Source organism: Pipistrellus kuhlii, unplaced genomic scaffold (genome assembly GCF_014108245.1).
Source record: "Pipistrellus kuhlii isolate mPipKuh1 unplaced genomic scaffold, mPipKuh1.p scaffold_m20_p_16, whole genome shotgun sequence".
Lineage (NCBI taxonomy): Eukaryota > Metazoa > Chordata > Mammalia > Chiroptera > Vespertilionidae > Pipistrellus > Pipistrellus kuhlii.
The window spans coordinates 25,552,130-25,607,929 of NW_023425471.1; the positions used below are offsets into that span (position 1 = coordinate 25,552,130).

At 41.1% G+C, this 55,800-nt stretch overlaps 2 protein-coding genes across 3 annotated transcripts; one reads left to right on the forward strand and one right to left on the reverse strand.

Moving 5' to 3' along the window:
* Positions 1-4,166: 4,166 nt before the first annotated feature.
* On the forward strand, positions 4,167-14,493 carry TAF9B (TATA-box binding protein associated factor 9b). Its single transcript, XM_036439847.2, is given in 8 exon segments — positions 4,167-4,312; positions 4,890-4,971; positions 5,290-5,426; positions 5,517-5,651; positions 6,879-6,954; positions 11,385-11,438; positions 11,441-11,482; positions 12,538-14,493. Coding segments are annotated over 8 exon segments (741 nt in total). The 5' UTR covers positions 4,167-4,261; the 3' UTR covers positions 12,702-14,493.
* Positions 14,494-22,323: 7,830 nt separating this feature from the next.
* On the reverse strand, positions 22,324-52,701 carry PGK1 (phosphoglycerate kinase 1). 2 transcript variants are annotated; one of them, XM_036439835.2, is made up of 11 exons: positions 52,541-52,701; positions 40,412-40,462; positions 34,706-34,861; positions 34,447-34,591; positions 30,236-30,339; positions 29,486-29,605; positions 25,551-25,665; positions 25,129-25,308; positions 23,544-23,721; positions 23,175-23,273; positions 22,324-22,804 (listed from the first exon to the last, which is right to left on the reverse strand). In XM_036439835.2, exons 1-11 carry the CDS (start codon positions 52,603-52,605, stop codon positions 22,764-22,766), a joined length of 1,254 nt encoding a protein of 417 aa, XP_036295728.1. In that variant the 5' UTR covers positions 52,606-52,701; the 3' UTR covers positions 22,324-22,763. The 2 variants fall into 2 exon arrangements, with proteins under 2 accessions (XP_036295728.1, XP_036295729.1); XM_036439836.2 differs by lacking the exon at positions 29,486-29,605.
* Positions 52,702-55,800: the final 3,099 nt, after the last annotated feature.

Genomic DNA, 55,800 nt, shown 5'->3' on the forward strand with positions numbered 1-55,800 from the left:
CACTTGATTTTACCTTTTTAATTATTACATTTTTATTTTCAATCATTATTTTTACTTTTTTTTTAAGTGTCATTTTATTTTCTCTTTATTTTACTTTGGAATTAGTGTTCTACATTCTATTTTCATCTTTCCTTTAGCATCATTTTACTCTATCTCAACTTTACCTTTATGCCAACACTCTCTTCCTCACTTTTCCCCTTTTGTGTCCTGTCCCTCTTACCCTATTCCTGTTTTAGATTTTCCCTAATCCTTCTATTTACCCTGTTAAAATTTCACCCTTGATATATATCTAATTTACAATCCCCTGCTCCAAGTCCATACACACTGCTCTCTTCTCTTTCTTCACTATCCAATTTTTTTTCTCCCTGTCCTTTTGTTGTTTGTTTGACTGTTGATTATATTGATTTTTTTATGCTTGTTTGTGAGATTGTTTTGCTTTTTGGTTTTTGTTTTGTTTTTGTTTGTTTTTTGCTTCTATTTTCCCTCGCCTCATTTTTTTAAAATATATTTTATTGATTTTGTACAGAGAGGAAGGGAGAGAGATAGAGAGTTAGAAACATCGATGAGAGAGAGTCATCGATCAGCTGCCTCTTGCACACCCCCTACTGGGGATATGCCCGCAACCCAGGTATATGCCCTTGACCGCAATCGAACCCAGGTCCCTTCAGTCCCCAAGCTGACGCTCTATCCATTGAGCCAAACCGGTCTCGGCATCCCTCACCTCATTTGATATTAGTTGTGGTTTGTAGTTTTGCATTCATCTCCAGGTACTTGTTGCTGGCATGTGTTGGGAATAGTGACTATTCTATTGGATTTTTCTCCCCATATATATAGTTTTCCCCCCCTCTTCTTTCTTAATCTCTTTTTTTTCTCTCTTACTTTTTTTTCCTTTTCCCAATTTTATTTTTGCACTCTTTTTTCTCTCTTCTTTCTCTCCTATACTCTACAAAAAATAACCTTTGATATTTTTTTCTCTATGTCATTTATTTCTGCTCTGATCTTTGTTATCTCCTCCCTTCTGATCACTCTGGGCTTTTCTTTTTCTGATCACTCTGGACTTTTCTTTTGCTCTCTTTCTAAAAAAAAAAACAACAACAAACAAACAAAAAAGCCCACTGAATGGGAGAACACATTTGCCAATGTTATCTCCCAATGTTGGGTTTAATCTCCAAAATTTATAGGGAACTCATACAACTTAACAAAAGGAAGATAAACAATCCAATAAAAAAAAATGGGCAACAGACTTTAATAGATACCTTTTGAAAGGACATAAGGAAGGTCAAGAGACATATGAAAAAATGCTCAAAGTCACTAATCATCCAAGAGATGCAAATAAAAACAACAATAAAGTACCATCTCACATGTGTCAGAATGGCTATCATCAACAAATCAACAAATGACAAGTGCTGGTGAGGATTCAGAGAAAAAAGGAACCCTCATGCACTGCTGGTGGGAATGCAGATTGGTGCAGTCACTATGGAGAACAGTACGGAGTTTCCTCAAAAAACTAAAAATGGAATTCCCATTTTACCCAGTGATTCCACTTCCAGGAATATATCCCAAGAAACTAGAAACAACAATCAGAAAGGATATATGCACCCCTATGTTCATAACAGCACAATTTACAATAGCTAAGATTTGGAAACAGCCTAAGTGCCTATCAGCAGATGAGTGCATTAGAAAACCAGTGTACATATACACAATAGAATACTACACTGCTTTAAAAACAAGGTATTTTTACCATTTGTAGCAGCATGGATGGAACTGGAGAGCATTATGCTACGTGAAATAAGCCAATCAGTGAAAAAAATACCACATGATCTCACTCATTTATGGATAATAAAGAATATTATAACCTCTTGCACAAAGACAGATACAGAGACAGAGAATCATCTAACAAACTGTCAAATTACAGTGGGAAGGCTGGGGAGGGGTGGGAGGTAAGGGATCAACTGAAGGACTTGTATGCATGCATATAAACATAACCAATGGACGCAAGATACTGTGGGGTGAGGGCATGTATGGGAATGGGGTGGAGGGACAATGGGGTGATATGAACACATATGTGATACATTAATCAATTAAATATTGAAAAAAAGAAGGAAAAAAGGAACATAAATCCTATATAATAAAGAGGTAATATGCAAATTGCCCTCACACCCTTGCACAAGATGGCCATCCCCGTGTGGTCAAAGATGGTGACCACAAGATGGCCGGCAGGGGAGGGTGGTTGTGGGTGATCAGGCTGGCAGGGCAGGGCTGTTGGCCAGCAGGGGTGGGCAGTTAGGGGTGACCAAGCCTGCAGGGGAGGGCATGGGGGGGGGGGAGGTGACCAGGCCTGCTGGAGAGGGAAGTTAGGGGTGACTGGAACTGCAGGGGAGGGCATTTGGGGGAACCAGGTCTGCAGGGGATGGTAGTTAGGGGCAACTGGGCCAGCAGGGGAGGGCAGTTGGGGGTACTCGGGCTGGCAGGGGAGAGCAGTTGGGGGCAATCAGGCCAGCAGGGGAGCAGTTAGGCATTGATCAGGCTGGCAGGGAAGCAGTTAGCAGGTGATCAGGCTGGCAGGCAGACAAGGAGTTGGGAGCCAGCAATTCCAGATTGTTAGAGGGATATCTGACTGCCGATTTAGGCCCGATCTCTGCGGGATCAGGCCTAAACTGGCAGTTGGACATTCCCCAAGGGGTCCCAGATTGTAGAGGGTGCAGACTGGGCTGAGGGACACACCCCCCAGTGCACAAATTTCATGTACTGGCCTCTAGTATAAATAATAAACTGATAATATTATTTAACCAGCAATTATTACATTAAATACCAATGGATTAAGTGTTCCAATAAAAAGATATAGGATATTGCCGAAATCAGTTTGGCTCAGTGGACAGAGCATCGACTTGCAGACTGAAAGGTCCCAGGTTTGATTTTGGTCAAGGGCACGTATGTTGGTTGCAGGCACATCCCCAGTGGGGGGCGTGCAAGAGGCAGCTGATTGATGTTTCTCTCTCATCAATGTTTCTAACTCTCTTTCTCCCTTCCTCTCTGTAAAAAAAAAATCAATAAAATATATATTTTAAAAAAAGATATATGGTATTAACTGAATGGATTAAAAAAAACTAATTTACTTATATATGTTATCAACAAGGACCCACCTCAGGACAAAAGATACACATAGACTTAAAGTAAAGGATTGGGAAAAGATATTTCATACAAATAGAAATGAAAAACAGGTGGGTTAACAATACTTATATCAGACAGAGTAGATTTTTAAACAAAGGCTATAATAACAGACAAAGAAAGACTCCATGTGATGATAAAGGGATCAATCCAATGATAAATGCATACATCATTCAGATAAAAAATCAACCAAAAAAAGTAGCCTTAAATGATGCACAGTCTAGATGGAGTCAGGTTTCTAAAGGACTCTGGGTGGGCTTTTTCTGGGGGGAGAATTCTCTGTGCAGGTCTGGATTCCGGGAAACTTTGGAGGGGAGAGACAATGGTCTTAGCAAATGGAATGTGGTCTAAGCAAGTAGAACGTCCAATGTGAAGTGGCCTAAAGGTCAACTCCCAGGGGCGGGGGTATTCAATTCTTTGATCAGACCTAACATGAAAGTCACATCAGTAACACATAATTTTGTAGTAGAAGTATAGCACGAATAACATTTGGGATATACTTATGCTAAAAATGTAGTTGTTGATGTGCTATTCAAATTTGACCCGTGTTCTGCTTTTGACCTGACAATGCTACCACAGGGGCCAGTGGACGCAGGGCTCCTGCAGGGATCCCAAGGAAACTGAAGGGGCCAAAGTGGCAGCAGGGGGGTGGGGGGGATGTGAGGAGAAGCCCCAGAAAAGACAAGATCGGCCCTTTTGGAGCGCTTTTGCAGAGAAGCCTGGCAAGAGGAGCTTCTCAGCTCTTCCAAGTGTTGGCCTGGGCGTTCTCCAGGAAGTTTTACCCGCACCTTCCGAGCCTACAGGCTCCCCATCATCCCCCTTGGGTAAGGTGACAAGACGTCCCGCTTTTGGCGGGACAGTCCCGATTTTATCGGGACTTTTTAACCGCCGCGGAACAAATTGTTAAAAATCAAGACTGTTCCGCCAAAAGCGGGACATCTGGTCACCTTACCCTAGGGGATGGGGAACCAGCTGGGAGAAGACGGCCTGCAGAGCATCGCGGAAACCACGCCCGTCGCAGCCCCCGGGGGCGGAGCCTGAGCGGCAGCTCGCGTGCAGCGTTCGGTCCCCGGATGACGGACGGCGCGGGAACATGGAGTCGGGCAAGATGGCGCCTGGCAAGAACGCTCCGCGAGACGCCTTGGTGAGTGCGAAAGACGAGAGGCGGGGCGCAAAGCTCGGCACAGCCAGGAACCTGGGAGGCAGGCCTGAGAATAGTCTGGCGTGCTGGCTTCCGCCCAACCTGGGCGGCCCAGAAGGAGGGGGATGGGGTTCTGGCCCCGGGGCGTCCTCCCGCCGCCTGGGAGCCCCGCCGGAGCGCGCCGGCCCGCAGCCAGGCTTTGGCTCGGGGACCTCGGTCCTCGCCACCTCCTCGTCTTGGCGAGCCCCGACTCTCGCGTCTGGAGCTCTGGTGCGAGCCAGCCTCCCCCATCGTCACATCGGAAAATGACAACCAGCTGGAGCCACCCCTGCCCCCGCTGGGAAAACTAAACCTGGCCTTCTTCTCTCTTAGCGCCCCCGCTCCCCCAAAAATACAAGTTTTCAGCAAAGAGGGTACTACGGCATTTGGTGTGTTCTTGACATTTGTGAAGAAAAGGAGGAGTGTAAGTTTGGAGGCCAGGAACGGGGACCTTGTGTCATAAGTACAAACACTACATGGGTCCAGTCTTGATTTCTAACACCTACATTATGCATCTGGCATTTCTAATTTGAATCCACAGGTGATGGCACAGATCCTGAAGGATATGGGAATTACAGAGTACGAACCAAGAGTTATAAACCAAATGTTGGAATTTGCTTTCCGTAAGTTAATAAAACACCAGAAATCTGCCTACTTTGTGAATTTGAAGATTGTTTGATTGTAAGGACGTTTTCAACTAAATTACTTTTAACAGTTAACATCATAGAATTCAGCCTAAAGCAGTAAAGAGAGCTCAAGATAAGGGGAAATGCTATTTATACTGAGATATATTTTTAATTGATCATAGAGATAGAACAATTAGATATTAAAAATAAAATGCATAAGCTAATTCAGAAATTAATGGAATCTTCTATTAAGGAAAGTGGCCATAAATATTAAGCTAGTTTCATGTGTAAGAAAATAATGTTTTGTTCTTAAAGGATATGTAACTACAATTCTGGACGATGCAAAAATTTATTCGAGCCACGCTAAGAAACCTAATGTTGATGCAGATGATGTGAGACTGGCAATCCAGTGTCGTGCTGATCAATCTTTTACCTCTCCTCCCCCAAGAGATGTGAGCAAACGTTTATTTAAAGTTAATTTGACTTACAGTTTTTTCATTGTAGTTAAAATAAGGCTTTTTCCTTTTTTTCTTTTTTTTTAGTTTTTACTGGATATTGCAAGGCAGAAAAATCAAACCCCTTTACCTCTGATTAAGCCATATGCAGGACCCAGACTGCCACCTGACAGATACTGCTTAATATCTCCAAACTATAGGCTGAAGTCCTTAATTAAAAAGGTAAAAATTAGATAAGAGATCAACCGAATGACTTGTATACATGCATATAAGTACAACCAATGGACACAAAACTCTGGGGTGGGAAGGTATGTACGGGAGGGGGGGGCATTGGTATATGTACAAAAATAATAATTTAATAAAAAAATATATTATAAAAATAAATTAATTAAAAATAAAATTAAAATAAAATAAAAATAAATAAAAAGGTAAAAATTTAATTTTTAGTCAATTTAACTCTTTTAAAAGTTGAGTTGTATTAGGGGAATTTGTAAAAAGCAAGTAGATAATACAGTAAATTGAAAGCTAATTTTATTTATTAACTTAATGCTTTGAAAACACCATGTCTGCAGTTAGCTACTATGTTAAAAATATTATATATTCGAAGATTTCTAGAGCTAATAGGAGCTTCAGTGTTCCTCTAACCCCATGGTCGGCAAACTGCGGCTTGCGAGCCAGCCACATGTGGCTCTTTGGCCCTTTGAGTGTGGCTCTTCCACAAAATAACCACGGCCTGGGCGAGTCTATTTTGAAGAAGTGGCGTTAGAAGAAGTTTAAGTTTAAAAAATTTGGCTCTCAAAAGAAATTTCAATCGTTGTACTGTTGATACTTGGCTATGTTGACTAATGAGTTTGCCAACTACTGATCTAACCCAACTCTCATATTTTCACATCAGTAAAGTGATCCTGAATTTATCTATGTAGTTAGTAGCAAAGCTAGGACTGATATTCAGGTCTCATAATTTCCAATCTTTCCATTTTACCATAGTTTTTTTTTTTTTTAGTGAAGCCTGATAATATACCATCAGGAATTGGACTTGCTTTCTGAAATATTACCTAAGGCTCTTCCACCACTGAAAAAGTTCTCCTCACATTGGGCTGCTTTTGATGTCTGAAATTCCACTATTTTAAGAGAGTTTATTTTTGGAGGTTTAGATGTTGACTAGTTAAGATAAGATTAAAAATTATAAGGAAGTTACCTATTATCCCCAAATAACACTATCTTAAACCAAATACTATATAATTATATATGTACATACATACATACATATGCATCCATTTATGAAACCCCTAGTTTTAATGTTAGATTTAGAACACCAATAGAACAAAAACAAGACATTCTTACCGTGGATTATCCATTAATAATTCAAATCAACAATCCTAATTTCATTCCTGGTAAGTTTAGGTGTCAAATGTGAACAACATTAAAACTAATTTGTTAAACCCTTAGGGATCTAACCAAGGAAGACTACTTCCACGATTAAGTGTTGGTGCTGTTAATAGCAGACCTACCACTCCTACTATAGGTAAGTGAGAAGGGAAATGCCTGTTCTGGATGGTAAAGGAGTGCCTCAGCACTTGATTTTGAACTAGAAACCAAATCAAAAGGTGAGTCAGAAATTCCCATATGTGTGTTGCCATATTTACATTTACTCATCCTCTAGTAAAGCTATAGATATATTTTATCAGATTTCAAAATGAGAAAGCCACAAACATCTGATCCCAAATGAGTATAAATTTGGATATTACCCAACCTTGTGGTTGGTATAAACTCTAATACCAATAGTTTTAAGCTGTGTTCTTTCTGCCTCCTATACACATGAAATTGCCAAATACACTCATAGCAGTAGCCAGTTTATTATCAGAAATTAAAGAAATTTCTGAATAAATTGACAACAGAATGCAGTAAAAAGAAAGTTTAAAAATGTACAAAAAGTGTTAAGGCTATCAAAGGGGAAAAATTCTGTTTTAATACTAACCACTTCAAAAGTTGCATTGATTGTCCTATACCGGGGGTGGGGAATGTCCGGCCCATGGGTCATATAAGGCCTGAGAAATCATTTGGTCTGGCCCTGCCAAGACATTAGGGGTGAGTTAATTATATGTTTGGCCAAATATAGCAGGCTGATTTGTTTGTTTGTTTGTTTGTTAATCCTCAACCAAGGATATTTTTCCATTGATTTTTAGAAAGAGTGGAAGGGGACAGAGAGGGAAAAACATGGATGTGAGAGAGACACATAGATTGGTTTGCCTCCTGCAGGATGGTGAGTTACATGTTCTTGACCAGAAATGAACCTGGGACCCTTTAGTCTGAGGGCTGATGCTCTATCCACTGAGCCAAACCGGTTAAGGCAACAGGCTGATTTTTAAATTGATAATTTTTTATAGTCCATGAATGATGTTATAAATACCCAAGTGGCCCTTGGCAGAATTAAGGTTCCCCACCCCTGTATACTGACCCCTTCATCAGTGCCTTTATCTGTGCCCACCCATCATTCTTTGAACATTTCTTGCTTTCTGGCACAAGATGTTCCAAGGTCATCTTATATTTCTACCCCAGTCCTAGAATCAGCCATTTCTCCAAAGAGCTCTGGTTCCTTTTAGTGGAGAATGGTATTTATTTTATTATTAAATTTATTGGGGTGGCATTGGTCAACATGAATATATAGGCTTTAGGTGTAGGTTTCAATGTTACAGGATCTGTATATTGTGCCATGTGCTCACCACCCAAAGTCAAATCTTCTCTTGTCACCTTATATTAGAACTCCCTTCTCCACCCACCTACTTCCTTTGGCAACCACCACACTGTTGTTTGTGTTCACAATTTTTTTTTATACCACACATATGAGTAAAATCACCTAGTTCTTAGTTTTTTATTATTGACTTATTTCACGTAGTATAATGTTCTCAAGCTGAGAAAGATATTTAGTAGTGGCTGGGGGGAGGGAGGTCAGTCGGGTGAGGAGGTCAGTCGGGGAGGAGGGAAAGGAGACATATGTAAAACTTTAAACAATAAAAAAAGAAACCATTGGCATCTTCTTAATGTCATTGATTAGATAATAAGGAAATCCTATATAATAAAAGGCTAATATGCAACTAGAATAGCGGAACGACCAGTCACTATGATGCACACTGATCACCAGGGGGCAGACACTCAACGCAGGAGCCAGACTCATGGCTGGTTTTGCATAGCTGCAGTGGCAGGAGCCTCACCCACCTCAGCAGCAGCGCTAAGGACCCCTTGGTGGACATCTCCCAAGGGGTCCTGGACTACAAGAGGGCACAGGCTGGGCTGAGGGGATCCCATACCTTTGTGACGCCCACCAGCCAATCAGGAGGGAGCATGCAAATTAACCCAACAAAGAAGGTGCATTAATTTGCATATGCAGGTGCCAAGCAGCCAGGGGTGGGACGCAGGCGTTCCACACCACCCCAGCCGCTCTGGGCCTCTGGGCAGCGTTGGTAGGAGGAAAGGCAGCTCCAGGCCCTGAGCGAAGGTGGTGCCAGCAGCCAGGGAAAGGAAGGCCTATTCTTGCCAAATCTTTGTGCATCTGGCCTCTAGTATAATAAATAATAGATTTAGATTTCCTGATTTCTGTTGTCCTAAATTTTTGCTGGATTTCTTTTACAAAGTATTTTCAGGAAAAAAAATCCTTTCTCTTTGATCAGTATTGTCTTTTGACTCTTAATGATTATAACTTGAGTCCTGTAGATGTCATGTAGCTCTGGTATAAGCACCATTTGATTTTTAAGTTGTATAGATAATCTTCAGATTCTTAGGATATGAAGTTACATTTCAGCATTTTCAAACCAGCCTTATATAGTATTACTTGTACACTTCTAACTTCATGTGAACTCTGAACAGAAATTTGAATATAAATTTGTGTAAGGTTGGTCATATACTGTTCATCTGTAGTTTCATATTAAGTGAATACACTTTTTTATATTGATTTCAGAGAGGAAGGGAGAGGAGAAGGAGAGAGAGATAGAAGTATCGATGGCAGAGAATCATCGATTGGCTGCCTCCTGCACGCCCCCCACTACCACCAGGGATTGAACCCATAACCTGGGCATGTGCCCTTGACCAGAATCGAACCCAGGACCTTTCAATCCATACGCCGACACTCTATCGACTGAGCCAAACTGGGTATGGCTGCCCTTTTTTTTTTTTTTTTTAAGTCTAAGCTGTGGTAATCATTTACATGTGTTTTTAGTAAGTTAACCTATTTTAGTTATCAGTTGTTGATTTTTATTCCTAGGTAGGTCACTTCTTGGCCTTTTTGCTATGATCAGTACTATAGTTTTGCTCTGGTGTGGCTCAGAGGTTGAGTGTTGACCCAAGAACCAAGGGGCTTTGGGTTCATGTGGTCAGTGCACGTGGGCGGGTTGCAGGCTGGATCCCTAGTAGGGCATGCAGGAGGCAGCTGATTGATGTTTTTCTCTCATCAATGTTTTGATCCTCTCTCTGAAATCACTAAAAACATATTTTAAAATAAAAGGTGCAATTTTTTAACTTTAAAATTTTTCCCAGTGAGTTTTATAATGCGTTCAGACCTACCTAAGCAACTACTCTGTTGGAATTTTAAAGCCTAAATTCCATACTTACTTAAATGTTAACAATTCCTTATAGTAATGGCCAAGAAAACACCTACCTACTGTGAATTTTCTTGGCCAAATAAAACCTAAAATGACTGCTTCATTAAACTTCATCAAATTCTTTGAACCACTTTTTAATACATAAAAGAACTTGCTTAGGTATGAAGATATAAAATTCTCACTTCCTGGGTTTGTAAGAGAAAGCACTAGAACCCAGATTTCTGTGTACTTTTGGGCTTTCTTCCCCCATCAAGGCTTTCTTCTGCTTTGTCCCTGGAGATCATGACAGTTGTAGGGTGTTTTTTTTCAATGATAGTTCTAGTTTTTCAAATAACTATCCTTGGACAGGTTGGTTCCAGAGGAAAGGGATATATGGAAAACCTTGCATCCCCAAGGGAAAAACTAGGAACATACATGTTTCCAAAAATGCATTTTATGACATTAGTTTACATACTGAGTCTTGGAAAATTCATTCATTAAGCAAACATTTGTTAAGTGCCTGTTAGGAGCAAGGCACAAAAGCCATGTGCTCACAGGATGAAAAAAGTTAGCAGAGGGTTGTACTTGAGGGAACAATATAAGACACTAATATTAAGGCTCCTGTAACATATTAAGGGAATTTCAGAGGATTTTACCTTGGATTAAAGGGTTGAATTAAAATGTGAGGTGTTGGACATGGTTATCTCCAAGATCTCTTTCTACTTAAAAAAATCTGAATATAAAAAATAATTATTTTTTTTTTGCCTGAGAACCCCAAAGGGTATATTTGATAGGCATTTGTTAGATGTGTGTTGATTTAACTTCATGGGCATAATAGACTTCTAGTTTTCAGCAAATGACAAAAATAAAAAGTGCCATATAAGGTAATTAATAGAAAATGTGGGTCACTATTCTGCTCGCTTATTTAAACACTCAATTTTATCATTCCCTGTCACTAAAATTCCATGCCAGTCTCTGTTTGAAGAGCTTTACATGGATTACTTTGTTTCAATTCTCACAGAATCCTATTAAATAGGTACTATTGTCCCCATTTGATGGATGAAAAAAAAAAAAAAGAGAGGTACAAAAAGATTAAGTAACTTGCCCAAGCATACTGAGTAGGTGATAAAAGCCTGGACTCAAACACGAGCAGGTGGGCTCCAGAACCTACATCTTTACCACTGCTCTATCCTGAAGTTTTAGCAACTAAAACATTGAGTTTGTAAACACCTTTGCAGTTACTTTACTCTTACTTCTAATGATATTTTTACCTTTTATCACTTCCCTTTGCTTTGAAGGTAGTTTCTGGTAAGCTAAGGAGGGCAGAATATGAACCTTTATAAGTCATCTAACTAACATAGTCTGTTAATTACAACTACAGCAACCCCACAAACAGTGTCTGTTACAAATAAAGCTGTACCTCCAGTATCAGTGACAAGGTGCAGATTCCACCTTCTCAGTTCACACCTGTCAAACCAGGTAACGTCATGGGTGGAGAAGGGAGGGGGGTGGTGTAAGTGGTTCTTTTAAAATATTTTTTTCTGAATTTAAAATTTCTGAATAATTGGAACAGCTTGTGTTCCTATAGCAAGAATTGTTTAAATTATCATAAGAAGGTGGCAGTAATGCTGCAAATCTTTAAGGGGGTCTATGAACCCACTAAAATTATAATATATGAAATTTTAAGTATATATAACATTTGGGGGTTAGGGAGAATATTCAGTATGACCATCAGATCTCAAAAAACACTGAACTAAAATCAGGGCCCACAAATCTAAGGCAGCTTCAGGAGAAAGCACTTGGGGTTCAAGCTCAAGAAAATGATACAGCTGAGTATAACATCAAAAGAAAAGTGTACCTTTACTCACTTCATGGAAGGAGACATATAAAGTTGGAATAATATAAGTAAAATTCTGTTATAGTACAGTTTATTAATACACATGCTTAGATTCACATATTAAACTTAACCACACACAGTAAGCTATGTATATAAAATATTGGCCTATGAGGAAAGCAAGATTCCTTACCTTGAACATATATAGCGTGTACCATGATGAATCCAATGCACTGCTTCCCATGACTAAGTACTAAGTAAAGTTTTAGGTAGTTAAAAGTTAAAAAAAAAAAAAAAACTAACAGAAAACCTTTAACCTTATACTAGATACTAATTTAGGTATTTAACATTTAATTCAGCCTGGCCGGTATGGCTCAGTGGTTGAGCATCGCACATGCCCAGGTGTGGGCTGGATCCGAAGTATGGGGTGTGCAGGAGGCAGCCAATCAATGATTCTCATCATTAATGTTTCTATCTCCCTTCCTTTCTGAAATCAATACAAATATATTTAAAATAAATAAAATGTAATTCAACTTTTAATGCAGTATAATTATAATTATCTGTTTCTTCTATGTAGTTGCACTTCATGCTACTGAAATTATTAGAATTACACTGAACTCTGTTGAATACTTTTTACCATTTGTTTCTGATCCTGGGTAATTAATTCATCGTTTGGGGATGTTTTTTCCTCTGTTTACAGTTCCTGCAACAACTACAGTTCAAAATGTTTTGATTAATCCTTCAATGATGGGACCAAAAAATATTCTTATTACCACCAACATGGTTTCATCACAGAACACAGCCAGTGAATCAAACCCATTGAAGAGAAAACATGAAGATGATGATGACAGTGATATTCTGTAAGGAAATAATCTAGATGCATTTCAGATGCATACAGTTGATTTTGAGCCCAATATACTGAACTAGAACATTCTAGATCTTCTCAAGTTTTATCTTGGAAAACAAAGACAGCTGCAGTATTTTTCATATTTATGTAAACTGTTAGATTTAAGTAAGGCTGCCAGTATTTTTTCATTAGGCTTCAAGTAGAAAAAGTTAAGCAATTATTTAATAGTTTCACTAATGTTGAGTCCTACAATTCTGTTTTTGGAAGCAGTTTTCTGCCATGTATCACTGACAATAGCACTTAAGTTTCAGTTTCTGTGGCCTGATCAGTGAACTGATCTTTACAGCATAATTTCTAATCTATATTCAAGTACTACTTTCTTTTGTAAAATAGCCACTTTTATTGCCACCTACTTTTATAAATAGTTCTCTCAGCTTAGTAAATACTTTGGAGAGGATGGATTTAAGATTCTAAATCCAGTTTTGAATGTATTTGTTTCTTGGTGTTCCCTAACCTCCTACCTTCTCAATCCTGTTTCTAGATCCCATTCATTTTCTGCACTATCTCCTCCCCATGGGCTTAAGTTTCTCCCTATTGCTCTTAAATTTAAAAAGCCAAAACTGGAATTTTAAAAAGATCATTCCTAATAATACACTTCAGTACCATTTTCATATATTTAAAACCTGTTTTATATGCCTGCTGTTCTACAGTTCACTTTAAATTGGATGTTTCCGTTTGCCTTTTCTCTCTATTCCAGAGCAATTTGTTAGCCTTTGCCTTTTATGCCCATTGAGCTTTACTCTCTTTGATAGGTAGTTTATATTCAGTCTTATTTTCCAAGTTGATAACTCCACCATATTTCACATTTCTAAATTTAATATAGGTGATGCTATAGCTTAAAATCTGCCTTGATAAGTATATTTACACTGGACCTAGGCAAAACCACTAAAGAGCAAGTATTTTCTTCCTTTTTACCACATGCATACATGCTTTGATCACTACTGCTTGAACCTTCCTCCTATTGGTATAATTCAGATCATTTCTTCTAGTTTGTTGCTGAGGATGTCACACTTAAGATGGGATCACAACTGAAAGTGTTCTAATGGTTTTCTTTCCCGTAGAATTAGTGATGTGAACTATACTTAGATACACTCTGCTGAGATTTCCCAATAATTTTACTAAATACCTTTCCCATTTTATACACATCTAAAAACCTTACTGGGAAAGATTGCTAAGCTTTCAAAAATATAAGCAGGTTTGTGCAGTTTCTGTTTAAGTAAGTTTGACGTATTCAACATAACTTTTACAAAATTTCCTGTAATGAATTTTCATATTTGAGGATTTTCAAAATTTAAAACACAAACAAGTTTTATCAGAGGATGCCGTTTGATGAGAATTACTCCAGTAACAGGGAAGAAATGTCTTATTTTGAGTTTTTGGATGTTAGGAAAAGGTGGTATCAAACTTATAAAAACAGATCTGATCAAGATCATAGGAGAGAAATGTTCATTATATATAAAGCATAAGAAGTCATTTCTTGAGTGTTCTCAGGGAGGCAGCATGTCAAAAGGCCTAAGTTTTAGTCCTGGCTCCATCCTTTACCAACTGTGTGACCGTATTTTACCTGAGCCTGGTTCTCCTCACTAGTAATAGGAAAATAACACTGACCCTGCCTACCTCACAGAGATGCTGTGAGGGTTAATTGATATATGTGAAAGTTCTTTCAAAGTGTAAAGTGTTATGTAATTAATAAATTGTTAACGTATTTGTTCTAAGATTATTAATAAAAACCTGTTTCATTTATCTTTCTTTTTTGACTTACGAGCATCATCCTGTACACCAAACGATTAGGGGTTTTGATTCCAGGTCAGGGCACGTACCCCGGCTGCAGGTTCTATCCCTGGGGCAAGTCAGGGGACAACCGATTGATGTTTCTCACATCAATGTCTCTCTTTCTCTCTGAAATCGATAAATGCATATCCTTGGGTGAGGATTTTTAATAAAAGATACAAGGAAGATGAACAAGGCCCAGTAATTCTGAGGACCAAAAAGCAATTAAAACTTAATGGATGAATTAATTCTAAATCAAGGAACTGTTTGTTTTTATTTAGAACCCACATGACTCTAAAGAGTGAGGCAAAATAAAAGTGAAATAGAGGTTTAAACCTGTTAAAATAAAATGCTGTCTTTGGTGGGAATTCATACATGTAATTGATTGTTCATTCACTTACTGGGTCAGCCAGTGGGTGGATTGCTCTTTGAGGCAAAGACCACTTTATCTTGCAGATAACCCTTCCCCAACTATCTCCACCTAATCTAGGTTTAAGAATGACTCAAGCCGAAACCGGTTTGGCTCAGCAGTAGAGCGTCAGTCTGCAGACTGAAAGGTCCCAGGTTCGATTCCGGTCAAGGGCATGTACGTTGGTTGCGGGCACGTCCCCGGTGGGGGGTGTGCAGGAGGCAGCTGGTTGATGTTTCTCATCGACGTTTCTAGCTCTCTATCCCTCTCTCCCTTCCTCTCTGTAAAAAATCAATAAAATATATATATTTTTAAAATGACTCAAGGCAGCTCTTGTCCCCCAGCTTCTAGGTGATTTTTTAAGATGTACTGATGGTAATTGGGGTGAGGACATTATTATCCCAAGTTCATTAGGAAATAAGTGTCTTTTATCAGAGTATGCATATAGGAATACAGCCAGCATGTGGGAGAATGGAAGATATAATGCACACTGTGATCTAAAGTCCAGAGTGCAGGGAAGCTAAGTACTCAAAAGGTAAGGAAGAAAACACTAATCAGAAGAGCAAGTACAAATTCATGTGTATAATATGCCACCATATATTATCTTAATATATGTATATCACACATAGATATGCTTTTTATACGCTTTAAGTAACTCCACATTGAAGGAAACAGGTTTTAGAGTGGTTGTTTCTAAGGAGGGAAACTGGCAGCTAGGGAACTTGGGTAAAAAGGAGTCTCATTCTGTACCTCTGATTTTTCTTATCATGTCCTACTGGGAAGGTTTGGTCATAAAAAAGGAAAAAGAAGGGAAGCCAAAAACACCGAGCCAAAGGGATTGAATTAGTTTATGATATGAAGAGTATAATCTCATCTATATACAGGCATGCATATATTATCTACGTGTTGAAAGTGAATATGCTATACTTGAGCCTAAATATTGGCCATGTTTTATCAGTAATACCTAATTCTTTATTAAATCAGGAAGCACATCCTTGTACTATTCTAGTTTATATGCTCATAAATTGTCCTCAAAGAGCTGTAAACTACTTCAGAACAAATGTTATCTTACATTCCCTCCATTATGTCCTAAGCATAAAGCAGGTACTCAAATATTTGCATTTCCCCATTCATTCTCTGGATTAATGACCCAAATAAATGGGAAATTCTGGAAGCAGAGTTTAGTAGAAAGTACTTAAAAGGTACAATCAGATTGATGGATGGATAAATTGGCAGTTATAGAGTAAGTGCTAGGTTTATGGGTTTTTACAATTTTTTTAATTCCTATGTACATTTGAAATAAGATATTAGGGGGAGAGTAATTGGGGCGGGGGTGTTGGGTGCGGAGCCATCAGTATGCTAAAATTCTGGCCCAGCTATGACTTTAATTTGTTGGATCTATGGGTAGCATGTCTGGGTCTCATCTTCAAAAAGAAAATTAGGCTAGAATGTCAGCTTTTTAAACCAAGGTACATCATACCATTAGAGTTATGCAAAACATGGTGCATTTTAAAATTAATTACAACTATAGGGACAATATTAATAAAAATATTTCTTTGCTATTTTCTCCAAAAGTTAAACAAAGTGCTAATCTAGAAGCATCATTTCAGGGAAGCACAATAAGAAGCACCAGCCATTAGAGTCAGACAAATCTGGACCTGACTACCTGCTGTTATTTACTAGCTCTGTGATCCTGCCCAAGAGGTAAATATTTCTCTATCCATAAAGGTGAAATGGATATTTTTTTAAATATATTTTATTGATTTTTTTACAGAGAGGAAGGGAGAGAGATAGAGAGCTAGAAACGTCCATGAGAGAGAATCGACCAGCTGCCTCTTGCACACCCCCTACCGGGGATGTGCCCGCAACCAACGTACATGCCCCTAACCGGAATCAAACCTGGGACCTTTCAGTCTGCAGACCGATGCTCTACCACTGAGCCAAACCAGTTTCGGCTGAAATAGATATTTTGTATGCAAAATGCCCAGCAGAGAAATTCTGGTTAAACATGGACTTTTTAAATTTCATGTTTACCTCTGCTCACTCTAGGAACCCCATTACAATGACAGGAAAGGAAAAGGAAGGTAAAATTACTTAGACAATCAAGAATTAGAATGTCACTAGAATTGCTTCTTGGTCTTTTGACTCAGATCAAGTACAGAATGATTTTCAGCAATGACAATGAAACGAAGTCTTCAAATCTGAAAAATTGATATATAAGCTGAAATTCTGTAGTCAAACAGGCAAGTTTGAATACAGATATTTTCAGATATATAAGGTCTTAAAAATATTGCCTCCCAGGCACTCTTTCTCAGGAAGCTAGTTGGAGTTTCATGTTTCATAAGAAGAGTAAGCCAAGAAAGAGAGGAGAAAGGGAACACAGGAAACAGGAGATCCAACGCAAGTGAGCTTCACCTATAGGGCAGCCAGGATAAACTGGAATGGGAGCACAGAGAACTCCAAGAAGGCCATCTCTAATAAGGTGTTATGGTTTGTTTCAGGGGAACATTTAATTTAAAAAAGTAAATAGAATATACATGAAAATTTAAGCAAGTGGATCTAAGTTGTTTTTTTAAACAATCTTAAGACTTAGTTGATTTTTGTTACAATAAAAAACAAAACTTTGTTCAATAAACAGAAATACATAAAGGTGAGATCAAAAAATATGATTGACATTATGACATATCAAAACTCTAAGATGCAGCGAAAGCAATAAAGAAGGAAGTTTATATCGTTACAGGACTATCTCAAGAAACCAAGAGAAACTGCAAATAAACAACCTAGCATTACATCTTAAAGAACTATAAAGTTAGAACACAAGCAACCCAAAGTCAGCAAAAGAAAGGAAATAATAAAAACTAGAGAAGAATTGAGTGAAATAGAGAACAAAAAGACTATACAAAAAATTAATATAACAAAGGGCTGGTTTTCCTGCCTTTGATAAGGATAAAAGAAAAATGATTCATATAAACAAAATCAGAAATGAAAAGTTACCACAGACATCCAGATATACAAAGGATCATACTAGAATATTGTGAAAGACCACCAAATTCAATAATCTAGAATAGGTAAGTTCCTAGAAAAATATAAGCTCCCTAGATTGAGTCACAAAGTGAGGAAAATTAACCATCAAAAACTTCCCAAAAATAGATGTCTAAGACCAGATAGATGGCTTTATGAGTGAATTCTACCAAACATCCAAAGATTTGAAATCTATTCTTCTCAAACTCTTTCCAAGAAGTTGAAGAGCCAATACTTCCCAACACAATTTTTGAGGCCATTGTAACTCTGGTACCAAAACCTGGCAAGGATAACACAAAAACAGAAAACTACAGACCAATAATATCTCTGATGAGTATAGATGCAAAAATCCTAAACAAAATATAAGCAAATCAAATACAATAATATATTTTAAAAGTAATACATCACAATCAAGTGGGTTCATTCCAAGGGCACAAGAATGTTTCAACATACATAAACTGAACAATGTAATATACCACATTAACAAAACAAAGGATAAAAATCATATGATCTTAATAGATGCAAAAAAAGCATTTGATAAGATATAATATCCATGTATGATTAAAACACTCAATAAAATAGAAATAGAAGGAAAGTACCCAAACATAATAAAGGCCATAAATAACAAACCCTCAGCCAATATCATACTCAATGGTAAAAAACTGAAAGGTTTCCCTCTAAAAATCAGGAAAAAGACAAGAATACCACTCTTACCACTCCTATTCAACATAGTTCTGGAAGTTCTAGCCAAAGCAATCAGGCAAGAGAAAGAAAGAAAAGGCATCCAGATTGGGAATGAAAAAGTGTCGCCGAAACCGGTTTGGCTCAGCGTCGGTCTGCAGACTGAAAGGTCCCGGGTTCGATTCTGGTCAGGGGCATGTACATTGGTTGCCGGCACACCCCCAGTTGGGGGTGTGCAAGAGGCAGCTGGTCGATGTATCTCTCTCATCGACATTTCTAGCTCGCTCTCTCTCCCTTCCTCTCTGTAAAAAATTAATAAAATATATATTTTTTAAAAGTGTCACTTTTGTAGATAACATGATTGTATATATATAAAACCCTAAAAACACCAATATTAGAAAAAATAAACAAATACATTATAGGATACAAAAATCAATGTGCAAGACCCCCTGCTTTCCTATATATTAACAACAAAACTTCAGAAAAAGAAATCGAAAAAAAACCCTTCTGCAATTGCAACAAAAGAATAAAATACTTAGGGATAAACTTAATAAAAGATATGAAATACCTATACAATGAAAACTACAAAGCATTATTAAAAGAGATTAAAAACAGCCGAAACCGGTTTGTCTCAGTGGATAGAGCATTGGCCTGTGGACTGAAGGGTTCCGGGTTCGGTTCCAGTCAAGGGCATGTGCCTTGGTTGCGGGCACATCCCCAGCGGGGGTTGTGCAAGAGGCAGCTGATCGATGATTCTCTCTCATCGATGTTTCTAACTCTCTAGCCCTCTCTCTTCCTCTCTGTAAAAAATCAATAAAATATATATTTAAAAAATTAATTTAAAAAAGAGATTAAAAACACAACAAAATGGAAAATATCCTGTGTTCATGGACTGAAAAAAATCAACATAGTTAAAATGGCCATATTACTCAAAACAATATACAAATTTAATGCAATCATCAGATTTGTACTGAAACATAAAAGATGCCAAACAGCCAAAGCAATCCTGAGAAAAAAGAATGAAGCCAAGGTATCATACTACCTGACTTCAAATTATACTACAGAGCTGAGATCATCAAAACAGCATGGTGTTGGCAGAAAAACGGACACACAGACCAATAGAACAGAACCGAGAGTCCCAAAAGAAAACCTCATGTATAAGTACAAATAATTCTTGACAAAGGAGACAAAAACACACTATGCAGAAAAGAATGCCTCTTCAATAAATTGTGCTAGGGAAATGGGAAAGCCACATGCAAAAGAAAGAAATAGATTACAGTTTGTCACCACATATACAAATTAAATCAAAATGGATCAAAGAGTCTTCCAGTCAAGATGGAGATGTAGGTAGAACTCCTTTTTTACTCCATTTTATAGTTTCACCAGTTTTTTAATCCACTCATCTGCTGATGGGCACTTAGGCTGTTTCCACTCAATACAAGAGCTGCCATGACACACACTAGCAATTTACAGAGAAATGGCACCACAGACCTGGTGCCAACAAACCAAGACTCGGCTTCCCCCAAGTGGAACACAGGCCCTGCCACCACCCTGGAGTGACACCCCAACAAATCGCAGCCAACGGTACTAAGACCCCATGGCGCAAAATGTGGCCCAATGCCCAGCCCAGCCCTGCCCTGAACCGGTGGGCCCCAGGTAATGACATCACCTAGCAATGCTTCCTCTCCCTAGCAACTAGCCTGTTGGAATTTCTTTAGCTCAGGAAGCCACCTTGCTTTATAGCCAGGTGCAAACATTTTAGTTTAACCAAATGTTTGTGAAGCATTTTAACGTGTCTCATCTCATTTGATCTTCACATTAGTCCTGGAGTAGGTAGATAGGAGACTTGGTAGAATCCTATTTTCTTTTCATTAGCAAGATGCAAATATTTCTTCTAATTAATTTCCTTTCAATGTGCATGAATCCATGCACTGGAACACTAGTAAAATAAAGGCTGTTTTTTATATATATATATATATATATATATATATATATATATATATATACACACACACATATATATATATGTATATGTGTGTATATATGTGTGTGTATGTATATATATATATATATATATATATATATATATATATATATATATATATATAAAAGCTACATTAAGACTTGTATGGTGCTTCCTGAAAAAATTTAGAGTTACCTCTTTTGGGTATCTACATGAAAATTTTGAAACCATTTATTTGCAAAAATATATGTACCACTATGTTCACTGCAAAATTATTCATGGTGGCCAACACATGGAAACAGCCAAAGTCTGTCTCAATACAGGACTGGATAAAGACGATGTGGTACCTACATATAATGGAATACTACTCAGCCATAAGAAAAGATAAAATAGTGCCATTTGCAACATGGATGGACCTTGAGGATATTATGGAAGTGAAATAAGTCAGTCAGAAGAAGCTAAACCAAGAACTATATGACTTTACTCATGTGGGATATAAAACTGAAACTCAGACACAGACAACATATGGTGGTTACTAGAGGGTAGGGAGTGGTAAAGGGTAAAGGGGTGTGTGTGTGTGTGTGTGTGTGTGTATACATATACATATTGTGACAGAAGGTTTGATTTTGGTTGGAGGGAATACAATGCAATATATCATGTATCAGAGAAATGTACACTTGAAACCTATATAATCTTATTAGCCAGTCTCACTCCAATAAATTTAATAAAAAAACAGAACTCCTGAATAAAGATATTTCCTATAAAAAATAAGTCACATAAATAAATGTAATCATAGCATATGACATAGCTCAGCTGTGAATAATACTTAAAATTATTTAATCTAGAATTATGATAAAACTATATTGGGAGAATGAAGAATAGAAGTATTGTGGAAGAGTCTATAAGTGAGCTAAATTGTCCCATGCATAAAATTAATACACACCTTTCTTTAAAATATCAAGAAGTTAACAGAATAAGCATATTACTCAAAATATGGCAGCAAATACCATAGAAACAAAAAAGCTGAGTTGAAAGTGAAAGTGATCACCTCTGGGGAATGGGAATCACAAGTGGGAGGAATGAGATGAGGCCTATTTTTTTTGTTATAAGCCTTGACTTTAAATTATATTCATGTGGCTCTGGTCAGTGTGGCTCAGTTGGTTGAGCATTGTCTTGTGCACCGCAGGGTTACGGGTTCAAACCCTGGTCAGGATGCATGAGGGAGGCAACCAATAGATGTTTCTCTCTCACACTGATGTCTGTCTGTCTGTCTGTCTCTCTCTCTCTCTCCCTTCCTCTCTTTAAAATTAATAAAAACATATATTCAAAAAAATTAGCCCCAGCTGTTTGGTTCAGTGGATAGTGTTGGCCTGCGGATTGAAGGGTCCCGGGTTCAATTCTGGTCAAGGGCACATGCCCGGATTGTGGGCTCAGTTGGGGTAGGGGGCGTTCAGAAGGCAGCTCTTCAATGATTCTCTCTCATTATTGATGTTTCTATCTCTCTCTCCCTTCCACTCTGAAATAACAAAATCTATATATTAAAAAAATTACATTCATGTGTAACAGATAAAAATAAAATGTAAAATAAAGTATCACAATGTATGGCATAAAAGAGTAGACATTTTTCTAATCCCACCTCCCCACTACAGATGCCCCATTTCTTCCATTCAGAAATGTAGATAATTTGATCCTTTGAAAAGTCTGTTCTCTAACAAAGTATGACAGGAGAAGAATCCCAGTTTCAATGAATACTTTTATTTATTTAACAGATGACCAACTTTGTCTCCCTGTCTCCCTACAACTGGAATTTCACCTGGTTTTCATGCGAGTAGCGAAACAATGACAAAGCGAATCAGAATAAGCTACTCCAAGAAGAGAATTAAGCTAACAGCTTACTTTTTTAACAGACAAAATATAAATACATGCACTGTAGAATGCATAACGGTTTAGTCACTAAGAAATTCAAATGGGATCCTGAAGAATGGAAGCGAGTCCGGGGTGCAGTAAAGTTGGGCTGAAATGCTGTGCAACCGTTTAAGTGTTCCTGGGCTGCATCTCTTGGCCATTAGCTGAATCTTGACATGGGGGAAGATTTTAGCTAATATCAAGTAGAGATGTGGAAAGCACTAAGTTCACTAAGGGGATGTGCACAGGAACCAAAAGGCAGGAAAAACATTAAACATTGCTGAGAGCATCCACCCCAGGAAGGACTTTACCTGTTTTTGAGAGAACACACACAAAGAGACAGCATTACTATAGTATTCACTAAGCCAGATCTATCACTTTCTATCTTCCCAATAGTATGTCACCTCTTCTTTATATGGCCAGGAGTTGGCTATCTTTTACATTTTGGGTCCCAGGTCAACTAGACCATAACCTCTTTGAGAAATAGTTTTCCTATAGGCCCCTCCCCACCTCAAACGGATGGCAGAAGATTAATTTCAAGCTCCTCCAAATGTACTGCCAGCTAAAAATGACTGCTAACGACAATACTACCTACTATCACCACTCCATTCTACCCACCTCTCTCTGCGTAACCCTCATCCTTCCCCCAAATAAGCCAAAAAAATCAAGGAAGAACCTCACCTTCCAGGAGCTCTAAACTGGCACCACCGCCGGTGCTCACGTGGCTGACTTTATCCTCTGTGTTCCATTTGGCACAGCAAGTGGCAGTGTCTCCACCACCTGTTGAATGGGAGCCAAGGAAAAATGGGAAAGGGGGAAAAGAACTGGCACCAAAACTTCAGAGTCATGTACTTGCAAGGCCAAACCGGAAGCTGATGAAACCCCAACTGCATCTCATTAAGAAGTTCCTCCATAAATTATATAACTGTATAGCTCTCCAGATTCACTGTGCCAAGAAACCCAGGAAAACTTACCTATTTCCCTTCTACTTTCCTCTGATCAGAATTCTGCCAGCTCACATTGGTAGGAGCTCCACAGATGACCCCTTACCTATGATGGTGATGCAGCCCCTGGAAGTGGCTTTCACCACCTCATCCATGAGGGCTTTGGTCCCTCGGGCAAAAGCTTCCCATTCAAATACGCCCACAGGTCCATTCCACACAATCTGCTTAGCCCTGTTGACAGCCTCAGCGTACTTCTTGCTGCTCTCAGGACCACAGTCCAAGCCCTATGGGATAGAGTTAGTAGAGAGGATGAGCTACCAAGAAAATCTACTTAGAGAAACAAATACCACCTTTACCAAGACCAGAACTTAAGGCTGAACACTAGAATTTCTTCTAGAACCAAGATACTCTTCAGTCTTTTAAAATTATAAACCTGTTCATGCCCTTTATGGAAGATCAAGTCTAAGGGAAAACCTCAAAGGTTATTTGATAAAATAACTTTCTTAGCCACACTATTATCATTGTGTATTACTGTGAAGAACTAGATTGGTGCTTTTCAATCAGGTCAGCCTGCTCCTTCCGAGGGGATACATGGCAATGTCTGGAGACATTTCTGGTTGTCACCGCTGGGGAGTTGGGGATGCCACTGGCACCTACCAGTCAAAGATGCCTTGAACACCCTCTAATGCCATAACAGTCCTCCGTAACAAAACAAAAACTACCTGAGATGTCAATTGTACCAAGTTGAAAAACACTGAACAAATCAGTGGTTCTCAAACTCTGGCATACATAAGAATCACCAGGAGGGCTTGTTTGAGTATAATTCCGGGCTCTACATCCCCCTGCCCCTGCCACGATTTCTGATTCAGTAGGTCTGGGGTGGGCCCAGGAACTTGTCTTATTGTTGTTGTTTTTAACGAATTCCAAAATGATACTAATGGTTCTTGGAACCACACTTTGAGAAACACTGAACAAAATAAAATCTACATGACTAAAAAAAGAAAATGACTAAGCCAACTAGTCAACATGATACAATTTTATACAGCTATTAAAAATTGAAAACTACAATCAACTAAATTAGTCTTAAAAAGACACATACATTTTTCCTTGCTTGTAATCCGTATACTTTTACTATCTTTATGTTTTCATACATTTCTTATACCGGTTTCTACATAGCAAAACATAATTCAAAATAGCCCCATCCCTAGCACATAGTTAAATACTTAAGAAATCAACAGATGAACAAAATTGTTTGTCTCCACATTACTTATGAAGACAACAATCTGATACCATTGCTTTTCCCCCCATGGATTCTCCTCTAAAGAGGATCTCAATGCAACATTTGGAGCCTTCTATGACAGACCTCCTGTGGAGATTATTTTAAAATGTTTGTTGGTTGGCCCAGCCAGCGTGGATCAGTAGTTGAACTTTGACCTATGAACTAGGAGGTCACGGTTTGATTCCTGGTCAGGGCACATGCCCAGATTGTGGGCTCAATCCCCAGTGTGGAGCATGCAGGAGGCAGCCAATCAATGATTTTCTCTCATCATTGATGTTTCTATCTCTCCCTCTTCCTTCCTCTCTGAAATCAATAAAGATATGTGTTTTTTTTAAATGCTTGTCGGTTGGTTGAATGAATGATACCAAATATTTCTGTTCACTCACACTATCAAACCACCCAAGTGACTTACCATCCAGCCAGCAGGTATGCCAGAAGCCACAGTGGCTTGGCCAGTCTTGGCATTCTCATCAAACTTGTCAGCAGTGACAAAGTCAACCGGCAAGGTAATCTTCACACCATTCTTCTCAGCTTTGGACATCAGGTCTTTGACAATCTTGGCTCCCTCTTCATCAAACAGAGAAGTGCCAATCTACACAAGGGACCAAAATGATGAGGATCAGCCTTTATACTAAGAACACGATTACCTCACAAAGTAGACAGGAAGAAGATGTAAAAGAACAATACAATGTAAAAGAACAATTCCAAGATAAAAGAAAAACAACTTGCCAAAATAAATAAAAATGGGAGTTTTTAGGGCTCATGTCAAAAGCTGGTTTTCTTTCTATTTCTCATCAAGAGCTATTTCACATCCACTTATCACTGGTTTCCTACCTCCATGTTGTTGAGCACCTTAAGGAAGGTAAAAGCCATTCCACCACCGATAATCATCTCATTGACTTTGTCCAGCATATTATTAATCAGCTGGATCTTGTCTGCAACTTTAGCTCTAGAAGGGAAAGCAAGAATCATCACTAAAAGAACAATAATGGACAAGCAAAGGAAGTGATAATACATAGAGCCTGAGTTTTTATATCGAGGCACAAAAACAGAGAATTGTCCCACAAAGTGATGAAAGTATTGGCTAACTTTGCCTATGTTTCTTTAACCCAAAAGGCCAATTAATTTCTAAGAAGTCCTTTTATGGTATGGCTCTAGACCAAAAAATGGCTAAGAAGACCTACTATCATCTAAAGGAACCATGAGTTCCAATTGGTCTATTTTGTCTCTTCCCCCACCCCCCCCAAAAAAAACCAGAGGATCAAGATTACTAATTATGCCTGAGCAAGAATGCTAATTGTGGGTTTCCCTGAGCCTACTCAAAACTGTCTTAACTCTAGAGCAAGGATCAGATTATTTACCAAACTAATACAGACTGAGCAAAAATAGAAAGATATTCACTGGGACATTTGCTTTATGGCATTCATTATTCTTTTGGACCACCTGATCCAACATATTACAGAGTACCTATCATGGGCCAAGCACTATTCTAGGTCTCAAGAAAAATCACTTGACAAAAACAAAGACCCTTACCCCTTTGGTGCTTATATTCTAGTAGAGGGAAATAAGACAATAAATATAGATGTCCTTCCATCTCCCTGTGAAAGAAAAAAGCTCTAACGAAAAAACGAGTTCACTTGAAGCACAACCTTTAATGTCCCTCACTCACTAAGTAATAGCTTGCCTTCCATTCACATTCCTATATATCAAAATCCCACTTAAATGAACAAAAAACCTGGATCTTCATTCAATAAAAAACATGATGGCTACCCTGTGAGAGGCACTATGCTAGGATTTGTGAAATGGGGTTTCAGAACAATAGTGATGTGGGGAAATGGATGACAAGAGGCTGTTTATCTCATTTCTCAAGATTGGTCATCATGAAGGATCAGAATGGAGTAACTGTTATACAGAGAGAGAAGGAGGGAGGAGGGGAGGTGGGTCGAAAATAAGAGGAAAGTAAAGAGACTCAAACTGTTCTAAAGAATGTGGGATATATCTCAAATTCCCTACTTCTGCAATAAATCAATGGAATGAAAATTCTAAAGAGGGAACTGCCCTAGCCAGTTTGGCTCAGTGGATAGAGCATCTGCCTGTGGACTGAAGGATCCCAGTTTTGATTCCAGTCAAGGGCACATGCCTGGGTTGCAGGTTCAATCCCCAGTAGGGGGCTTGCAGGAGGCAGCCAATCAATGATTCTCATTATTGATGTTTCTATCTCTCTCTACCTCTCTGATAATCAATAAAAGTATATTTTTTAAAAAAGAGAAGACTACCACAGAATAAAAAATACCTAACAACCAAATGTAATACATGGACTTCATTTGGATCCTTATTCAAACAAATCATAAAAAGACATTTCTGAGGTGATAACTTCTGAATAAAGACGATGTGCCCCCTATTGGGAATCAAGCCCGCAACCTAGGCATGTGCCCTTGACCCGAATCAAACCAGGAACCCTACAGTCCGCAGGCCGACACTCTATTCCCTGCATCTTGTCAATTTCTTTCTTTTTTAAATATATGTTTATTGATTTTTTTACAGAGAGGAAGGGAGAGGGATAGAGAGTTAGAAACATCGATGGGAGAGAAACATCAACCAGCTGCCTCCTGCACACCCCCTACTGGGGATGTGCCCATAATCAGGGTACATGCCCTTGACCGGAATCAAACCCGGGACCCTTCAGTCCGCAGGCCGATGCTTTATCCATGGAGCCAAACCGGTTAGGGCTGTTAGGTAGTTATTTAAAAGAAGTATCCTTATCAGTTATGAGATGCATGCAGAAGTATTATAAGTGAAGTTATACAATATATCTAAGGCTTACTTTATTTTTTTTTATCATCACCCAAGGATATGTTTATTGATTTTAGAAAGAGAAGGGGAGAGAGAGAGAGAGAGAGAGAGAGAGAGAGAGAGAGAGAGAGAGAGAGAGAGAGAGAGAGAGAGAGAAACACACAATGTGAGAGAAGCATCGATTGGTTGCCTCCCATGTGCACCCTGACTGGAAATCAAACCCAAAACCTAGGTTTGTGCCCCAACCCAGAACTGAACCCACAACTTCTTGGTGTGCTGAGCGATGAGCCACCCAGCCAGGGCTAAGGCTTGCTGTAAAATACTCTTGATTTAAAAAAAAAAAAAAAAAAAAAAAAAAAAGCGTTAGATAGTAGATGAAACAAAATTGGCAAAAATGTCAAAAACTGTTGAAGCAGGGTGACAGGCACCTGGGGGGTTATTATATTATTCTCTCAACTTCTGTGAGTGTTTCAGTGCTTCTACAATAATGCCTTTTAATAAAAAGTAAAATATTTCCCAAAGTCATTAATGGTCTAATGGTCTAAGGAGACTACTGCAAGAAAGGTGGCCCAAAACAAAAACAAAGAAACAAAAAACAAAAAACAAAAAACAAAAACCTCCACATCAGCTTCCCCAAATATTTCAAGCTGAGTTTAAAACCTAATCATAACCACTAGGTGGCACTCCCGAATTCCATGTCTACAGAAGGTTGGAAAATAAAATCAGACAGCTCAATTCTTAATCTCCAGGGAAGCTACAAACAGTCTGAACTTTATAAGGTCACAGGAACAGATGACCCTGTACCCTCCTGAATTATTTTTAGGACCTTGAAACTGGGCTCACAAAACCTGGAGAGCAATTATGCTATGTGAAATTGACACTCAACTCCAGAGTCAGCTTTCATAGAGAAATGCTGAGTGTGTTCATTCCCATGAGAACTAAAGCCCTGCTCATAGACGGGTCAGAGACTCCGTCATAAAGAGGCTGGTACCTAGTTAGCCATGCCAAGTGATAGCAAGTTATCTTTTCCAAGCAGTATCAGGTCCCTGTTCCTACTCTATTGCCTAAAATTTACCCAGCTAGCCTCTTGACCCACAATTCTGAAATTTCTATTTTAACCAAGCCATCACAATATAACTATTCACATGGTATCTTTACCCATAGGAGAAAATATAAAATGGTATGCGATCTAGAGAAATGAGTTCTAAATGATATATTAAACACAAATGAGGAGATTTTCCTAGTTATTCCTGGCCAGATTATATGACTATGAAAGGCTCAAATGCATCAAAAATTAAAATTGTTCAATGAGCACCTACAGTATACCTTTCCCATTCTTTCCTCCATAACCATTTTTTATTCCTTCTCAGCCCTATCCTCTGTCCCAAGAGGCTGACCTGCATGGACTTCAAGGGACTCCCTTGCCCTCTTGGCTTCTACTTGGGTTGCAGCCAACTGGTAGTGAGAGGAGTACATCAGTAGGAGGTTGAAGGGACATCAGAATATTATTTCCCGGGCTCCCTCCATGACAGATATCTATCCCTATGTCCTCTGTTCTATCAGAGAGCCCTCTCCATACAAATACCCTCTCTGGAATTTAGAAACCATTCCATCTCTTTGCCCCTTCAGGCCTAGGGATGGTAATACCGTGTTTCCCCGAAAATAAGACATCCTCCGAAAATAAAACCTAGTGCATGGAAAGATAAGACATCCCCTGAAAATAAGACCTAGCGCAACTGTGGGAGAAAAAATTAATATAAGACACTGTCTTATTTTGGGGGAAAAAGGGTAACTGTTGCTTGGCCCAGATTACTGTAAGTTTCTCTGAAAGCTACCCATACCTTTGTAGATAATCTCTATTAAATTCTCCTCTATTACCCAGTTTGATTGTGCTATCTAACAATAAACACCCAAGTTATGGCCTCCTACTAGGCAAACACATTACTGAAAGCATAACCTTGAAGAATTCTTCATACCCGCCCAGGATGGCCAAGAAGGGTCGCTCTGGGCTTTCCAACGCCTTGGCAAAGTAGTTCAGCTCCTTCTTCATCAAGAAACCTCCAGCTTTCTGTGGCAGATTGACACCAACCATAGAGCTAGAAAAGACCAGAGACATTCAAACTGTAGTCAGTCCCCACTAATTCTCCCAATTCTAGAGACCATCTCATTATCACTGAAATACTTTGGAGATTCCAGGAGACCATGATTTTCATCCCTAAACTGCAACAAAAACACTTAGGTATAAAGTTTTTACTAATCGTGCAGTGTCAAGGGGCAAATGAAAAGCAGTTGCCTTAAGCAGAATTTAATATACCCAATTAGTAGTCTTCAGGCCAAGGGTTTAATTCCAATAAATAATCAGCCAGTTGATGACAAGAGAAGATTCCTAAATTTTCTTCCCACTGACAGCATAAGATTCTGATCCCACAATGTTCAGAGAGGGTGAACTTTACATGAAACATCCACAATGAAAACGAGCAACTGCTTTCTGAAGCTCAAAAAAAGTTCCACCATTCCACCATTCTCAACTTTTACTTTTATTTCCTCTTTGTATCAGAGACACTCAACAAGAGCCACAATCTAAGTGGTAGCTACAATTAGAGATAGACTCTATAGAATCACAGTACAATACAGATGTCAATAAAAGCAACTCAGAGATTGGGCTGCTTGAGTAAACAGAAGAATACTGTTCCCAGTTCAACATCAAACAAGTCTCGGCGTAGTACCTGTGAGCTCGGTGAGCAGTGCCAAAAGCATCATTGACATAGACATCCCCTAGCTTGGAAAGTGAAGCTCGAAAGGCTTCTATTTTAGCTGGCTCCGCTTTAACCTGCAGAGAAAAAAAAAGGAAAAAACCAAGAATAGTAAATGTTGATGGATGCAAAGAGCTATAAAAGCATTTCATACAGAGTCTTCTTGAACATTCTCTAAAGACCCTGAGTTGGTGAGACATCAATATTTACAACTAGCAATAGGGTCTGCTCTTTCCTCCAAGTATTCCAGGTCTTTTGGTCAACTTTAAATGTTTTTGCTCTCCTTTGCCTTCCCTCAAACTGAAAACCTAAGATTCCTGACCCGTGGCTTCACTGCTTAATCACATAAGGCTAATAATGACATCTCATTTTTCACTGGCCTCTCCCCTACTTCTAGGGCAAGATTCTGATTAGTCTTCTCTCTCCTTGACTCATATTCTCCTTATAAAAGAGGAAAGAAATGCTGGCTACCACAGCCTTTTTGCAAAGGGGGAGGTCCTTGCACATATTCCTCATAAAAGCAACACAGCAGGCTGGGACAGAGCAGGCAGACAGAAACATGACAAGAGACAAGGACCTCAGAAACATTTTATGCTGACTAAAAGGAGGTATTTTATATAGCCTTTCCTGAAGTTAGGCATTTGAGAAAATAAGAAATACACTTCTACAAAAAAAGAAGAGAGGAACAAAAAGTATAAGTAAAATAGAAGGTTCTGAAATATCAGCTCACAATCCCAAAGGGGACGAAAAGCAGGATGGCAGGATGAACAAAAAGTCTCTGGGAGGAGACTAAACAAAGATGCCCAGGAAGCCAGATGAAGGGAGAGATGGCACAACACAAAGCAGATGTTCACGTTAGTCACCGCCCACTCCCATCCTCCTAAGCATCAAGATGAATGCAGCTGCCACCAAGAACATGAGAGCTTTCTTCTAATGACCCAAAGAATACAGGCGCGCCCTAACTGGTTTGGCTCAGTGGATAGAGCATCGGTCTGTGGGTGGGGGTAGAAAGCAGGACTAGGGCCTAGGAGAAAAGACACACCCCAATATGCTCTCCAGATCCGGAGCCCTGACCTCTCCCCAGGGGTTCAGCAGGAGCATTAGACTGAATTGGCCCTGGTGGTCCCCAGGGGGGATGCTGGCGCTGGAGCTGGAGGGTCTGGGGAGACCCTACAATGGCAGTCTAGCTGCACGGGCCCCCGGGGTGGGTGGGAAGGAGGCAGCCTTCTTCCTCTAGGTTCCCTCCTAGCTCAGGCAGCTGCTGTCTCAGGCCTTGGCCCTAGGCCAGCCATGTCTTCTGGACCAACATGCTCAGCCACCACCCTGCCCGCTCTGTCATCCTGCGTGAAGGCAGGGCCTGATGCTGGAATGGCTCTTCCTGCTGGACGGACCAGCGATGAGAACTGGCCGTGGCTGCCTGGACAGCATGCTCTGGTGTAGCCTCTCTTCTGGGGCCTGCCGGGAGCACTGGCCGCTGCCTGCTCCTCACTTCCCTTCCTTCTCGCAGCCCCAGGCCCTAAGCACGTCCTCCAGGCGTGTTAGCTCCCGTCCCTTCCCCCAAGCCGCTGCTCCCTGTGTAGAGGTGGGCACACGTCCCGGCGGTTCAATTCCAGTCAAGGGCATGTACCTTGATTACAGGCACATACCCAGTAGGGGGTGTTCAGGAGGCAACTGATCGATGTTTCTCTCTCATTGATGTTTCTAACTCTCTATCCCTCTCCCTTCCTCTCTGTAAAAAAAAAAAAAAAAAAAAAAAAAAAAAAAAAAAAAAAAAAAAAAAAAAAAAAAAAATCAATAAAATATATCTAAAAATAAATAAATAAAATCCTTAAAAAAAAAAAAAAATAGCCGAAACCAGTTTGGCTCAGTGGATAGAGCGTCGGCCTACAGACTGAAAGGTCCCAGGTTTGATTCCAGTTATGCAGAAGGTAGCTGATTGATGTTTCTCTCTCATCGATGATTCTAACTCTATCCCTCTCATTTCCTCTCTTAAAAATCAATAGAATATATTTTTAAAAAAGAAATCATAGACTAGTATAGTTAGTTCCTCTCTTCCTTAATAAAAGGTTTTGCCTCAATTTCCCAGTTGCCTCCTGCCCTAAGTCCTAGACTATGTGCAGCTCGAGTGTCGGTCTAAAAGGGCACCAAATTTAGGTCAGCATTTTACTTCTCTAGCAAGATCATGCCAAAGGCACAATAAGGCAAGACGACAAGGCCTGTGGTGCTAAGAAAAGAAGCTGCTTGAAAGAAGGCACTCCAGTGACCTTAAGAAATGTCAGGCCCAAAAGGAGAGTGGCAGGTGCGGGAAGAGACTGAACATACACTGTGCACCTATGGATGAGGACAATGGGGGGTGGGGAAAGGGCAGAGGGAGGGGTGGGAACCTGTTGGAGGGGAGCAATGGAGGGGGGAAAATGAAGAACATTTGTAATAATATGAACAATAAAGATTTATTAAAAGAAAAGAAATGTCAGGCCCTAGTTGGTTTGGCTCAGTGGATAGAGCATTGGCCTGTGGACTGAAGGGTCCCAGGTTTAATTCCAGTCAAGGGCACATACCCGGGTTGGGGGTTCCATCCCCAGTAGGGGGCGTGCAGGAGGCAGCCAATCAATGATTCTCTCTCATTGGTGGTGTTTCTATCTCTCCCTCTCCCTTCCTCTCTGAAATCAATAAAAAGAAAAAGAAATGTCGGAAGAGTGAGACACTAGCCTCAGAGCATCTTGTTCCCCAAGACACAAAAGACCTTAAGAATGCAAAGCACTCAAAGAATGCCTTTAGCTTCCCTTCTACCAATAAGGCAAATCCCAAATCATCCTCCAAGAGCTAGCTGTTTTAATATTTGAATTCCAGTTGTCAGGTCGAGTAACTTGTTTTTGTGGGTTACCTATCTATGGTTGCTTTCGGAATTTTTTTTTGGGGGGGGGGTTCCTTTTTTTATTGTGTGTGTGTTTTTTGCTATGGTTGTTTTTGCATGACAACAGCAGAGTTGAGTAGTTCCAACAGAGACCATAGATGGTTGTGACTGACTGTGTGGCCCACAAAGTCTAAAATATTTACTGTTTGGCCTTCTACAGAAAAAGTTTGCAGATCTAATGGACTGAGCTACAATATATATAAAGCTCAGCAACAGAAGAACCACTGACTCTAACTTTAGTCAAATGACTGCCTTTCTAAGTCTCAGTTTCTTTTTTTGTTGTTGACTTGAGAATGAGGGAGGGAGGGAAGGCGAGAGAAAGATTTGTTGTTTCACTTATTTATGTATTTATTGGCTGATTCTTATATGTGTCCTGACTGGAGATCGAACCACAACCTTGGCATATCGGGAGGACTCTAACCAACTGAGCTATCTGGCCAGGGCTGAAATTTAGTCTCTTTATGAAATGACATTTATACTTCCTGATCTTAAAGAGAAATCTAAACAAAAAATGCTTTATAATTCTTAAGAAAAATGCCTTAAATCCAAAGCATTATCAGTACGACCATTATTTACCCAACTACAATCACTGTCCCTTTCCACTTGACTTAGGAAAGTACTTTTTCTGCTCACAAATTCTTTTTTTTTTTTTAATATATTTTATTGATTTTTCACAGAGAGGAAGAGAGAGGGATAGAGAGTTAGAAACGTCGATGAGAGAGAATCATCGACCAGCTGCCTCTTGCACACCCCCTACTGGGGATGTGCCCACAACCAAGGTGCATGCCCTTGACCGGAATTGAACCTGGGACCTTTCAGTCCATAGGCTGACGCTCTATCCAATGAGCCAAACCGGTTTCAGCTAGTTTACTTTTTGATAATTCATCAAGCTGTGCATTTGTGCATTTTGATATGTATGTTACACTTCAATAAAAAGCTGTCTGTGGAAAAATAAACACAATCTTCCTCTATTCTTCAATCAGTCTCTTACAGACTCAGCCTTCCTCACAGCACTGTCAAAAATCACAGGTCCACCCTAGCAGGCTTGCCTCAGTTAGGTAGAGCATCAATCAGCCTGTGGACTGAAGGGTCCTGGGTTTGATTCTGGTCAAGGGCACATGTCCAGGTTGTGGGCTCAATCCCCAGGAGGGGGCATGCAGGAGGCAGTCGATCAATGATTCTCATTATTAATGCTTCTATCTCTCCCTCTCCCTTCCTCTCTAAAATACATCAAAATATACCAATAAATTTTTAAAATCACAGGTCCTACCTTGTTCCCAGAAGCATCTTTTCCCTTCCCTTCTTCTTCCACATGAAACCGAAGGTTCTCCAACAGAATGACAGACCCAGCAGCTGGGGCAGCACAAGCTTTCTCCACTTCGGGCCCCACGCAATCCTTCAAGAATAAAACATCCCTGAGGAGAGCATGAGATAGAGAGACTTAAGCAGTCTGAAACTTAAGAACCAGTGACAATATGCTTGACACATCTCCTGTCACAACGCCCACCAGCTTCAGAGCTGGCACTTACTTGCCCAGCAGAGATTTGAGTTCTACAGCAACTGGCTCCAAAGAGTACTTGTCAGGCATAGGGACACCATCAGGCCGACCCAGGTGGCTCATAAGAACAACTGACTTGGCTCCATTATCCAAGCAGAATTTTATGCTTGGGATGGCAGCCTTGATTCTGCAACCAGAAAGAGACAGCAGGTAGAACAAGGTTACTCCTAGAAATTAGTGGGAAATATGTCATTCATGGCCTCATAAAACATAAAGCCCTTTTTCTTTTCCAAATTCCTTCAAATGTACTTTCAGCAATTCACTAATGGTCCCCAGATACTTGTTCGGAGGAAGAAGTTAATTAAAATGCCCACCCTCCAACTAGGATTATACATTCTCATCATGGTTTGCCCCTTATGCAGGAGGCAGAACTCAGCTAGCAGGCCTAAAGCTGCTATCTTTGAAAAACCTGCTTGCAAGGTTGATCCTTGGCTGTTGTCCAGAACTTGGCTTTCAAAGTAATCCCTCAGTCCTTTAACTGACAAAGGCCGTTCACCATTCCTAGACTGTCTACAAAAATAGATAAATAAATAAATAAATAAATAAATAAATAAATAAACAAGACCATTTATGCTGAGTACCTGCTTCCCTCCAGGAATCTGGAATTTCGGAAGTTACTAGGCAAAGGGTACCTATGTTACCTGCTCCCAATAAAAATATTGAGGACCAAGTCTTTAACAGGCTTTTCTGGCCATAAACATTGCACACAATTACTGCATTTTTCACTGCTGGAGAAAGGAACACACTTGGTATGTCCCCTCACGGGAGAGAAAGGGCATCAGAAACCCATTCATGAATTTCTCCAGACTCTCCCTGTCTTTTCCCAATGCTGTTGACTGCCATGCATCCTTTCAATGTAATGAACTTTACCAGTGAGACTATATACCCTGTCTTATGAGTCCTAGCAAACCACACAATGTGGATGGTCTGAGGAACACCAAAACCCAGCTTTTATATAACTGGAAGAAATCTTGAAACCATTAAAGGAAACTTGGGGAGAATTGTGTAGTAACTTTTTTTACACCTATTACAGATCCTAGGTCAAATTTCTATTTAAGAAAAAACATATGCATTATATGGAACGTGACTTATATACTATACTATATTAGAGTTTAACCAAAAAATTATTAAACTTTAAACATTTCAAATTTTTGTTACAAACCTGATACTAGCTTTTCATTTTTGCCAGTCTTTCAGAAATTAAAATTTATAATTAAGAAAATGATTTATTTATTCAATAAATACTTATTAAATACTTCTTTTAAACCACGTACTGTTCCACATGCTGACAATACAACAGTAAATAGAAGTCTCTGCTCTCATGGAAGTGAAATTCTAATCATGAGAGATAATCCTATATAAAAAAGAGGTAACATGCAAATTGACCATCATGCCCTCATACACAAGATGGCCGCCCCCATGTAGTCACAAGATGGCCACCCCCAGACCAGCAGGGCAGGGCAGTTGGGACAATCAGGCCAGCAGGGGAGGGCAGCTGGGGGTGACCGGACCTGCAGGGGAGGGCAGTTGGAGGAGACAGGGCCTGCAGGGGAGGGCAGTTAGGGGAAACCAGACTGGCAGGGGAGGGCCATTGGGGGCGATCAGGCCGGCAGGGGAGCAGTTAGGAACCAGTGGTCCTGGATTGTGAGAGAGATGTCTGACTGCTGGTTTCAGACCTAAACCGCCAGTTGGACATCCCCCGAGGGGTCCCAGATTAGAGAGGGTGCAGGCTGGGCTCTGGGAACCCTCCCCAATGCATGAATTTCATGCACCAGGCCTCTAGTCTATATATATATATATATATATATAAAAAGCGAGCGACCATAATGCCGAAATGAATGTAATGATTGGTCACTATGATGCCCACTGTGGCCAGCAAACCAACCCAATCCAAGAGTGGGGCTGGCTGGCCAACCTCCCGCAGCCTCTCCCCCCAGCAGGCACCACTCCTGATCAGCCCCTACCCCCCACCAGCCACCCCTGATAGGCCTCTCCCACCCAATTGAGGGTAGAGTGGCCAGCCAACACCCACCCTCCACGGCTGCTTCCCCAGCCGGTCCCACTCCCGATTGGCCCCCATTCCCCTATCAGCCAACAGCCCCTCCCTGCCGCTGGCCAGGAACTGATTGGGCCCCGACCCCAGCGGGCTGGCCAGCCAACCTCCAGCCGTCTCCTCCTCCAAGTCTGGCCCTGATCCGCCGATTCATGCACTGGGTCTCTAGTCCTATCTAATAAAAGAGTAATACACAAATTAACCATCATTGTGGCCATGGAGAGAGCAGGAGGGAGGCTTGAGTTTCCCCGGCAATGGAGGAAGCCAAGCTTTCTACACACCCTGGCTGACCCTGGCCTCCACTTTAAGACTATAAAGTTTCAATGACAGAAGATACATAAATCCAAACAGAAATGGCGGCAGCCCTGAGCAGAGAGCAGGTTAGGGTTGGCCCTGGTGATGGAAGAAGCCAAGCTTTCTACACACCCTGGCCGGCCTAAGCCTCCACTATAGGCTATAAAGTTTCAATTATAGAAGGTGAATAAACCCCAACAGAAATGGCTGCTACCATAGAGCAAGCAGAAGGCTTGGCTCCACTCCAGGCTACAAAGTTTCAATTGAAGAAGATAAATATATCCTAGATAACTGGACCTCCACTTGGGTCGCCAGGGGGCCTGGCCGCCCTGCAAACCACCACAGGCCCCTAGCCCAGGCCGCCCCACACCCCAAGGGAACCCCCACCCTGATCTGGGACACCCTTCAGGGCAAACTGGCCAGTCCCCACCCATGCACCAGGCCTCTATCCTAATAAAAGAGTAATCTGCAGATTGATCATCACTCCAACATACAAGATGGCTGCCCCCATGTGATCAAAGAGCCTGCCCCCAGGTGGACATAAGATAGCCACCACAAAATGGCCATCAGGGGAGGACAGTTGGGAGGGACCAGGCCTGCAAGGGAGGGCAGTTGGGGGCAATCAAGCCTGCAGGGGAGGGCAGTTAGGGGTGACCAGGCCAGTAGAGGAGGAAAGTTGGGGACAAACAGGCTGACAGGGGAGCAGTTAGACATCAATCAGGCTGGCATGGGAGTGGTTAGGGGGTGATCAGGCTGGCAGGCAGAAACGGTTAGGTGCAATCAGAAAGGCAGGCAGGCGAGCAGATGGGAACCAGCAGTCCTGAACTGGGAGAGGGATGTCCACCTGGCAGCTTAGGCCTGTTCTCCCAGGGGTCCAGGAATGTGAGAGGGCGTAAGCCGGGTTGAGGAACCCCCTGCCCCATGCACGAATTTCATGTACCAGGCCGCCAGTAAAACAACTAACAAAATATATCTATCTCAGGTGGTATTAAGAACTATGGAGAAAATAAAGCAAGGTAAGGGGACAAGATTGAATGGGGAACAGAGGTGGAGGGGATTTTAGGAAGGGTGGCCAGGGACAGTCTCTAATAAGGTGACATTTCAGCACAGCAGTGTATAGAGTAACAAAAACCAAGTTTGTTTCTAAAATAACCTATGCTATTTAGCATATATAAAAAATCATTTATACCAAATAAAGAATAAATCTTTATCAGGTATAAAGTTTGCCCAATGAAAACAAATTAATATTCAGGGCTATGCTTTGTCAGTAAGTTCTTATTTCTAAACCCCACTGATTTCCAAACATGAAAAGACCTACTCTGTCATGTTTTTCTACTTCTTATTCATAAAATACCTTCACAGGCTGCAATATTTCCAATCTTTTCTGTGTGCTGCAGAAAATAATGTAACTCAAGAAGGGTCAGTGCTGACTTGTACAAAGACCTTCAACTATGGTACAGCAGAAATGTTCTTGGCAGACTGCCAGGCTCTATTCTGGGGCTAATATCTGAAATAGTTCTGGGTCTAGACATGAACAGTCCAATATGATAGACATCGGACACATGTGCCTCGTAGATGCTAGAAATGTGATTAGCCCACATTGAGATGTACTATAGTGTAAAATACACACCGGATCTCAAAGACTTAATACTAAAAAAGGTAAATGTCCCTTTGATTATTTTGCAGAATACATATTGAAATGATTATTTTAGACTTACTGAACTGAATAAAATATATTATCAAAACTAAATTCACCCATTTCTTTTTACTTTTCTAATGTGACAATTAGAAAATTTTCAATTATATGTGGCTCATATTATATTTACACTAGAAAAAACTGGTGTAATAATTGAAAAGCACCTTTCAAGCTCAAAACTTTCATTTGAAATTTAAAATATTGGAGGAGGGGGTTAGGAGGTGAAGGAGAGATTGAAAGAAAGAAGAATGAATTCATGGACATGTACAACATTGTGGTAATTACCAGGAGAGGGGGTGGGAGGAGGTAGAAGAAGGTAAAGGAGAGATAAATGGTGATGGAAAGAGATCTGACGTGGGATGGTGAACATACAATACAGTGTACAGATGATATGTTGTAGAATTGTGCCCCTAAAAACTATATAATTTCGTTAACCAGTGTAACCACAATAAATTCAATAAAAAGAAAAAAATAAACATCTTTAGAATGGTAAAAAGAAACAAATAAAACTTAAAATAAAAACCTTAGCCCTAGCTGATTTGCCTCAGTGGACAGTGTCAGCCTGCGGACTAAAGGGTCACCAGGTTTGATTCCGGTCAAGGGAACATGCCAGGGTTGTGGGCTTGATCCCCAGTAGGGGGTGTTCAGGAGGCAACCAATTAATGATTCTCTCTCAACATTGATGTTATTAACTCTCTCTCTCTCTCCTTTCCTCTTTGAAATCAATAAAAGTATTTTTTTTAAAAAAAACCTTGTATCACAATCTAGTCAAAAACAAGAGCAGTACTACCACTTAAAATTTCTGCTTCTCCCGAAACCAGTTTGGCTCAGCGGTAGAGCGTCAGTCTGCGGAATGAAAGGTCCCGGGTTCGATTCCGGTCAAGGGCATGTACATTGGTTGCGGGTACATCCCCGGTAGGGGGTGTGCAAGAGGCAGCTGGTTGATGTTTCTCTCCCATCGACGTTTCTGGCTCTCTATCTCTCTCCCTTTCTCTCTGTAAAAAATCAATAAAATATAATTTTTTAAATAAATAAATAAATAAAATAAAATTTCTGCTTCTCAATCTACACAGATTAAAAATAGTACTTCTAAAGTCTTTTCCCTACGTCAAAATTCTCAAAAACTGATTTTATCTAGACCAAAACTGGAATAGAAGTTAATAATACTACATATAACCTTAATAATTATTAGTAATTTTAAAATCCTTCTCTTGCACAGTTCAGTTTGCAAGGGAAGACAAGAAACCTTAAACTCTGACATTCAATAAAAATGAATAACCACAAATTCTTCAAATTTTCAAAACTCGGGGGCAGAAAAAAAAACAATTTAAGATTATTTTTTCAATTTTTACATTCTCATTAAGAAAGCTGACAAGGTAGCTATTGAAATCTTGCTTGCTGGCATATGTCATCAATTTAGCACAAATAAACTCTCATAATAATTCTCAAAAAAAACACACACACACACACACACACACAAAGAAAGCAGACCAAGGGTAGTTTGGTGAAAATCCATGTTCATTCATATCACTTAAATTATCCTAGTTGTATGATAAGAAAGGAAAACCATTTCATCGTTCATAGCTATACCAACACACATCATAACCTAGCACAATGCTTAGCAGGAACCTTACCTCTGATTGTTTGTTATCTGGTTGTTCTTCATAGGAACATTGAAGTCCACTCTAAAAAGGAAACAAAATTTCAGGTTCAGAATCATGATCAATACATTATTCCCTCAAAGATTAGAAAAATACTTTTAGTGAACCAGTTAAATAAATTAGAAGTTCAAAAATCACCTTAAAATTAAAAAGTGGTATAAGGAGTCAAGATAATGGTTAGCCATGCAGAAGAGGAGGATGGTAGTGACTGAGATAGGACACCAGAAGGGTCTTCTGGGGGTTTTGGTAACGTTATATTTCTTGACTGAGATGATTGTACAAATATGCTCATTTTTTGATTCTTCAAGCTTATGATTTGTGTCCTTTATGGTATGTATCTCATACTTTAAAAGAGAAATTTGTAAAAATTAAAAATAAAACTTAACTGAAATAACAGGAACTAGCCCTGAATGCTAGTGTAGCTAAAACCTATTCTATCTAGCAGTCACAAACAGTGGCTGGCATTGTCCTGCACTAGAGATTGGAAGTGGTAGCATACCTGACCTACCTAATACACAGACACAAACCCAAACAGTCAGCCAAAATGGAGAGCCAAAAAAAAAAAAAAAAAAAAAAAAAAAAAGCCAAAAATGAAAGAACAAGTGAATTTTCCAGAAGAAGAGTTAAATGAAAGGGAGAAAATAAATTTATCAGATACAGGGTTCAGAATAATGATCGCAAAGATTCTCAACATGAGAAAAGATATAGTAACTATGAAAAATGATATAGCACTAATAAAGAACACAGCGGAAGGACTACCGAGCAGATTAGGACAAGACAATGGTTAGATTAGTGAATTAGAAGGCAGGGTAGAAAAAATTACTCAATCAGAAAACCAAACAGAAAAATTTTTTTTAAAAAAACAGGACAACTTAAGGGAAAGGGACACATGAAAAGTAGCAACATTCATATAATAAGTATGCCAGAAGGCGAAGAAAGTGAGCATGGGATAGAAAATGTGCTTGAAGAAATAATGGCAGAAAACTTACCTAACTTGGTGAAGGAAAAAGTCACACAAGTTCAGGAGGCACAGAGAAAGAACCGAAACAGGCCTATGCCCAGACACATCATAATTAAAATGCAAAAAATTAAAGACAAAGAGAGAATTTGATAGGTAGCAAGAGAAAAGCAATTTGTTACCTACAAAGAAGCTCCAATAAGGCTGACACCTGATTTCTCATCAGAAACTCTACAGACCAGAAGGAATTGGCATGAAGTATTCAAGGTAATGAAAAGCAAGAACCAGCCGAAACCGGTTTGGCTCAGTGGATAGAGCATCGGCCTGCGGACTGAAAGGTCCCGGGTTTGATTCCGGTCAAGGGCATGTACCTTGGTTGCGGGCGCATCCCCAGTAGGGGGTGTGCAAGAGGCAGCTGGTCAATGATTCTCTCTCATCGATGTTTCTAACTCTCTATCTCTCTCTTCCTCTCTGTAAAAAAATCAATAAAATATATTTCAAAACAAACAAAAAAAAACAACTGTTCTATTTGGAAGAAAAGAATCTTAAAAAATATGTTCTTAATAAAAAATTTAAAAAAATAAAATAAAATAAAAAGAAAAGCAAGAACCAGATGCCAAAATTACTATGTCCAGCAAGATTACCATTCAAAATAAATGGTGAAATAAAGAGCTTCCCAAACCAGTAAAAGGTAAAGGAGTTTATCACCACCAAAACAGCACTACAAGAAATGCTAAAGGGACTATTGTAATGAGAATATCGAAAGAGAGAAACATAGGCATATATAATTAAAATGGCAATAAATAATACCCATCAATAACCTTAATTAAAAATGTATTAAATACTCCAAACAAAATACATAGGGTATCTGAACAAAACAAAAAAAAGCATGACCCAATTATATGCTGCTTACAGTAGGCCCACCTCAGAACAAAAGACTCACACAGGATGATTGAAGAAATGGGGAAAAAAAATTATTCCATGTAAATAGAAACAAACAAAAAAGCTGTGGTAGCAAAACTCTTATCTGACTAAATAGACTTCAAAATAAAGGCTATCACAAGAAAAAATAAAAGTCACTACATAATACTAAAGGAATCAATTCAGTAAGAGCATATAACCCTGGTAAACACATATACACCCAATACAGGAGCACCTAAATATATATATTAAAAAAAAAAAAAACTGCTAGAGGACTTTAAGGGAGAAAACGACAGCAAGACTGTCATATTAGGGGACTTTAACACCCCACTGACTTCAATGGATAAGACAAAAAATTGACAAGGAAACAGAGACTCTAAAAAGACACACTGGATCAGATGGGTTTAATTGACATTTATAGAACAATTCACCCCAAAGCTGCAGAATATACATTCTCCTCAAGTGCACATGAATCATTCTAAAAGACAGAAAACATGTTAAGACACAAAATAAGTCTCTACAATTCAAAAATCTGTAAGCGCTAATATGAAAATGGTCATCACACCCTCACACTGCTACGTCATAACGGCTCAGACACTCAACACTGGGGAGAGAAGAATGGGGATCAGCCAGGCACAAATGAGCTAGTGAGAGAGGAATGGGGACCAGCCAGGCTGAAGCCCAGGAAAAGGGCAAGCCTCACAGCCTGCGGTACCAGGCGCCAGTGGCTGGGGCTACAGCTCAGAAGAGGGACAAGCTACCTGCCCCAAAGGCCCAGGTTCCTGCAGCCACGATCCAGGCAAAACCACCCACCCTGACAGCCAAGGCAAAGCCAGCCCAGGTCCTGGGTGCCTGTGGCTGGCCAGGATGGAAGCCTGGATCCCAGGTGCAGGGTGAGGCAGAGGCCGTTAGGAGCAATAAGGCCAGCAGGGGGAGCAGTTAAGGCAATCAGGCCCGTTGGCGAGCAGTTAGGGGCAATCAGGCAGACAGGCAGAGGTGGTTAGGGGCGATCAGGCAGGCAGGTGAGCGGTTGGGAGCCAGCGGTCCTGGATTGCAAGAGGCAGTCAGACATTCCCCGAGGGGTCCTGGATTGGAGAGGGTGTAAGCCGGGCTGAGGTACCCCTACTCCTGTGCATGAATTTAGTGCACCAGACCTCTAGTCTAAATCCTCCTACCTAATAAAAGAGTAATATGCCAATTAACCATCACTTCGCTACACCCACAAGACACGCTCACTAGCCAATCAGAGCGAGTATGCAAATTAACCCAACCAAGATGGCTACAGCCACAGAGAGCAGAAGGGAGGCTTGGGTTTCCCAGGCAATAGAAGCCAAGCTTTCCGCCGGCCTAAGCCTCTACTCAAGGCTACAAAGTTTCAATTATAGAAGGTAAACAAGTCCAAATAGAAATGGCGACAGCCACGAAACAAGCAGAAGGCTTGGCTCCGCTCCAGGCTACAAAGTTTCAATTGTAGAGGTAAATAAATTCCAGATACCAGGGTCTCTGCTTGGGTTGCCGGGGGACGTGGCCAGCCTGCAAACCACCACAGGCCCCTTATCCAGGCTGCCCCACGCCCCAAGAGAACCCCCACCCTGATCCGGGACACCCTTCAGGACAAACCAGCCGGCCCCCACCCATGCACCAGGCCTCTATCCTATCTAATGAAAGAGTAATATGCAGATTGACCATCACTCCAACACACAATAGCTGCTCCCATGTGGTCAAAGATCCTGCCCCCATGTGGACACAAGATGGCCACCACAAGATGGCCAGCAGGGTAGAGTAGTTGGGAGGCACCAGGCCTGCAAGGGAGGGCAGTTGGAGGCAATCAACCCTGCAGGGGAGGGTGACCAGGCTGGCAGAAGAGGAAAGTTCGGGGCAAACAGGCTGGCAGGGGAGCAGTTAGACATCAATCAGGCTGGCATGGGAGTAGTTAAGGGGTGATCAGGCTGGCAGGCAGAAGCAGTTAGGGGCAATCAAGAAGGCAGGCAGGCGAGCAGTTGGGAGCCAGCAGTTCTGGATGTGAGAGGGACCCCTTGCTATATTCATCACCTTTTCCATGTATAGTTATCTCCTCTACTGAAGTCTTGAACCCCTTTCAAAATCATCCATGAGGGCTGGAATTTATTTCTTCCAAACTCCTATTAATGTTGATATTTTTTTTATTTCATACTGTGAATCCTAAATGTTCTTAATGGCATTTATGATAGCAAATCCTTTCCAGATTTTCAATTGACTTTGCCCAGATCCATCAGAGTGAATCACTATCTATGGCAGCTATAGCCTTACAAAATATCCTATATAATAAAAAGCTAATATGCAAATCGACTGAATTGTGGATCAACTGGTTGCTATGAGGCACACTAACCTCCAGGGGACAGACGATCAATGCAGGTGCTGCCCGCTGGTGTTCAGTGCACTCTCACAGGGGGAGCACTGCTGAGCCAGAAGCTGGGCTCACGGCTGGCAAGCATAGTGGCGATGGTCGGAGCCCTCCCACCTCCATGTCAGCACTAAAGATGTCTGACTGATGGCTTAGGCCCACCTCCATGGGGCCTAGCCAGTGATCAGGGCCAATCAGGGTCTTCTGGCTGCCAGTCAAGGCCTTCTTTCATTCTGTGCCACCCCCTAGTGGTCAGCGCACATCATAGTGAGCGACCAGTCTCCCAGTCGAACTCCCATGGGAACAATTTGCACATTAGACTTTATATATACTAACAGCCCGAAGCACAAAATTCATGCATGGGGGTAGGGGAGTTTCCCTCAGCCCGGCCTGTACCCTCTCCAATCCGGGATCCCTCGAGTGATGTCTGGCTGCCTCTCCCAATCCAGGACCTCTGGCTCCTAACTGCTCACCTGCCTGATCACCTATAACCCCTATCTGCCTGCCTGATCATCCCTAACCACCTCTGTCTGCCTGTCTGATCGCCCCTAACTGCTCCCCTACCGGCCTGATCACCCCTAACCGCCTCTGCCTTGCCACATATCCAGGACCCAGGATTCCCTCCTCCAGCCGGTCACAGGCACCAGGTACCCGGGCTTCCCTCCCTCTGGCTGGCCGCAGGCACCTAGGACCGGTCACAGCCACAGGGGACCATGGGCGGGTGGCTTCGCCTGGGCCACAGCCACAGGCATGGGCTCCCGGGACTGCAGGGCAGGTGACTTGTCCCTCTCCTGGGCCACAGACGCAGCCGCTGGCACCCGGAACCACAGGGACTGTGGAGCGTGTGGACTGTCCTTCTCCGGGGCCACAGCCTGGTTGGTCCCCATTCTTCTCTCATGAGCTCATTAGTGCCTGGTTGGTCCCCATTCCTCTCTCCCAGTGTTGAGTGTCTAAGCCATTTTGCCATGAGGGCATGATGACCATATTAGCTCTTATTATTTAGTACTCTATTATATAGGATATTTTTTAAAAGAACTATTCCTCTCCATTTACAACTTGGCTAACTGTTAGCACAAGAAAGCTCGCTTTTGGCCTATCTCAGCTTTTGACATGCCTTCCCCACTAAGTTTAATTCTTTCTAGCTTTTCATTTAAAGTGAGATGTGCTGCTCTCCCTTTCACTTGAATACTTAGAGGTAACTGTACTATTATAGTTAATAACTGGACTAATTTTAATTTTGTTATGTCTCAAGGAACAGGGAAGTCCAAGGAGAGGGAGAGAGCAGTCAGAACAAACACAATACTTATTAAGTTTGCTGCCGTAATATGGGGAACTCATGGCACCCCAAAACAATTACAGTAGTAACAACGAAGACCATTAATCACAGATCATCATAACAAATATAATAAAAATTTTGAATTACAATAATTACCAAAATGTGACAGACACACAAAGTGAGCAAATATTGTTCAAACATGGCACCTGTATTATTTGAACACTTGCTCAATGAAGAATTGCACAAACATTCAATTTGTACCAAAAACACAATATCTGTTAAGTGCAATAAGACAAATTGCAATAAAACAAGGCATGTCTGTAATCTACCTCACTGAACACCAGCCTTTCCAAAGGTGAGTGTAGATAGTAATTCTATTACTCAAACATTTTAATTAAAGAAAGTCCAGCCGAAACCGGTTTGGCTCAATGGATAGAGCGTTGGCTTGGGGACTGAAGGGACCCGGGTTCGATTCCGGTCAAGGGCATGTACCTTGGTTGCAGGCATATCCCCAGTAGGGGGTGTGCAAGAGGCAGCTGATCGATGACTCTCTCTCATCAATGTTTCTAACTCTCTATCTCTCTCCCTTCCTCTCTGTACAAAATCAATAAAATATATTAAAAAAAAAAAGAAAGTCCAAAAAATAAAGGTAGTACATATGCCTTTAAAGAAATAAACACACTCTCCTTAGTTTCAGGCTACTTGATTCTGATTCAAAAGCATCTTCTTTAAATATCCTGAACAAGGATATAAAGTGCATTCCAAAAAGGATAGAGTATTCCATTACCATGGGTCATTTTCTCCCTCTGTGGCCTCCCAGAAGACCCATGGTCAAAAGGGCTGAGGGCAAAGGCAGAGCACAAGCCATCCTTATGGTGCTTCTCCCTACCCTCAAGCCCTTACAAGTAGGAAATTCTTTGCACAGAAACACTCAAGAATCTGTCTCATCTACCCAAGTTTACACAGCTTACTGATGAGAATTGGACTTGTACTTTCTTCTCATGGCCTGTGGATTACCTCCGCTATCATCTCTTCAACTCTCAACAATAGCTCTCCTTTATTTTTATTTTTTTTCAACTTCCAGCATCATTTTCCCCCCTAGAATTTGGATACAATTAACTGCAATTTAATTCAATACTATTTAAGCCTCACTTTAGGTTCTTAAACTACCTCAGCATTTGTAAATGTGAATTCACATTCCAATAAAACTGGGAAACTAACATTTGATATACCAACAAATTTGCTCAATATGGATGTAACTACAAAATCTTTCCTTCATTTTTCTTTATTGATTTTTTGAGATAGGAAGGGAGAAGGATAGGGAAATAGAAACATTGATGAGAGAGAAACATCCTCAATCAGATACCTGCTGCACACTCCCTATTGGGACTCGAGCCCATAATCTGGGAATGTGCCCCAACTGAGAATCGAACCCAGTGACCTCTTGGTTCCTAGGTCAACACTCAACCTCTAAGCCACACTGGCCAACCGGGCAACAGCTCTCCTTTTAGCTCCTTCTCTCGGTGGACTCCACCAAAGAAACTGCTCTTGCTACACATTCCACTTCTCCCATTCCATGTAAAATCTGCACTCCTTTCATTTCCACTTACCTGAAACACTCAGGCATGAAATCAGATTTCACTACACATCTATCAGTATGGCTGAAATAAAAGATAATGACAAAACCAAATGTTGATCGGGATGCAGAGACTCACCACATACACTGTTGGTGGGAATGTAAAATGGTGTGGTTGCTTTGGAAAACAGTATGGAAATTCCTCAAAGGTTAAGCATATGGCCTAGCAATTCCATTCCCAGGTGTTTACACAACAGAAATGACAACATATGTCCATACAAAGACTTGGGTACAAATGAATGTTCAATGTTCACACAACAGCTTTATTTGAAGTAGCCCAAAACTGGAAATAACCCAGATATTCTTTAATGGGCTAAAAAAATGGTAGAACATCCATACCATAGAATACTCCTCAGTAATACGAGGATTGAACTATTGATAGATGCAACAACTTGGAGAAATCTAGCCCGCCGAAACCGGTTTGGCTCAGTGGATAGAGCGTCCGCCTGCGGGACTGAAAGATCCTCGGTTCCATTCCGGTCAAGGGCGTGTACCTTGGTTGTGGGCATATCCCTGGTGGGGGTGTGCAGGAGGCAGCTGGTAGATGTTTCTCTCTCATTGATGTTTCTAGCTCTCTATCCCTCTACCTTCCTCTCTGTAAAAAAAATCAATAAAATATATATATTTTTTAAAAAGCCAGCCCATCAGCAGATGAGTGGATTATAAAACTGTGATGCATCTACACAATGGAATACTATGTAAAAAGGAACTCCTACCATTTGCAGCAGCATGGATGGACCTGGAGAGCATTATGCTAAGCAAAATAAGTCTATCAGAGAAAGATAAATATCACATGATCTCACTCATTTATGGAATATAATGAACAACATAAACTGATGAACAAAAACAGATCCAGAGACAGAGAAGCTTCGATCAGATCATCAAACCTCAGAGGGAAGGTAGTGGAGGGGGGGCAGAAGGGAGAAAGATCAACCAAAGGACTTGTATGCATGCATATAAGCCTAACTAATGGACACAGACAACAGGGGGGGGCGGTGAGGGAATGAGTGGGGTGGGGGGAAAGGGGTGGATAAGGACACAGATATACCTTAATCAACACAGATTTTTTTTTTTAAAGCCAATGCCAGCCCTAGCTGGTTATGCTCAGTGCACAGAATGTCGGCCTGCAGACTGAAGGGTCCCGAGTTCAATTCTGGTCAAGGGCACATGACCGGGTTGTGGGTTTGATCCCCAGTGGGGGGCATGCAGGAGGCAGCCAATCAATGATTCTCTCTCATCATTTATGTTTCTTTCTCTCCCATCCTCTCTGAAATCAATAAAAATATATTTTTTAAAAGCCAATGCCAAAAGGTAACATACTATGTGATTCCACTTTTGTAACATTTTTGAATTGACAAAACTTTAGAAAGAGAGGACAGATTAGTAGTTACCGGAGATTAGAAATGAGGGAAATCTTAGTGGTAATCAAACAAAATTAGCTTTGTATCTTGACTGTAGTGGGAGTTACACAAATCTACACATGTGATAAAATAGCATAGAACTATATGTTTTATTCTAAAGTCAAATTTCTACTTTTAATATTGTACTATAATTATGTTAAGATGTATCCAATAGGGAAAATTGGGTGAACACAGGACCTCTCTACTATCTTTGCAACCTCCTAAGAATCTAATTATTTCAAAAAAATGTTAAAAATATTGAGTGTTAGTAGGAATATCAAGACTATCAATCATCTGAAACCTCAGGAGTCCACGCCCAGTTCCAATAAAAGCTCTCAAAGGAACCATGTCCACCCTTGATTCATTGCCCCTGACTGAAAAAGTGGGATATCATGACTGTCTTAGAGGTTTTTTCTCTGCTCTCAGTTTTTCCTCTCCGCTTCTTTTTCCACTACATCAAGGCTCGCTTAACAAGTTACAACAGGTTAAAGAGAATCAATGAGGTTTGAAAAAAAAAGGGGGGGGGGGCAGACAAGCAAAAAGGAAGTGTTTCAGTCGGCAGAGCATCCTATGAGAGGAAGAAAATGACATTGCAAAAATTTGCAGGAAGCTTATACAAAGGTAAAGTCAATTGGTGTCCTCAAAAACTGAAGTGGAATCTGGTAATTCTTCAGTTTTCTGGCTATCTAAAGTTCCCTGGACAAAAAAAATTTCCCTTGGTGATCAAAGCAGGGGCCAGAAGTCTCAACAATCAGAGTTCTTTTTTGTGGAACCAAGAGAGGAGGTTAAGTGAAGCAGCCATTACTCAGGAGGCCCATTTCCAAAACTCTGCCAGCAAAGACCACATAAGGACATTGAAACAAAAAGAAATTTGAAAAGCATGGCTGCCTACGCTCTTCCAAAGAGTAGGGCTACAGTGGGACTCTCTGTTCAATAGAGATGTGTTAATAATCAGGGAACAAAGTAACTTACTTCCTCTCCTCAGGCCACATAAGTAGAATGTATCCAGATTGCATACAAGGGGGGAAATTATAGATTGCAACTGTCAGCAAACAAAAAGTCTACTTTAATCTGTCTCTGTTCATTATGTCCCAGGATTCAGAGAATCTGCTCAGTAGCTAAAGAGACCCAATTCTAGTTCTGGCTCTGCTACTAACTTGCTAGTTCAGTGACCTTGGACGGGTCATTTTCCATCAGCAAAACAAGACTAGCCAATCGTTTCAAGACTCAGGGTCAATATGAATGAAACTTTGAGCCCTTGGGCAAAAAGGCATTTCGTATTAGATCCAGAGTGAGAAAAGATAAGCCCTTTCTCTAGTTCCACTCCCAGCCCTCCCAGTTAATTCCTCAAGCCAATTTCCCCGGGGAGAGAGGAGATAAAACCCAAAATGGAAATTGTAGAAAAGGGACCTGTATGATGCCCTATTTCTTGTTTTTCAGCTGGTACATGCATCTGGAAAGGTCAGGCTCCAGCATAGATGAGATAGATAGGATGAAATAATTAAATCTCAGATCTAGTTGCCAACGTCCACCTGTCCTGTTTTTCAGAGGCTCCACCCCCTTTCCTTAACATCATCTAAGCCTAAGATATGAAACAGTCAAATGTATTAGTTATATACCCAACTGTCCTCATAGATTCTAAGGGGTAGAAAGGGCCCTTGTCTAATACCAAGGTGACTGTAAGTAATTCCTACTTTTTCCAGATTGAAAAGGCCAAGGTTATTTGGGAAAATGTGGATACCAGGTGTTTTTAATGGCCATAAGCTATTGAGTTCTTCTATTTCCACAGCAAGGCACAAAGGCCACTTGCAAAGTAACAGTAAGCCATAGTGAAATTAGAGGAAAAGGAGAGCTACATGAATTTGGGGGTGCCCATAAAGTTCTCTAATTCATAGTGCCTTCATATGTTTAAGCTTAGGGTAAAGGAAGAGTCCCCTCTTATCCTACGTGTCTGCAAAAGATGCCCTCACGTGAACCAACTCAAATTGAGAAGGCTTGAATCACACCATTCGCATGCCTGCCATCAATCATTTCCCCAAAAGGATAAGCCTGCAAAATGCCATCAAAGCAAGTCCGTATGGCCCCCAAAAGCACCACCCTTTCATCCTCTCAAGATATGTAACAGGCCGAAACCGGTCTGGCTCAGTGGATAGAGCGTCAGCCTGCGGATTGAGAGGTCCCGGGTTCGATTCCAGTCAAGGGCATGTACCTCGGTTGCAGGCACACCCCCAGAGGGGGTGTGCAAGAGGCAGCTGATAGATTCTCTCTCATCGATGTTTCTAACTCTTTATCCCTCTCTCTTCCTCTCTGTAAAAAATCAATAAAATATATATTTTTTAAAAAGATATGTAACAGATGCCTGGCGGGTGTGGGTCAGTGGTCGAGCATTGACCTATGAACCAGGAGGTCATGGTTGGATTCCCAGTCAGGGCACAAGCCCTTGTTGCAGGCTCCATCCCCAGTAGAGGGTGTGCAGGAGGCAGCCGATCAATGATTCTCGACAATGATGTTTCTCCTTTCCTCTCTGAAATCAATAAAAAATATATTTTTAAAAAAGATATGAAACAGTCAAATGTATTAGTTATATACCCAACTGTCCTCATGCACTTTGCCCCTGGCACACACAAATGTACCACAAGTTACAAAAAGAAAGTACAAGCTCCATACACCATCCTAGTAACTGGGGCAAATAAGTGAGGAGCCATATTGGTGACCAGGGGTCCACATGTGCAGAGTAAGAGACCCCCCAAGTATATGGGGAGCCTTCCCCATTTCTAATATCCTGCTTCTCTAGCGACCTGTGAGGTTGAGGTTGGAGAACAGCAAAAAAGAGTAGCCACACCCCGCTCTACCATTACCCAGCATGTGTCACAATCCTGATGCAAACCCCAACGCCCCGAGTCCAAAGACCAGGTTGGGCAGCAGAGGCCTGTTACATAAGCTCTGCAGGGCTGCCATCCGTGAGCCCCACCCGACTTCACCCCCCCCCCCCATGCTTTAGGGGGTTCTACTCCTGAACATCTATACCAACAACCTCTGGGAAAAAATTTCTTTTTTTTGCAAGAACCTTTGAAATGTAGTCCCTTTCTCTTTGCGTGGGAGGGTCTAAGGGCGGGGAAGGAAAATCAGACAAATGACCTTTCAAGGTCCCTGCCTTGGGGCCTAGAGATTTGCAGGATTTGCCTTAAGTCCCACCTCGCCAACAGGGAACTGGAGGAGACGGAACTGCATGGTAGGCATGGGAAAGAGGGCAAAATGGTTCTCGGCAATCTGAGCTGTTCCTCAGTAGATCCACCCCAAAAAGGCACCTACGGCTCGTTTACTGAGCTGGGAGAAACGAGGTTAGAAACCGTCACACTCGGAAAAGCCTCAGCCACAATGATCGGCAGCATCGCCTAGTATGGTTAGGGCCCACAGGGCAGAGCCCAGGACTAAAAGCGACTTAGGGCAGGCGGGAAAGCAAGTGGGCGCCGGCTAGAGAGGCTGCGGCAGAGCCCGGAGGAAGCGCGGGCGGATGTGCAGAATTACCTCATCACCACCCGCTTGCCCTTCACGTCCAGCTTGTCCAGAGTGAGCTTGTTAGAGAGAGACATCTTGGCGATGCAGCAGCGCACAGAGACCGCAGATCGACCAACGACTGAGACAGCAGCAAATGTCCGACTCAGACCGCGTGCAGACCTCTAAGCAGCGCGCGGGCCCCGCCCCCGGCCCGCCCCGCTCCCGGCCCCGCCCCCTCCCGGCCGCCGGCCCGCCCCGCGCCGCCAACAGCAGCCCTTATTGGACGCCGCCAAAGGCATCTGCGCGCTTCGGTTGCTCCGAATCGCTGTCAGTCTGGAGGGCGCTGGTGGGACGTGCGGCTCACACTTGTCACGTACCACACGCAGCGACCCACTGGGAACTTTCCTAAGGGCGGGAGCGGGAGCGGGAGGCGGCGCCCGCTGGTGGAGGGGAAGGAGGCTCGTGTCTCGCAAAGCAATGTGAACAGAGGCCCAAGGTCGCCGCTAGCTAGACTCTCCGCCGCCTCACCCAGAGTGGCTGCAAGGCCACCCGCCGCCCAAACCCACGACTTTCTGGGGGAAAGCACCCCCCCAGCCCCACCCCTTAGAGTTCCCGGCAGCTCTACCAAGTTCATGCAAATGAAATTCCACATAAGGCTGCTGACTGGTTTTAAAAATCCAGACTTCTTAGAAGTCCAGGTCCCTCCTCCTCCCTACTTTTTTTTATAAGAAAAAGTTCAGCTCTGATGGTGTGCCTCAGTGGTTGCCATGATTTGATTCCCTGTCAGGGCACATGCCTGGGTTTTGGGCTCCATCCCCAGTTGGGGGGAGGGAGGGGGTGCAGGAGGCAGCAGATCAATGATTCTCTCTCAACATTGATATTTATCTCTCCCTCTCCCTTCCTCTCTGAAATCAATAAGAATATATTTTTTAAAAGAAAAAGCAATGTAATTGTTCTGGTTACAGCACAAGGCTAATGGCAAGCACATAGCATATTTCACACATTAATGTGCACAAAACTCTGAAGTAGGTACTGTCACCCTCATTTTACAAATCAAGTTAACTGATGCACAAAGTTTACTGGCTTGTTTAGGGTCTCAGATCTTGTAAGTGGTGGATTCAAACCTACACAGTCAACATGTAGAGTCCATACACCTACCTATACTATTGTATAATACAGTCACCATTGCTAGGAAATATGTAGGTGAGTGTCCAATATTTACAGTTAGCTGGAATGAAGTCAGAAATACAAAAATTTCCTACATATGGTGCTCAAAGTCCAGGTAAAATGTAGGCAATATTAATTCACAGAGCATTGGTATTGAGACAAGTGTGTCTGTCTGATAATGAGACACAAGTTTAAAGTTACTGGTATATGATACACATTTGTTTCTTTCAATCCTGTCATTGGGAAACCTCCACAGAGTTACTTCCAAATGAATTTACATTTGAGGCCTCCCCATGATGAGTTCTGCATACATATGGCACTTATTTCATTCCACCTAGGATATTGTGGTGATGGGAAACAATTCCTTTTAGGTAAGATAGACTAGCAACTAAAGGCATCAGCAGGAAAGGCAAAACAAGCATACAATCTGACAATCTGAACTTAACAATATTTCCCAATTAATTGAACACTTACTGTGTGCCAGACTCTGCTAAGGGCTGAATATACGTGACTCACTCCTCACAATGAGAACATTGAAGCCCACAAAGATCTGGAATATTATCCCCTTTAGATTTGAAACCACATTGCACATGCAAAGATCCTGATGGATAGGAAAGAATTTGGAATAACACAAAAAGTCCAATGTTGCTGGCAAATAGAATGTGAGGAAGAGAGGTCTAAAATTATACTGAAAAGCAACATAAGCAGGGACCAGATCATTTGAACATAATAATCATGATGAAGAGGTGATTTTTTATCTTGAGAGCAATGAGAAGCCATTTGTTGAAGTCCCTGTTGCTTACCCGATATCCATTCTCCAGTCACTACCTTCCTTGCTAACAGAAATTTGATTTGATTATTGGGCCAGTGACAAATACTCAGAGAAGATAGGCTTATTTCACAGCCACAAGGGAAGAATCATAATTTACCTAAATTAAGCATGGTTATTCTATTTCCCTTTGTCATGAATTGGTCTGGGAATGGGTATTGACTCATTTTGGCAAATGATATATAAAGAGAAGTCCACGGACCCTTTCTGGGAAGGAATTTACTCTCTCATAAAAGATAAAGCAGCTAGAAGACCAAGGTCTTTTTATTTTTTTATTTTGCCCCTGTTCCAGATCTTCCTTGGGATACTGTCCTATGAGAACATTATGTTTGTTACTTATAGTAGTTTTAAAATATGTTTTATTGATTTTTCACAGAGAGAAAGAGAGAGGGATAGAGAGTTAGAAACACCGATGAGAGAGAATCATCGATCAGCTGCCTCCTGCACACCCCCTACTGGGGATATGCCCGCAACCAAGGTACATGCCCTTGCCCGGAATCGAACCCGGGACCTTTCAGTCCGCAGGCCGACGCTCTATCCACTGAGCCAAACTGGTCCCGGCTATTTATGGTAGTTTTAAAATATGTCCACAAATTGCTTGGTACTCGTGCTTTTAAAGGGTGGAGGCTAATTCCCTCCTCCTTGAGTATGGGCTGTACTTACTGACTCACTTTTGATGAATAAAATGTAGTAAAAATGACTATGTATGACTTCCAAGACTAGATCATAAAAGATATTGTGGATTCTTCCTTGCTCTTTCTTCTGGATCATCACTCTGTGGAAGTCAGCTGTGAAGTCATGCGGACACTCAAGCAGCCTGATGCAGAGGCCCAGGTGCTGAAGAACGGAGGCCTTCTGTCAACAGCCAGCAAGGAAGAACTGAGGCCTCCTGCCAGTAGCGACGTAAATGAGCCATCTTGGAAATGGCCTTCCAGGCCCACTCAAGCCTTCAGATGCTAACATCTTTGATTGTAATCTCATCAGAAACCTTGAACCAGAACTACCCAACTTAGCTATTCCCAAATTCCTGACCCACAGAAATTGTGAGATAATAAATGTTTGTTGTTTTAAGGGGCTAAACTTTGAGGGTTTTTGTTATTCAGCAATAGATAACTAATGCAGAGTCCCATCAATGATTTTGCTACCATAAGGGTAAAGGTAAATAATCACCAACATGTTGAGGATGGCGAAGCAGACCTATAGAACAAGCATACTGAATTAACCAACCATGGTACTACCCTACTACCCAATTCTTGTCATAAGATCACCAAGCCCTGTAATTTAAACATCGCAC

Coding starts and splice junctions, on each gene's coding strand:
- PGK1 (XM_036439835.2), bottom strand. CDS start 52,605: ATGTCTCTCTCTAACAAGCTCACTCTGGACAAGCTGGACGTGAAGGGC. Junction 40,463..52,540: donor GGCAAGCGGGTGGTGATGAG/GTAATTCTGCAC, acceptor TTTCCTTTTTAG/AGTGGACTTCAATGTTCCTA. Junction 29,606..30,235: donor ACTGCTCACCGAGCTCACAG/GTACTACGCCGA, acceptor GGTCTTTTCTAG/CTCTATGGTTGGTGTCAATC.